Genomic DNA, 72,089 nt, shown 5'->3' with positions numbered 1-72,089 from the left:
GACACGACACGTTGCCTCAGCTGAGGCTCAAACTTGCGACCTTCAGATCACTTGACCGACGCCTTAACCACTTGGCCACACACCACACGAATGCAAATATCTAATGAGCGAATCATGTGGCAGCAACTCAATGCATAAAAGCACACAGACTTGGTCAAGAAGTTCAGCTGTTTTTCAGACCAAACATTAGAATGAGGAAGGAATGTAATCTAAGTGACTTTGACTGTGGAATGATTGTTGGTGCTAGACAATAATTTGATGATCTGAACATCTCAGAAACTGCTGATCTTCAGGGATTTTCACACACTGGACTCTAGAATTTACAGCGAAAGGTGTGAAAAACAAAAAAAAGACAACCAGTGAACGTCAGTTCTGTGGGGCAAAAAAGGCCTTGTTAGTGACAGAGGTCAGAGGAGAATAGCCAGACTGGTTCAAGCTGACAGGAAGGTGACAGTAACTTAAATAACCATGCATTACAACAATGGTGTGTGTACAGAAGAGCTTCACTGAATGCACAACACATTGAACCTTGAAGAGGACGGGCTACAGCAGTAGAAGTTAGTGGTTGTTCAGGGTGTGGAAGGGTGGGTTTGTGAGTGGGGGTGTTCATCAGCCTTTTCTGCTTGGGGAAAGTAACTGTTTTTGAGTCTGCTGGTCCTGGTGTGGATGCTATATAGCCTCCTCCCTGATGAGAGTGGAATCCAACAGTCCATGAGCAGAGTGAGTGGGATCTTACATGATGTTACTGGCCCTTTTCCATACCTATATATAGATATGACCTTGATGGGTAGGCTGGTGCAGGTGATGTGTTGGGAAGCTTTGACTACCCATTGTAGAGCTTTCCTGTGCACAGCAGTGCAGTGTATGTACCGATCAGTGATACCACTTGTTAGGATGTTTTCCACTGCACATCATTCTAATGACATGAGTATAGAGGTGCAAAGTCCAGCTCTCTATGTCCAAACACTTGGCCTTCACAGCTATCTTTGGCAATGAAATCACCATATTTACCATGTCCTGGCTAAAGAAATTCCTCCTCATCACTGTTCCAGATCATCCAAGATGACCACAATCCTGTTGTGGCTGGAGGCCTGCGTACCTCAATGAGTCGGACAGCTGTGCCGGCTGGAGTCAGACATTATGGTTTGGATCTTGATCGGTTACCCATACCAAACAGGAAACAGGATAGAGGCCAGACTAAAAGTGGTCCACTGGTCCTCCCGGTTTGGTGTTCGGCTCAGAGTTAACAACACTGCCCCTTGTGCCTGTTCAGAGACTCAAGAGATTCTGCAGGTGCTGGAAATTTGGAGCAACACACACAAATAGCTTCGGGAACTCAGCAGGCCAGGAAGCATCTATGGAGCAAAGTAATTCTGCCTTTTGTTTGCTTTTGCACTTGACTGGATCTTTATTGATGTAGGAAAAGGCCATTCGGCCCCTTAAGACTCATCTTAAGTCCCATTAAACCTGCTCCTGTATCTGACCTTCATTGCTAGCAGAAGTCTATCCAATACCAAAGGAACCTCTAAAAAGCTGCTAAAACCCTACTGAATGTACTGTGATGTATTTATGTCAACAGAACAATTTTGGTCTCGCCTCTGGGAGGGCTCACTTGGTTTGATGGCCTGGAACTGTAATCTTCCTAACCTACAGCAAAGGACTCAAACTGTGGTAGATAGGCTCTTAATATTTCAGACAAGACAAATTCATGGTTGTGTATTTTTGAAAGTCATGTGCCAGTCGAAAGTAGGCCAGTCAAAGAAGCAGTATTCTATTTTTATACTCTATTGCAGTGTCATGTACTACAGCTAGATGTATTGTAGGGTCAGATGGAACATCAATGTCTTTGCTGAACTCGGCAGAATGTGTGAGACTGTTTATTTTATCTCCCTCAGTTTTGTGAACAGATCCTTTGTGCGATATTCAAAAATGTTGTCCATTTGACCACTCACTCTTAACAGCAACAGCCCCAGCAACACACACAAAATGTTGGAGGAACTTGACAGATCAGGCAGCATTTATGGTGGGAGGCAAACTGTTTCATGCTGAGACCCTTTATCAAGATTGGAAAGGGATGGGGAATAAGCCAGAATAAAAAGGGTTAGGAGTAAAAGCTGGTAGGTGATAGGTGAAGCCAGTTACAGAGAGAGTTGGAATGGGAAAGGTGGAAGAAGTAAAGAGCTGAAGAGAAGGAATCTGATAGGAGGGGAGAGTAAACCATGGGCGAAAAGGAAGGAAGAGGGGAACCAAAGGGAGGTGATGGGTTGTACATGCGCTGGTACACCGTCACAGGAAAGCAGCATCCATCATCAAGGACCACACCATCCATACACTGCCTGGTTTACATTATCTGCAGCACTGATCATTGAAGAGGTACATGGGCTGGGTAGAGACAGCAAGGCAATGGATGAATTATTGTCTGCAATCAGGGTGACTGAAGGGACAAAGGAGTCTGCTGACTTGTTGAGTTCCTCCAGCATTTTGTGCTTGTTGCTTGGATTTCCAGCATCTGCAGATTTTTCTCTGTTTCTGATTGAACACTCTTAATGGTGCTCCTGTCGAAAGTTGTTAGAATGGGGTGGAGGAGCATTGCATCCCTTGATGTCCTCAGAAAGTGTAGATGTTACTATGCCTACTACGTTACTATCCCAAACAGTAGTCTGGATGTAGGGTGCAAGTTGAATCAAGAGTTAAAATTGACATGTCGCAAAGGTAATGCTACAGTTGTTATGGGGGACTTCAACATGCAGGTAGACTGGAGGAATCAGGTTGGTACTGGACCCCAAGAAAGGGAGTTTGTGGAGTCCCTCCGAGATGGATTCTTAGAACAGCTTGTACTGGAGCCTACCAGAGAGAACGCAATTCTAGATTTAGTGTTGTGCAATGAACCGGATTTGATCAGGGACCTCGAGGTAAAGGAGCCATTAGGAGATAGTGACCATAATATGATAAGTTTTAATCTACAACTTGAGATGGAGAAGGGAAACTCGGAAGTCTCAGTATTACAGTTGAACGAAGGGAACTTTGGTGCTATGAGGGAGGAGCTGGCTAAAGTTCAATAGAACAATACCCTAGCAGGGATGACAGTGGAACAGCAATGGCAAGTGTTTCTGGGAATAATGCGGAAGGTGCAGGATCAGTTCATTCCAAAGAGGAAGAAAGATCCTAAGGGGAGTAAGGGGAGGCCATGGCTGACAAGGGAAGTAATGGACAGTATAAAAATAAAAGAGAAGTATAACATAGCAAAGACGAGTGGGAAGCCGGAGGATTGGGAAACTTTTAAAGAGCAACAGAAGATAACTAAAAAGACAATAGGCAGAGAAAAAATGAGGTATGAAGGTAAACTAACCAAGAATATAAAGGAGGATAGTAACAGCTTCTTTAGGTATGTGAAAAGGAAAAAAAATAGTTAAGACCAAAACTGGGCCCTTGAAGACAGAAGCAGGTGAATTTATTATGGGGAACAAGGAAATGGCAGACGAGTTGAACAGGTACTTTGGATCTGTCTTCAGTAGGGAAGACACAAACAATCTCACAGATATAATAGTGGCCAAAGGACCTAGGGTAATGGATGAATTGAAGGAAATTTATATTAGGCAGGAAATGGTGTTGGATAGGCTGTCGGGTCTGAAGGCTGATAAGTCCCCGGGACCTGATGGTCTGCATCCCAGGGTACTTAAGGAGGTGGCTTTAGAAATCGTGGACGCATTGGTAATCATTTTACAATGTTCTATAGATTCAGGATCAGTTCCTGTGGATTGGAGGGTGGCTAATGTTGTCCCTCTCTTCAAGAAGGGAGGAAGAGAGAAAACAAGGAATTATAGACCGGTTAGCCTGACGTCGGTGGTGGGAAAGATGCTGGAGTCAATTATAAAAGATGAAATTACGGCTTGACTAACCTTCTGGAATTTTTTGAGGATGTAACTATGAAAATGGACAAGGGAGAGCCAGTGGATGTAGTGTACCTGGACTTTCAGAAAGCCTTTGATGAAGTCTCGCATAGGAGATTAGTGGACAAAATTAGGGCACATGGTATTGGGGGCAGAGTAGTGACATGGATTGAAAATTGGCTGGCTGACAGAAAACAAAGTGTAGCGATTAACGGGTCCCTTTCAGAATGGCAGGCGGTGACCAGTAGGGTACTGCAGGGTTCAGTGCTGGGACCGCAGCTGTTTACAATATATATTAATGATTTAGATGAGGGAATTAAAAGTAACATTAGCAAATTTGCTGATGACACAAAGCTGGGTGGCAGTGTGAAATGTGAGGAGGATGTTATGAGAATGCAGGATGACTTGGACAGGCTGGGTGAGTGGGCAGATGCATGATAGATGCAGTTTAATGTGGATAAATGTGAGGTTATCCACTTTGGTGGTAAGAACAGGAAGGCAGATTATTATCTAAATGGAGTCAAGTTAGGAAAAGGGGAAGTACAGCGAGATCTAGGTGTGCTTATACATCAGTCACTGAAAGCAAGCATGTAAGTACAGCAGGCAGTGAAGAAAGCTAATAGCATGCTGGCCTTCATAGCAAGGGGAATTGAGTATAAGAGCAAAGAGGTCCTTCTGCAGCTGTACAGGGCCCTGGTGAGACCACACCTGGAATACTGTGTGCAGTTTTAGTCTCCAAATTTGAGGAAGGATATTCTTGCTATTGCGGGAGTACAGCGTAGGTTCACAAGGTTAATCCCCGGGATTGCGGGACTGTCTTATGTCGAAAGATTGGAGTGACTGGGCTTGTATACTCTGGAATTTAGAAGGCTGAGAGGGGATCTTATTGAAACATATAAGATTATTAAGGGATTGGACATGCTGGAGGCAGGAAGCATGTTCCCGCTGATGGGTGAATCCAGAACCAGAGGCCACAGTTTAAGAATTAGGGGTAGGCCATTTAGAACGGAGTTGAGGAAAAACTTTTTCACCCAGAGAGTGGTGGATATATGGAATGCTCTGCCCCAGAAGGCTGCGGAGGCCAAGTCTCTGGATGTTTTCGAAAAGGAGATGGATAGAGCTCTTAAAGATAGCAGAATCAAAGGTTATGGGGTTAAGGCAGGAACTGGATACTGATTGTGGATGATCAGCCATGATCACAGTGAATGGCGGTGCTGGCTCGCAGGGTCGAATGGCCTACTCCTGCACCTATTGTCTATTGTCTACTTGATTAGTAAGGGGGTGTTTTGGATCCAGGTTAGATCATCCATTACGTGCACACCTTGGAACTTTGCGCTTTTCACTCTTTCCATGGTAGAGCCATAGATGTGCAATGGAGAACAGTCGACTTGTGCCTTTCTGAAGTCCACAATCATCTCTTTTGTCTGGTCCACATTGAGACTTAGATTGCTGTTCTTCAACCATTTGACATGCTTCTCTACCTCCTCTCTATGTGCCGACTCATCATTGCTGTTGATGAGGCCAACCATTGCAGTATCAATAGTGAACCTGATGATACAGTTTGAGCTGATTCAGGCCGTGCAGTCATGAGTCAGCAGTGGGAACAGCAGCAGACTGAGCACACAACCCTTGGGGCACCACGCTCAGTGTGATGGAGTTTGAGGTGTTGCTGCTTATTCGGACTGAACTTTATGTCTCTCCCCTCAGCGGGGAAAGGTGTACAACAGGTTGTTAACATGCTACTGTAAATTTTCAAAATCATAATCAAGATCCAACCCAACACTGGGAGGTATGTACAAATTTCCTCAATGTTATTATTTTGGGGGAACTGTCTTGGGCCCAACACATAAGTACAATTACAAAAAAGCACAGCAGCACCTCTATTTCCTCAAGAGTTTGCAGAGATTTGGTATGACATCTATAACTTCGACAAACTTCTGTAGATGTGTAGTGCAGGGTATATTTACTGGCTGCAGTACAGCCTGGTATGGAAACGTCAATGCCCTTGAATGGAGAATCCTACAAAGGTGGTGGATGCGGCCCAGTCCATCATGGTAAAGCCCTCCCCACCATTGAGCACATCTACATGAAACTGTCGCAAGAAAACAACATTCATCAACAGGGCAACACTCACAACACGCTGGAGGAACTCAGCAGGTCGGGCAGCATCCATGGCTGAGTTCCTCCAGCGTGTTGTGAGTGTTGCTTTGACCCCAGCATCTGCAGATTATTTTGAGTTTATGATTCATCAACAGGGACTCTGTCCACACAGGACATGCTCACTTCTCACTGTTGTCATCTGGAGGAAGGTACAGGAGCCTCAAGACTCACAGCGCCAGGTTCAAGATTAGTTATTACCCCTCAACTATCAGGCTCTTGGAGCACAGGGGATAACTTCACTCAATTTCATTTGCCCCATCATTGAAATGTTTCCACAACTAATAGATTGATGTTCAAGGACTCTTCAACTCATGTACTTGATATTTATTGCTTATTTATTCATTATCATTACTTCTCTCCTTCTTAATGGCACAATTCATTGTCTTTTGCACATAGATTGAACACCCAAGTGTGTGTGTGTAGGAAGGAGTGAATGATTGGGAATACATGTGGCTGTACAACAATATGTGAGCTTACTTTATTTATTTTATATTTTATTTTAGAGATCCAACATGATAACAGGATGCTTGAGCCCAACAAGTCCTTGCATCCATGTCATCAATTAGCCTACTAATCCCGTACCTATTTGGAATGTGGGAGGAAACCGGAGCATCCGGAGGAAACCATGCAGTCACAGGGAGAACGTACAAACTCCTTACCGACAGCGGCAGGAGCTGTGGATCGTGCATTCGTGGCTCATTGTTATGTTTTGTTTTGTAACTCCAAAAACTAATCAAAAGAAAAACATGGAAACCTGTAAGCAGGTCTACGTACTGTCCTTTAGTGAGTCATGCATATATGATGCGGTGGCGTAATAATGTATGCTGCTCATATACTTCATACATACCACCTTAAATTAATTATGTAAACAACAAAGAATGCTTAATCAAACAATATATGCACAATATTACTCAAATATTAAATGCAGTATACTTCTGAGTGTATGTGTATGATTTTCTGGACCGTATGGTTTATAAGTGTGTGTGTGTTTTTGTAAGTGTGCAGGTACGGTATATCGCACATAGAGTCATAGATTCATAAAAAAGTACAGCACAGAAAGTCCATGCCTACTTACAATGACCTGCACCGGGACCATAGCCCTCCATACCCCGACGATTCATATGCCTATCCCAACCTTTTAAAGGTTAAAGTCGAGCTCACATGCACCTCTTGGGCTGGCAGCTCATTCCACACTCCCACGATCCTCTGACTGCAGAAGTTTCCCCTCATGTTCCACTTAAACTTTTTACCTTTCACCCCTAACCCATGACCGCCGGTTGTAGTCCCATCCAACCTCAGTGGAAAAAGACTGCTTGCATTTACCCCTCATAATTTTGAATACCTCGATTAAATTTCCACTCAATCTTTTATGTTCTAAGTCCTAACCTATTTAATATTTCCTTATAACTGAGGTCCTTATAAATTTTCTCTGTACTCATGAAGACTACACATGTGTTCTCATGCTCATATTCATTAATGACTCATACATGCCTGTTCGATTGGCTTTTGCACTTGGTTATTTTGCATGTGCATGTGCAGACTGCATGTATGTGTTTACAAATTACAGGTGTGTGTATGACTCTGAGAGAGGGAATTGTGAGAACCGATGCAAAAGAAAGAGAGGTGATTGAACTCTGAGTCGTAGAGAGCAATGCAAAAGTGGTTACATAGAACCTGGACCAGTACAGCACAGGAATAAGCCCTTCAGCCCAAAATGTCATGTAAACCAAATAAATTAATAATCAAATGGCCACTTAAACTAATCCCTCATGCTTCCACAGTACAGGTCCCTGCTAAACACCACTACACAAACGATTGTTAAATTAAATAAGTAGTGCAAAAATAGAAATTTAAAAACGTAGTAAGATAGTGTTCGTGGCTTCAATGTCCATTCAGAAATTGGAATGCAGAGGAAAAATGTTCCTGAATCACTGAGTGTGTGCCTTCAGGCCTCTGTACCTCCTTCCTGATGGTAAAAATGAGCATAAGGTAAGACCTGGGTAAACACAGGCCACCCAGCAAGAATAACTCACTTTGACCCTCTGTTTTCCATAGCAAGCCAGTTCTGAATCCAAAAGGCCAATTCATTGTGGATCCCACGCATTTTACCCTTTTGAATGAGCTTTTCATGATGGACCTTCTCAAATATCTTACTAAAATTCATGTAGACAACATCTACAGCTCTATCTTCATCAATCACCTTCATCATTTTGTCAAAAAACTCAATCAACTTAGTAAGACATGATTTCTGTGCACAAAGCCATGCTGCCTCTTGCTAATTAGATCATGATGTTACTAATTAAATCTGACCAGTGATATATCAATTTTGTCCTATGTTTCAATGAACAAAGGACCTTTTCTGAAGGTACAATATAATCCAAACTCATCCAGTCAGCCAATAATCATATGACTCCAAATTTCTATTTATTCACTGTTGTATATTATCTTGTAGGTTTGGGGATTTTAGCTTTCTAGTTTAATTAAACATCAGAATTTCATTCTCAATGTGAAGGCTGCTCATAGGAAAAATTCTACATAACACTTTGTAGTTCCAGAAAGCTTAGCTGGTGCTTTTTGTGTGAATAAGCATTTTATGAATTTCAAAGGTTCAAACTGAAGACACTAAAGGGCATAATTCAATAGCAAAATTATTGCTTCATCAGCAGACATAATCATCCAGTAACAAACAATCTCTAAGTGGAAAAAAACATATTTATAAATACAAGGCATTCTTCAGATGCTGTGAATCTCGAGTAACACACACAAAATGCCAGAGGAACTCAGCAGATAAGGGAGCATCTGTGGAGAGGAATAAACCGTTGACATTAAGCACCAGGACTGATAAAGGGTTTCAGTCTGAAATATTGACTGTTTAGATGACTTTGTGGCCAAGTTTGTATATAATAAAAAGATAGAAGGGGCAGATAATCTTGAGGAAGCAGGGAGGCTGCAGAAGGACTTAAACAGATGAGGAAATTGGGCCAAGAAGTGGTAAATGGAATATAGCGTTAGGAAGTGTATGGTCATGCATGTTGGTAAGAGGAATAAAGGCATAGACTATTTTCTAAATGACGTAAAAATTCAGAAATTAGAGGTGCAAATAGGCTTGGGAGTCCTGATGTCTTGGGCTTCCTGAAAGTTTAACCTGCAGATTGAGTTGGTGGAAAGGCAAATGTAACGTAGGCATTCATTTTGAGAGGACTAAAACATAAAAGCAAAGATGTGATGCTGAGGCTTTATAAGGCATTGGTCAGACTGCACTTGGAGTATTGTGAGCAGTAATGGGCCCTTATCTAAGAAAAGTTCTGCTGGCATTGAAGAGGTTCCAGACGGTTTCATGAGAATGATCCCAGCAATGCTGGCTGTGATTTATAAGCCTGATTGAATTCTTTGAGTAAGTAAAACACATCGATGAAGCCAGAGCAGTGGATGTAGTGTGTATGGATTTCAGTAACACATTTGATAAGGTTCCCCATGCAAGGCTCATTCAGAATGTAAGGAGACATGGGATCCAAGGAGATCTTACTTTGTGGATCTAGAATTGGCTTGGCCACAGAAGGCAAAGGGTGGTTGTAGCTGGTTTGTATTCTGCAAGGAGGATGGTGACTGGTGGTGTTCTGTAGGGATATGTTCCGGGACTCCTCCTCTTTGTGATTTTTATAAATGACTTGGATGAGGAAGAAGAAGGATGGGTTAGTAAGTTTGCTGATGATGCAAAAATTAGGAGTGCTGTGGATAGTCTGGAGGGTTGTCAGCGGGACATTGATAGGATGCAGAACTGGGCTGAGAAGTGGCAGATGGAGCTCAACCCAGATAAGTGGGAAGATTTGAATCTCTTCAGGGTAGGCATCCCTGGAAGAGACTTCAGTTTAGAAATCCAATCACAAACAAGAGAAAATCTACAGATGCTGGAAATCTGAGCAATAGACACAAAATGCTGGAGGAACTCAGCAGGCCAGGCAGCATCTATGGAAAAGAGTACAATCTACGTTTTGGGCCAAAACCCTTCTCTGGGCAAGCTCCTCTTTCATGCCTCTGTAATTCCCTTTATTCCATTGCAAAACTGATACATGTGCCTTATGCTTCTCCCTCTTCTATTGCAATAAGTTATTATCAGTGCTTCCTAAGGGTTCTTTATGTTAAACTCCCTAATAAGATCAGGATTATTGCACAACACCCAGTCTAAGCTAACCATTGCCCTAGTAGGGTCAAGCACAAGCTGCTCTAAAAAGCCATCCTGTAGGCCAGGAGTAGGCAACCTTAAGCACAAATGATTTTCTATCATGTGTTATTCATTAATTTGAGGCAAAACATAACTAGATGTACTTAAGTGGGTAATTCCCATATTTCAAGTTTTTTATGGCATTTATCTGGCTCACTAATATGCGATCCGGCCCACAGAGGCAAAAAGGTTGCCGACCCTTGTTGTTGGCATTCAACAAATTCCCTCTCTTGCGATCCAACACCATCCTGATTTTCCCAAACCCCTTGCATATTGAAGACCCCCATTACTATCGTGACATTACTCTTATTACATGCCTTTTCCAGCTCCCTTTACAATCTGAACCCCACATCATGGCTATATTTTGGAGGCCTAAATATGATTCCTATATTTTTTTTACATTTGATGTTTCTTAACTCCACCCACAAAGATTTGACATTTTTTGACCCTGTGTCACTTCTTTCTAAAGATGTAATTCCATCTCTTACCAACAGAGCCACACCACTGCCTGTAACTTCTTGTCTGTCTTTTCAATACAAATTATATCCTTTGATATTAAGCTCCTAGATATGACCTTCTTTCAACCGCAACTCAGTGATGCCCACAACATTATACTGATCAATCTCTAATTGCGTCATGAGTTCATTCACTTTATTCCAAATACTATGTGCATTTAAGTACAGCTCTTTCAGTCCTGGATTCCTTGCCCTTTTGAATTTTGCCTCTGTGGTACAACTTAACTTTTGCACTGTCTGCAGTTGTACCCAATCATTAGCTTGTCCTTCCTTATATTCATGTTATATATTACATCATCTACTTGTAAACTTGTTGGCTTATCCTCAGCTCGATTATACTGGTTCCATCTTCCTGCCATATTAGTTTAAACCACTCTCAACAGCTCTAGCAAACTTGCCCACAAGGACATTGGTTCCTCTCAGATTCAAGTGCAACCCATCCCTTTTGTACAGGTCGCACCTGCCCCAGAAAAGGTCCCAATGATCCAGAAATTTGAATCCCTGCCCACAGCTCCAATTCTTCAGCCACACACTTACCTGCCACCTCATTTTATTCCTATCCTCACTGTCACATGGCACAGGCAGCAATCCTGAAATTACTATACTTGAGGGCCTGCTCCTCAACTTCCTTCCTAACTCCCTGTATTCTGTTTTCAGGACGTCCTCCTTTGGTCTACTTATGTCGTTGGTACCAATATGTACCATGACTTCTGACTGCTCACCCTCCCTTTTCAGGATATTGCGGTCGTGTTCAGAAACATCACAGACCCTGGCACCTTGGAGGCAAACTACCATCCGTGTTTCTTTTTTGCATCCACAGAATCATCTATCTGTTCCCTTAACTATGGAGTCCCCTATTACTCTTGCCATCCGATTCAGTTCCCTACTTTTCTGAGCCACAGGGCCAGACTCTATGCCAGAGGGACAGCCACTATTGCTTCCCCCAGGTAGGTCATTCCCACAACAGTACTTCAAATGGAGTACTTATGATTGAGGGAGGAGGCCACAAGTGTGCTCTCCACTATCTGCCATTTTCTCTTCCCTCTCTTGACAGTCACCCATTTATCTGTCTCCTGTAGCCTTGAGGTGACTACTTCTATAGTAGCTCCTGTCTGTCACTGCCTCACTTTCCCTGAAAAGCCAAAGATCATCGAGCTGCAGCTCCAGTTCCCTACCACCGTCTCTAAGCATCTGGTGCAGATGTAGCCATCGGGGGGACTGGGAGTCTTCTGGAAATCCCACATCTGACATGCAAAACAGAACACTGGTCCTGCAGAAATGCCCTCTATTCTTTCAAGAGTTAAATAAGAAAATGAAAGAAGAAAATAAACGTGCCTACGTACCTTGCCTCAATCTGTTCTTGCCGAAGCCTGTAGAGCCAAAGCCTAACCACTCTGACTCAGACCACTCCAACGATGAATGCTTTGCTAGACTGTACCTCTCCTTTATGGACACTGGGTTTTTTAAGTTCCGCTCCGGAGCTGCGCGGGACTGCTTCTACTGCATCTGCACCACTGTCCGATCATAAAACAGGGGTCAAATAGATAGAACCATAGAAGCATAGAAAACCTACAGCACAATACAGGCCCTTCGGCCCATAAAGTTGTGCCAAACATGTCCCTACCTTAGAAATTATTAGCGTTACCCATGGTCCTCTATCTTTCTAAGCTCCATGTACCTATCCAAAAGTCTCTTAAAAGACCCTATCGTATCCGCCTCCACCACCACTGCCAGCAGCCTATTCCACGCACTCACCAATCTCTGCGTAAAAAATCTTACCCCTGGCATCTCCTGTGTATCTACTTCCAATCACCTTAAACCTGTGCCCTCTTGTGGCAGCCATTTCAGCCCTGGGAAAAAGCCTCAGACTTTACACATGATCAATGCCTCTCAACATCTTATACACTTCTATCAGGTCACCTCTCATCCTCCGTCGCTCCAAGGAGAAAAGGCCGAGTTCACTCAACCTATTCTCATAAGGCATGCTCCCCAATCCAGGTAACATCCTTGTAAATCTCCTCTGCACCCTTTCTATGGTTTCCACATCCTTCCTGTAGTAAGGCAACCAGAACTGAGCACAGTACTCCACGTGGGGTCTGACCAGTGTCCTAAATACGTAGCTGCAACATTACCTCTCAGCTCCTAAATTCAACTCCACGATTGATGAAGGCCAATACACCATATGCCTTCTTAACCACAGAGTCAACCTGCATAGCTGCTTTGAGTGTCCTATGGACTCGGACCCCAAGATCCCTCTGAATCTCCACACTGCCAAGAGTCTTACCATTAATACTATATTCTGCCATCATATTTGACCAAACAAAATGAACCACTTCACACTCATCTGGTTTGAACTCCATCTGCCACTTCTCTGCCCAGCTTTACATCATATCGCTGTCCCACTGCAACCTCTGACAGCCCTCCACATGATCCACAACACCCCCAACCTTTGTGTCATCAGCAAACTTACTAACCCATCCCTCCACATCCAGGTCATTTATAAAAATCATGATGAGTTAAGGTCCCTGTAAAGATCCCTGAGGCAAACAGCTGGTCACTGACTTTCATGCAGAATATGACCTGTCTACAACCACTTTTTGCCTTCTGCGGGCAAACTAGTTCTGGATCCACAAAGCAATGTTTCCTGGGATCCCGTGCCTCCTTACTTTCTCAATAAGCCTTGCATGGGGTACCTTATCAAATGCCTTGCTAAATCCATATGCACTACATCTACTGCTCTACCTTCATCAATGTGTTTAGTCACATCCTCAAAAAATTCAATCAGTCTCATAAAGCACGACCTGTCCTTGACAAAGCCATGCTGACTATTCCTAATCATATTATACCTCTGCAAATTCATAAATCCTGCCTCTCAGGATCTTCTCCATCAACTTACCAACCACTGAAGTAAGACTCACTGGTCTATAATTTCCTGGGCTATCTCCCTTTCTTGAATAAGGCAACAAAATCCACAACCCTCCAATCCTCTGGAACCTCTGCCATCCCCATTGATGATGCAAAGATCATTACTAGAGGCTCAGCAATCTTATCCCTCGTCTCCCACAGTAGCCTGGGGTACAACTCATCTGGTCCTGGTGACTTATCCAACTTGATGCTTTCAAGATAAGTAGATGGGTAGATAGATGGACAGATTGATTGATAGATAGATAGACGCTCAGTGGCCATTTTATTAGGTTCAGGAGTGGAACCAAGTGTGGTTTTCTGTTGCTAGAGATAGAAAACTTCAGGGTTTGAGATGTGCATTAGGAGATGTACACCATAGTTGTGACACAGTTAGTGCAGTTACATGAGAGGCCGAGCTGTAAGATTGTGGTCCAAAACTTTTGTTTATGCAGGAACTTCTTACTTTCTCCCCGTAACAATGTGAGTTTCCTCCAGATGTTCCCTTTTCTCCCACGTTCCAAAGGCATACAAAACTAGTTAGGGTTAGTAAATTGTAGGCATGCTATGTTTGTGCCGGAATTGTGCTGCCAGATGCAGGCTGCCCAGCAAAGTCGTTGCTTATTTCATTTAATACACGCCACACATTTCACTGTATGTTTCAGTGCTTTAACGTCCATGAGACAAAGAAAGTTAATCTTTAATCTTGTGAAAGGCCAGACTAGCTACAAGTGGCCAAATGGTCTCCTGTTGCAGATACTTGAAATCTGAAATGTCTCATGTCCTAAACATTAGCTCTGGTTCTCTTCCTGCAGGATTTCTAGCTCTTTTGTTCTATTATTCAACTGAATTATGTTCAAAAAAATCTGATTAGTGAACAGCAAGAGCACAGAGTGCAAATTTAGTTGTTAAAAAGATACTCATTTCTTAGATTTTTATTTTTTTATATTTTTGAGATAAAGCACATTCGCAGGCCCTCCTAACCCAATGAGCCCATGCCACCCAATTGCACCCATATGAACAAATAACTTACTAACCAACCCGTACATCTTTGGAAAGTGGGAATAAGCCAGAGCACCACGCAGTCACTGGGACACTAGTACAAACTCCTTACAGACTGCAGCCAGAATTGAACTTGGATAACTTGCCCTGTGATAACATTATACTAACCACCACATTACAGTGCCACCACAGGGGTTCTGTATCTATTTTAATAGATACAGAAAATACAAACATGGACAATAATTTTTAAGTTATACAATATCTACATTGGAAACCAAGTTGAAAGGCTCAAAGATTCAAAGGTTCATTTATTATCAAAGCTTGTATCATTATACAACTCTGGAATTTGTCTTTGCCTGATAACCACGAGACAAAGAAAGAACATGGATGTCATTCAAAGAGAAACATCAAATTGGCCCTCCCCTGCATAAATAAGAACATCCTGATCATCAACCCCGAACACCACCTTCTCCCACATAAAATGATTCAAGAACGTTGCCCCCAAAACAACCCCTCCCCCACACAAATAACTAGCAAAACACAACAGAATATCAATCCTCAAACACCCTCTCCTCGCACAACAAAATGCAAAAGGAATAGGTGATTAAAAAAACACAGAAGATAAAAACCAGAAGTCCGAAAAAGTTCACAGTCTATAAATGCAATAGTCCAAATCCATAAGTGCAGAACCACGATACCATCCAACCATATCACTGACATTAATTGAAAAAGAAGGACACCACATGAAGCAAGAGAGGCCTACCAGCCTGCCACAGTGAGCCACACAGTGACAGGTCACTCACAGATTCTTTCTCTGGCAGTAATCAAAAGGATGGAAAACGGCACTGAACTCTCCCCTGTCATCCACATTTGTCTCGATGTCTCAATCTTCCTTGGCACTTGAATTGGTGACGAATGGAAACTTTAACCAATGAAGTGGAGTCAAACATCAGCTCGAACCCCAATCAAAGTGTCATCACATCGAGACTGTCCGAGTACACACTCATTTCCCAAAATCTTCTCGGAGACAGCAAAACACTGGATCACTCAGTCAATCTCCATACTGTAAATAGCAGGCTCTAATAGCCCCAGACACATACATAAGATGAAAAAAAGATGTAAAAGAAGTAACATAGACGTTTTTGTGAGCCATCTAAAGAGGTCAACTGCGGGAGAGTCTGACCCTGGCGTCTATATATTCAATGTAACAAATGAAAGATAAAACTATGAAGTTTTTAATTTATTTTGACTTGGATTAAATCCGGGAGTGATTCAAAAAAATGAGCTTTGCAGAGCATCAGTTATGGGAAGCTACATGCTGAGATTTAATTGTTGATGCATTAAAGCATGTCAGCCAGGCACTTTCTGTGGGAGAGCATTTTATTTGGTTAACACTCATTGCAGACTCTTCAAGCACCACCAGGACTGCTTTCAGCTAATGCATTAGGAGAATAGATTAAGATTAGTTTTGTTTGTAGTAAATCTAAATGGCCACTTTATTAGGTACACCTGTTCACCTGCTTGTTAATGCAAATATCTAATACCAATCATGTGGCAGCAACTCAAGGCATAAAAGTATGTCTACATGGTCAGAAGATTCGGTTGTTGTTCAGACCAAACATCAGAATGAGAAAAAAATGTGATCTAAGTGACTTTGACCGTGGAAAGATTGTTGGTGCCAGATGGGGTGGTTTGAGTATCCCAGAAATTGCTGACCCCCTGGGATTTTCACACTCAACAGACTCTAGAGTTTACAAAAAATGGTATGTAAAACAAAAAGAAAAATTCTGGTTCAAACTGACAGGAAGATGACAGTAACTCAAATAACCATGGATTACAATGATGGTGTGCCAAAGAGCATCTCTGAATGCACAACATTTTGAACCTTGAAGTGGATGGGCTACAGCAGCAGAAAACCACAAACATACACCGAGTGGCCACTTTATTAGGCACAAGAGATACTAATAAAGTGGCTACTGAGTGTCTAGTGAATTGTGTGTTTGTGTCAAATCAAATTAGCAAGGATTGTGCTTGGCAGCTCACAAAGGTCACCACACTTCTGGCACCATATGAGTATGTCCACAACATACATGTTAGTAGGGAAGTGGTGTTAGGTAAATTGAAGGGATTGAAGGCAGATAAATCCCCAGGGCCAGATGGTCTGCATCCCAGAGTGCTTAAGGAAGTGGCCCAAGAAATAGTGGATGCATTAGTGATAATTTTTCAAAACTCGTTAGATTCTGGACTAGTTCCTGAGGATTGGAGGGTGGCTAATGTAACCCCACTTTTTAAAAAAGGAGGGAGAGAGAAACCGGGGAATTATAGGCCGGTTAGCCTAACGTCGGTGGTGGGGAAACTGCTGGAGTCAGTTATCAAGGATGTGATAACAGCACATTTGGAAAGCGGTGAAATGATCGGACAAAGTCAGCATGGATTTGTGAAAGGAAAATCATGTCTGACGAATCTCATAGAATTTTTTGAGGATGTAACTAGTAGAGTGGATAGGGGAGAACCAGTGGATGTGGTATATTTGGATTTTCAAAAGGCTTTTGACAAGGTCCCACATAGGAGATTAGTGTGCAAACTTAAAGCACACGGTATTGGGGGTAAGGTATTGGTGTGGGTGGAGAATTGGTTAGCAGACAGGAAACAAAGAGTGGGAATAAACGGGACCTTTTCAGAATGGCAGGCGGTGACTAGTGGGGTACCGCAAGGCTCAGTGCTGGGACCCCAGTTGTTTACAATATATATTAATGACTTGGATGAGGGAATTAAATGCAGCATCTCCAAGTTTGCGGATGACACGAAGCTGGGTGGCAGTGTTAGCAGTGAGGAGGATGCTAAGAGGATGCAGGGTGACTTGGATAGGTTGGGTGAGTGGGCAAACTCATGGCAGATGCAATTTAATGTGGATAAATGTGAAGTTATCCACTTTGGTGGCAAAAATAGGAAAACAGATTATTATCTGAATGGTGGCCGATTAGGAAAAGGGGAGGTGCAACGAGACCTGGGTGTCATTATACACCAGTCATTGAAAGTGGGCATGCAGGTACAGCAGGCGGTGAAAAAGGCGAACGGTATGCTGGCATTTATAGCGAGAGGATTCGAGTACAGGAGCAGGGAGGTACTACTGCAGTTGTACAAGGCCTTGGTGAGACCACACCTGGAGTATTGTGTGCAGTTTTGGTCCCCTAATCTGAGGAAAGACATCTTTGCCATAGAGGGAGTACAAAGAAGGTTCACCAGATTGATTCCTGGGATGGCAGGTCTTTCATATGAAGAAAGACTGGATGAACTGGGCTTGTACTCGTTGGAATTTAGAAGATTGAGGGGGGATCTGATTGAAACGTATAAGATCCTAAAGGGATTGGACAGGCTAGATGCAGGAAGATTGTTCCCGATGTTGGGGAGGTCTAGAACGAGGGGTCACAGTTTGAGGATAGAGGGGAAGCCTTTTAGGACCGAGGTTAGGAAAAACTTCTTCACACAGAGAGTGGTGAATCTGTGGAATTCTCTGCCACAGCAAACTGTTGAGGCCAGTTCATTAGCTATGTTTAAAAGGAAGTTAGATATGGCCCTTGTGGCTACAGGGGTCAGGGGGTATGGAGGGAAGGCTGGGTTCTGAGTTGGATGATCAGCCATGATCATAATAAATGGCGGTGCAGGCTCGAAGGGCCGAATGGCCTACTCCTGCACCTATTTTCTATGTTTCTATGTTTCTATACTAAATCTAACCCATAGTCCTTAGAATGTTGGAGGAAACAAGAGCATCCAGAGGACCCACATGGTCACAGGGAGGAAGTACAAACTCCTTACAAACAACAGTGGGAATTGAACCCCAATCTTATACCTAGCGTTGTAAAGCATTGCACTAACCCCTATGCTACCATGCTGCCCATAGAAGCCATATTAAAGATGAATTTTGATGTTGGGTTGTCCTCGGATGAAGGATGTGGGTTACAAGGCTGGAAGGGGTTACAGTTTATCATGTGAACAGGATGGGAAAAGTGGATGAGGATTTTAAAATTCATTGCGTTGGTTTATAAAGGAATGAACATTCAACACATCTTGAGAAACACATACAAAATGCTGAAAGGAACTCGGGCTCGGCAGATCAGGCAGAATTTATGGGAATGAATAAACAGTCAACGTTTCAGGCCAAGACTGTGTTGCTCTGGATTTCCAGTATCTGCAGAATCTCAAAGACACAAAGAAGTCTGCAGATGCTGGAAATCCAGAGCAACACACGCAAAATGCGAGAGGAACTCAACAGGTCAGGCAGCATCTATGAAGAAGAATAAACAGTCGGCAATTCAGGCCAAGCCCTTTTTCAGGACTCAAAAGGAAGGGGGAAGACTCCAGAGTAAAAAATGTGGATGGAGGGGAAGGAGGGTAATTAGAAGGCGACAGGTGAAGCCAGCTGTGTAGGAAAAATAAATGGCTGGAGAGGAAGGAACCTGACAGAAGAGGAGAGTGAACCACAGGAGAAAGGGAAGGAAGAGGGGTCCCAACGGGAGGTGGCAGGCAGGTGGGACAAGGTAAGAGACATCAGATTGGAGGCTATCCAGACAGAATATAAGCTGTTGCTTCTCCAAACTGAGGGTGGCCTCAAGAGGAGGCCATGGACTGACAGACTGGAAAGGGAATGCAGAATCTCTCGGGTTTATGATTCCACCCATCCTATTCCACTGATGTTCATCTAAACTTCAGCACATTACAGTCCATCCAACTGAGTAATTCAAATCAAACTCTGGATGTTTTTGCACATTAAAACCAAAATTGTTTCTATTGTGTTGTTTCTTCTATCTATTTTTCTGCAGAGTCAAATGGAAGGTCAGAACCCCCACTGCCAAACAATAAAGTCTCATGGATCTGTATGAAAGCAGCATCATTATCTATTATTTCTGCAGTGAACATTAGGGAGAATTTCCCTTGACATGAGCTTATCACTGATGCAGTGTGGCTTACCTCCAGGAACAGCTCTCTCTTTGTCTTCCTACCAGCACAATGCACTGATGATACAGTTCAGACCGTTGTTGCAGCCCACATTAAATGCTGTAACTGAGGATGCAATGGTTGATGTGCTGATTTACTATGATAGTAAGGAAGGAAATTGGATGACAAAAGATCCAGCATGATCTTTCCATGTTTCCTTATGATGTAAAACAGCACAGCCCATCGAGACTGTGCCAGCTCACCAAGAATCCCAGTCACTCACTAATTTTATGGTAGCCTTTTTTTCTCTCCACATTCCCAATAATTCCCGGCATGGCAGCATAGTAGTTAGCGTAATACTATTACAGCGCAAGTGAAGACTGATCAGGATTCAACTTTGCCACTATCTTTTAGGAGTATGTCCATTCTCCCTGTGACTGCAAAGATATCCTCCAGGTGCTCCAAGTTCCTCCCACGTTCCAAAGATAGGTCAATTGGATAATTAGTAGGTTAATTGGTCACATGGCTATAATTGGGTTGTGCAGGCTCAATGGTCCAGAAGGGCCTGTATTGTGATAATTCAAAAAAAATCTAAATTTTGTTTAACCTTCTTATTCTGGCTTCTTCTCCTTTTCTTTTGGAAAGGGTCTTGGCGAAAAACATTGCCTGTTTATTCCCCTCCATAGGTGCTACCTGACCTACTGTGTTATTCTTGCATATTGTACGTATTGCACTGGATTTCCAGCACTGGCAGATCGCTTGTGCTTTAAATTTTGTCCCCACCTCCATGTCAAACATAGAAGAGTACAGCAGAGGTACTGGCCCTTCAGCCCACAATGTTTGTACTGAGTATGATACCATTTAAACCGCGTATCTACCTGTACAAGGTCCATACCCCTCCATTATCTAACTGTTCCTGCTTACTGCCTCCAGGAGGAATTATACAGTAACCAACTAACACCCCAACCCATAGGAAGAAACTTGAACAGTGGGAGGAAACGTGCAAACTCCACACGGGCAGTGCCAAAGGACATCTAAACTTGGGTCACTGGGGACTGTACTTGCTGGAGTTGAGAAGAATGAGGGGGGATCTCACTGAAACCTATCAAATATTAAAAACGGATATGGGGAGGATATTTTGTATACTGGGAGACTCTAGGACCAGAGGGCGTGGACTCAGAATAGAAGGAATTCCCTTTAGAACAGAGATGAGGAAGAATTTCTTTCGCCAGAAGGTGGTGAATCTGTGGAATTCATTGCCAAAGATGGCGGTGGAGTTCAAGTCTTTGAAGCGAAAGTTGATAGGTTCTTGATTCGAAAGGTCCACAGGGGTTACAGGGAGAAGGCAGGAGAATGGAGTTGAGAGAGATAATAAATCAGCCAAGATAGAATTGCAGAGCTGGCTTGATGGGCCAAATGATTTAATTCTGCTCCAATGTTTTATGGTTTTATGCAGATAGTGACTCTTCCAGCAGCCCCACAATGTCACATTGTGCTTACACAGACCCTACTGAACAAACCCCAGATTTTAAATCTGGTAGGTGGGAAAACTGAACAGCATCAGAAAACAGGGTTCAGGTTTTTAGAAAAAAACTGTCTTTGATAATTGTGTTCTAACTGTAAGGGATGAACCTTTTGAGATCCACTGTATCTATACTGGGACCCAGTAACCTTCCCCTTATCTTGCTGTGCCTCTGCAACTGGTTTTCTGACACTAGTCCTGATCTCCTGTTTTGTTATCCTGGTCATTAACCTACACTATGACGTAAATTACAGCAACCAATTAACCACCCAGCGTTCTGTTCAGATGTGGAAGGAAACTGGAGCACTGCTTGTAAATTCAGTAACACTCAGTACATGAAGACTCTACACCAACAGTTGAATCAAAGTCTCCGGACGGCGTCCTCCAAGACGACCACAACCTTGTCGTTGGGTTTGGCCGAGTGTATGTCTCAATGACCCGGAGAGCTACGTTGGCTGGAGTCAGGGCTTTGCTTTGACTCTTGGCAGAATTACCTTTGGTAGGGTTACGCATGCCAAATAGATCAAGGGGTAGAGGCCAGACTAAGAGTGGTCCACCAGCCCTCCAGGTTTGGTGGTTCAACTCAGGGCTAACAACTCTTGCTGACAAACTTTTTTTTTAAAACAGAAACAATGAAAATTCCTTCTATATCTGTGTGTGACAGTATTCCTGAGTCTCTACCTAGGACTTGCAAGACTGACAGTAGTGAAAACCGCGAGGAAACTACTGGCATGATGAAGGAAGCCTTGAAAGCACCAAGACCAAGAATAAAATTGCTTTCTGAAATGTATGAACCACGTCAACACTAGCAAGCTTGCACAAATAACTGCAAAGTCAGAGATGGAGAACCTTCCTTGCTGCCCTAAATGCAAGACACCAGCAATCTAGTGCATCAAGATGCCACAGATGCTAAATACACAGTACGATGGGTTCTTAATGGAGGGGGAGCACCTCCGGTGAAGGAGATTCTGCTGTCCATTCTGGGCAGCTCACTCATCTTTGGTCCCTACCAGACACATAGTTCTCTCCTGCGGCTCCAAGTAGCTGTTTGCATGGGAGAGCAGCCATACCTTGATACACCACTTCGGTAGCCAGGGTACACCAGGTGAGATAAGAACATGTTTGTCCTAGCATGCCAAGTCAACTACAATAGACTGGGTGATGAGATCCACAGTGAGATACAATGGCCAGGAAGGTGGTTCTGCAACATGCTGTGGAAAACGAAGAGTCTGACAAGGAACAGAAGTCATGGTCTTCCATTGCAACGTGATGGGGGAAGGTCATTTAGTTGGGGATTGAGGGAGAAGTAAAAATCTGGGAGCTGAGAGGTGGAAAGGTAAAGGGCAGAAAAAGAAAGAATCTGATAGGAGAGGAGAGTGAACCATGGGAGAAAGGGAAGGAGAAAGGGCATCAGAAGGAGAGGATAGGCAGATGAAGAGAAGAAGTGTGAGAGTAAACAAAATGGGGAATGGAAAATAGTGGGGTGCAAGGGAAGAAGGGATTGATGACCAGAAGTTAGAAAAATTGATGTTCATGCCATCAAGTTGAAGAAGTTGGACCCAGGCAAAATATGAGTTGTTAATCCTCCAACCTGATTTTGGCCTCATTATGGCAGTAGAGGAGTCTATGGACTGGCATGTCAGAATGGGAAAGAGAAGTCAAACAAGACAGACAGCACAAACAAACAATACATTGTTTTATAGCAACTCCTAAGACTGGAAATCTGCACCAGTGAAAATGAAAGGGCAGGATTTATCTAGAGTCAACACTCCATCTGCTCCATCACATCGTCCTGAATCTGAAAAATGTTAGTATGGAATATACACAGAGCATTACCACACAAGAACAGGCCCTCCAGCCCGTGACGTTGTGCAGAACCAATTAATCTAGTTCTGGATGTACACCGAATCTAAATCTTGGAACCTCCTCTGGAGTAACAATGTGGAAATATGGTCACCACAAGTGCTGGAAGTTGCTAGCCTTTCCAGCGATCCTTGTGTTCCCAAAAATTCTGAGAAAATATCAAAACATAAGGAAAATAAACCATTGGGAAGGAAGTACAGAAGCCCGAAGTCTCACACTCAGTGTTTTAGGAACAGCTTCTTCTCCTCTCCCATCAGATTTCTGAATGGGACATGAAGTTCAAGTTCAGATTTGTTGTCATCTGACTGTACACGTATACGAGCAAACAAAACAATGTTCCTCTGGAGCATGCTGCACCCACACAACATATATCACACACAGCACATAAACCAAAATGTTATTCTATAAGTAAGTTAATAAAATTTAATTGAAAATGAACACAGCACATTTAAACAGTAATCAGTACAATAAACAGCTTACTGTCCTGGTAATTAGACCTTGGTGGTGGCAGGGTATTCATTAGTCTCACAGACTGAGGGAAGAACCTATTACCCAGTCTGACAGTCCCAGTCCTGATACTTCTGTACCTCCTTCCTGACGGTAGTGGGTCAAAGATGGGTGGTAGGGATCCTCAACAATGCTTTGGGGTCTTTGTCTGCAATACTCTCAGTAAATATCACAAATGGGGGGGGGAGGGAAGACCCTGAAGATCGAGGCACGACTGCACAAGCACATGGATGTCAATGAGTTAAACCAGTGGGAAGTATTTAAAAAAAGACAGCTTTACAGAGAGGGCATTGGAGGAGTGGATGACGGAGTAGAGGGAGACAGAGTAGAAGGGCTTTGTCTCAACGGGTCTTCGTCGATAACGGTTTGAGGCGAGGTAAGCTACTTGTGAGGGAAAGGAAGTATGTCTGCCAGGCCGATGTTCTGTACTGGTTGTCAGATGTGGGATGTCTGGGAGATTCCCACCTCCCGGACAGCCACATCTGCACCAGGTGCATCGAGCTGCAACTCCTTAGGGACCAAGTTAGGGAACTGGAGATCCAGCTCGATGACATTTGTCTGGTCAGGGAAAGTGAGGAGGCGACAGAGAGGAGCTATAGGTAAATAGTCACACCGGGGCCTTGGGAGATAAGTGGGTAACAGTTAAGAGCGGGAAGGGCAAGAGTCAGCTACTAGAGAGTACCCCTGTGGCTGCACCCCTTAACAATAAGTACAATAAGAGGGAGGAGAAGATGGCTGTACGATGCAGCTTGCAGTGGCCACTCCGGTGAATGATAACTGTTATCTGTCAAGTAGGGTGCCGTGCACAATTCTGATTTGATGGAGACAGACGTGAGAGCACGGAGGAACATCTGGTGAAAATTCTGAAATGCCTGTTTCACTGCCGCTGCTACTGTGTGATCCCGAATCTCCGGAGGGGAAGGGCCCGAGTCCTCGGATTTGCTTGTTGCTCGGCAGCCGGGGCGGGATCGAAGCGCTCGGCAGAGATGGTGCTCGGTGCTCGGTGCCGGAGGGCTGGTCAGAGGCTCGAAGTTTTCCGGCAGACTCAGAGTTGGCCGCAGTCAGGTGCTTCCAATGCATCGACATGTTTGCGGCACTTCCATTTGCATGAGATGATGGGGCTATCGGGACTTGAGACTTTTTTTACTGTGCCCATGGCCTGCTCTTTATCAAATTACAGTATTGCTTTGCACTGTTGTAACTATATGTTATAATGATGTGGTTTTGTCAGTTTAATCCTGGTTTGTCCTGTGTTTCTGAATATCTTTCTGGAGGACCATTGCATCATTTTTAATGCATGCGTTTCTAAATGACAATAAACGAGGACTGAGTGTCCTCATAATCTAATCTAATCTAATCCTGTTTGAGTACTGTTGGTGGGGATGGCCTGCCCGGGGGAAGCAACAGTGTCCGGCCCTGTGGCTCAGAAGGGTAGGGAAAGGAGGAGGGTGACAGCGTGACAGGGGACTCTATAGCTCGGGGGGCAGACGGGTGATTCTGTGGACGAAGAAAAGAAACATGGATGGTAGTTTGCTTCACAGGTGCCGAGGGTCCGGGATGTTTCTGATCGCGTCCATGATATCCTGAAGTGGGAAGGGGAACAGCCAGAGGTCGTGGTACATATTGGTAGCAACGACATAGGTAGGAAAAGGGAGGAAGTGCTGAAAACAGACTACAGGGAGTTAGGAAAGAAGCTGAGAAACAGAACCTCAAAGGTGGTAATCTCAGGATTGCTGCCTATGCCACACGACAGTCAGTATAGGAATAGAGTGAGGTGGAGGATAAATGTGTGGCTGAGGGATTGGAGCAGGGAACAGGGATTCAGATTTCTGGACCGTTGGGACATCTTTTGGGGCAGGTGTGACCTATACAAAAAGGACAGGTTGCACTTGAATCTGAGGGGGACCAATATCCTGGCAGGGAGATTTGCTAAGTCTATTGGGGAGAGTTTAAACTAGAATTGTTGGAGGGTGGGAACCGAACTGAAGAGACTGGGGAAGAGGTGGTTGACTCAGAAACAGAGAAGCTTGGAGATAGTGTGTGAGGGAGGATAGGCAGGTGATAGAGAAGGGACGCACTCAGATGGACAGTTTGAGATGTGTCTATTTTAATGCAAGGAGTATTGTGAACAAATAGGATGAGCTTAGAGCGTGGATCAGTACTTGAAGCTATGATGCAGTGGCCATTACAGAGACTTGGATGGCTCAAGGTCAGGAGCAGTTGCTTAAGGTGCCAGGCTTTCGATGTTTCAGAAAGGACAGGGAGGGACGCAAAAGAGGTGAGGGCGTGGCACTGGAAGTTAGGAACAGGAAGGGGTCAAGAACTCTACTAGGTGTTTTTTATAGCCTTCCTAATAGTAACAAAAACATCGAGGAGCAGGTAGGGAGACAGATTCTGGAAAGGTGCAATAATAACAGGGTCGTGGTAGTGGGAGATTTTAATTTCCAAATATTGATTTGCATCTTCATAGAGCAAGGGATTTAGATGGGGTGGAGTTTGTTAGGTGTGTTCAGGAAGGTTTCCTATCAAAATATGTAGATAAGCCTACAAGAGGAGAGGCTGCACTTGACCTGGTATTGGGAAATGAACCTGGTCAGGTATCAGATCTCTCAGTGGGAGAGCATTTTGGAGATAGTGATCATAATTCTATCTCCTTTACCATAGTATCAGAGAAGGATAGGAACAGACAAGTTAGGAAGGGGTTAATTGGAGTAAGGGTAAATATGAAGCTATCAGACAGAACTTGGAAGTATAAATTGTGAACAGATGTTCTCAGGGAAATGTATGGCAGAAATGTGGCAAATGTTCAGGGGATATTTGCAAGGCATTCTGCATAGATACATTCCAATGAGACAGGGAAAGGGCTAGGGTATAGGAACCGTGGTGTACAAAGGCAGTTGAAAATCTAGCTAAGGAAAGATAAGCTTATGAAAGGTTCAAAAAACTAAGTAATGATAGAGATCTGGAGAATGATAAGGCTAGCAGAAAGGAACTTAAGAATGAAATTAGAAGAGCCAGAAGGAGCCATGAGAATGCCTTGATGAGCAGGATTAAGGAAAACCCCAAGGCATTCTACAAGCATGTGAACAGCAAGAGGATAAGATGTGGAAGTATAGGACCAATCAAGTGTGACAGTGGAAAAGTGTGTATGGAACCAGAGGAGGTAGCAGAGGTACTTAATGAATACTTTGCTTCAGTATTCACTATGGAAGAAGACCTCGGCGATTATAGGGATGATTTACAGCGGACTGAAAAGCTTTAGCATATAGACATTAAGAAAGAGGATGTGCTGGAGGTTTTGGAAAGCAACAAGATGGGACCAGATGAGATATACCACAGTCTACTGTGGGTAGGGAGGGAAGAGATTGCTGAGCATCTGGCAATGATCTTTGCATTATCAATGGGGACAGGAGAAGTTCTGGAGGATTGGACGGTTGCAGATGTTGTTGCCTTATTCAAGAAAGTGAGAAGAGATAGCCCAGGAAATTATAGACCAGTGAGTCTTAATTAAGTTGATGGAGAAGATCCTGAGAGGCAGGATTTATGAACATTTGGAGAGTCATAATATGATTAGCAATAGACAGCATGGCTTTGTCAAGGGCAGGTCGTGCCTTACGAGCCCGATTGAATTTTTTGAAGATGTGACTAAACATATTGATGAAGGAAGAGCAGTAGATGTAGTGTATATGGATTTCAGCAAGGCATTTGGTTCTTGACTAGTGAGTAGGTGTTGTGGGTCCAGTTTAGACTGTCAGTCATGTGCACACCAGGGAAATTTGTGTTCTTCACAGCAGAGCTATTGATGTGAGTGGTTGACATGTTCTTCCTGAAGTCCACTATTGTCTGTTTTTTTTTTGTCCATGTTGAGATTTAGGTGGTTGTTCTCACACCATTTGATAATACTACTTCAACACTATTTCATGGTGCCTTTTTTGGACTATTCATTTAGTTTGCAACTTATAGTAAGTTTTATGAATTGCACTATACAGCTGCCACAAAACAATAATTTTCAAGCTGTACGTCTATGAGGATAAACCTAATTCTGAATCTGGAACTAGGGAAGCGATTGTATTTGCCCTAATTCAGAAATAGATCACATTGAGAATGATTCCAGGAATGAAAGGGTTACCATATGAGGAAGCTCTTGCGCTGTATTCCCTGGAGTTCAGGAGAATGACGGGGGATCTCATAGACACATTCTGAATGTTAAAAGGCCTGAACAGATTAGATACGGCAAAGTTATTCCCCATGGTAGGGGAGTCTAGGACAAGAGGGCACGACTTCATGATTGAAGGATGTCCATTTAGAATTGGGATGCGGAGAAATTAGAGGGTGGTAAATCTATGGAATTTTTTGCCATGAGCAGCTGTGGAGGCCAAGTCTTTTAAAGCAGAAGTTGATAGGTTCTTGATTAGCCAGGGCATTAAAGGGAATGGAGTGAAGGCAGGGGAGTGGGGTGACTGGAAGAATTAGATCAGCCCATGAATGAATGGCGGAGCAGACTTGGTGCGCAGAATGGCCTACTTTTGCTCCTATATCTTATGGTCTTATGGTCTTAAGATAGGAAAGTTGGAATTTGTCAGGATAAAAGGAATGCTAATAAGGAAGAACTTGGCTTCACGTATCTATAATGGAACTTGCATGGTCTGCCCTCAGCCTCAAAAGAACAGCACTAACTTTCAACGTAACACAGACTGCTGGATGTTGAAGGAACTCAGCAAGTCAGGCAACATGTGTGGAGGGAAATGGGCAGTTGATATTCTTATTGAAGTCCCCTCATCTAGCCCAGTCCTGATGTGAGTTCTCAACACAAAACATCAACTGTCCACGGATGTTGTCTGATCTTCTGACTTCTTCCTGGAGTTTGTTTTGTGTTGAAAGAGAAAGCTGTTTTTTTTTAACATTGAGAGTACTGTAATTCCTGCAATATTTTGTGTGTGTTGCTTTGGATATCCAGCAACTGCAAAATTTCTCGTGTTTATGATTTGTATATGAATAATCACCACAATTTAGCAATGAAAATAAAATATTTAAAAAAATCCATTTCAGTGCAAAGTGATAAAACTAATCATATTTTATTTTCATTCATTTATTTAGAGATACCGCATGGAAAAGGCCCTTCTGGCCTTTAAAACTATGCTGCCCAGCAACCTCCAACAAACCCAATTGACCCCAAGCTAATCACGGGACAACTTATAAAGAGCAATTAACTGACTTGGTATGTCTTTGGTCTGTGGGAGCAAACCAGAGCAACCAGAACAAACCCATGCATTCCACAGGAAGGAAGTACAAGCTTCTTTGAGAGAACGCCACAATTAAACTCTGAACTGCAATACCCTGAGCTGTAATAGTATCACGCTAATTTCTATGCCTCTGTGGTGCCCAATTTTGCTCGCCGGCAGGGGCAGGGTCGAAGCGCTTGGCAGAGATGGTGCTCGGAGCTCAGTGTCAAAGGGCTGGTCAGAGGCTCGAAGTTTTCGGATGGACTCAGAGTCGGTTGTGGTCAGGGCAGTTGTCGGAGCCTGGAGGTTTATGGCAGGGAGAGTTTCTCCCTTCTGCCACCTGCTATCGGGACTATCAGGAGTCCATCGGAACTTAGAGACTTTTTTTTTACTGTGCCCATGGTCTGCTCTTTATCAAATTATGGTATTGCTTTGCACTGTTGTAACTATATGTTATAATGATGTGGTCTTGTCAATGTTAGTCTTTGGTTTGTCCTGTTTTTTTTGTGATATCACTCTGGAGGAATATTGTATCATTTCTTAAAGCATGCATTACTAAATGACAATAAACGAGGACTGAGTGTCCTCATAATCTAATCTAATTGTGCTATTTCTTGTAAAAAATGTGTATAATTTATATCTAATTTGAGTTTATCTTGTGAATGTTGTGTCTCTGCCTGTGATGCTGCTGCAAGAAAGATTTTCATTGCACCTGTGCAGACATGTACTTGCACAGATTACAATAAACTCCAATTTGTCACTCAACTTTGAGAATCTTCCAGTAGCTTGATTTTGTTCCAGATTCCAGTATCTGCAGTCTTTAGTGTCCCCACAGTCTTTCAGCTTCTGTTCACTCTCCAACTAGCTTCTCCTCTAAGGAGACTAATTTCTTTATGCATTAAAAGAATTTGCTTAATTTACTGTTAATTTGTGCTTCTTTAAGCACATTATCACTTGGTACAACTCTGTACTCTTCTCATAAATTTGGGCATATGACAAATAGCTACAACCAAAGCAATAATTAGATTGTACCTGTGACACCAATCAATGCGTTGGCTGAGCTTAACAAGCTTCAGGCCTGCACAGATGGCTCGTTCTCCACGGATTCCTCAGAACCAAAACTATTCTCTTCACTTTAGCTGAAGGTTGATTCTTCCAGGTTCTACGGGAGGTTAAAAATGTCAGGCGTACATGCATGCCAAACCAAAGGATTTTGTGAAATTGAGAGTGCTTTTAATAGATCTTTAATAAGTTCTTAGCAAGCAGAGAAGAATGAAGAGATAACGTTTGATATTTTCAGCAATGCACCAAGGCAGATAGTGCATTATGAGTATGTTGCTTATGAACACAGACACTCCACACTCTGTCTGTTTGTTACTCTCTTCCAATAAAGGAAAGAAAATCCAGAAATCAGAGATACAAAGTGATTTGGGAGTGCCTGTGCAGGATTCCCTAAAGGTTAACTTGCAGATTGAGTCAGTGGCGAGGAAGGCAAATGCATTGTTCGTATTCATTTCGAGAGCACTGTTGTATAAAAGGAATGATGTAATGCTAAGGCTTTGTATTGGTTAGACTGATTTTGGAGTATTCTGAGCAATTTTTGGCCCCTTATCTCAGAAAAGATGTCTGGTATTGGAAAGGGTCCAGATGAAGTTAAACTTAGAAACATAGAAACATAGGAAATCTACAGCACAATACAGGCCCTTTGACCCACAATGTGTGCCAGAGATGTACTTACTTCAGAAATTACCTCGGGTTACCCATCACCCTCTGTTTTTCTAAGCTCCATGTACCTGTTCAGGAGCCTCTTAAAAGATCCTATCGTATCCACCTCCACCACTGTCACTGGCAGCCCATTCCATGCATTCGCCACACTCTGCATAAAAAACTTACCCCTAGCATCTCCTCTGCACCTACTTCCAAGCACCTTAAAACTGCGTCCTCTGACATTAGCCATTTCAGCCTCGGGAAAAAGCCTCTGACTATCCACATGATCAATTACTCTCATCATCTTATACACCTCTATCAGGTCACTTCTCATCCTATGTCGCTCTAAGGAGAAAAGGCCAAGTTCACTCAACCTATTCTCATAAGGCATGCTCCCCAATCCAGGCAACATCCTTGTAAATCTCCTCTGCACCCACATCACTTCCTGTAGTGAGGTGACCAGAACTGAGCACAGTACTCCAAGTGGGGTCTGCCCTGAGTCCTACATAGTTGTAACATTACCCATCGGCTCTTCAACTCAATCCCACGATTGATGAAGGCCAATGCACCGTATGCCTTCTTAACCACACAGTCAACCTGCGCAGCAGCTTTGAGTATCCTCTGGACTCGGACCCTAAAATCCCTCTGATCCTCCACACTGCCAAAAGACTTACCATTAATGCTATATTCTGTCATCATATTTGACCTACCAAAAATAACCACCTCACACTTATCGGGATTGAACTCCAATAACACTTCTCAGCCCAGTTTTGCATCCTCTTGATGTCCCGCTGTAACCTCTGTCAGCCCTTCACACTATCTATAACACCCCCAACCTTTGTGTCATCAGCAAATTTACTAATCCATGCCTCCACTTCCTCATCTAGGTCATTTATAAAAGTCACAAAGAGAAGGGGTCCCAGAACAGATCCCTGAGGCACTCCACTGGTCACCAACCTCCATGCAGAATATGACCTGTCTACAACCACTCTTTGCCTTCTGTGTGCAAGCTAGTTCTGGATCCACAAAGCAATTTCCCCTCAGATCCCATGCCTCCTTACTTTCTCAATAAGCCTTGAATTGGGTATCTTATTAAATGCCTTGCTGAAATCCATATACACTACATCTACTGCTCTTCCTTCATCAATGTGTTTAGTCACATCCTGAAAACATTCAATCAGGCTTGTAGGGCACGATCAGCCTTTGACAAAGCCATGCTGACTATTCCTAATTATATTATGCCTCTCCAAATTTTCATAAATCCTGCCTCTCAGGATCTTCTTCATCAACTTAATTACTCACTGGTCTATAATTTCCTGGGCTATCTCTACTCACTTTCTTGAATAAGGGAACAACATCTGCAACCCTTCAATCCTTTGGAACCTATCCAGTCCCCATTGATGATGCAAAGATCATTTCCAGATGCTCAGCAATCCCCTCTCTCGCTTCCCACAGCAGCCTGGGTTATACCTGGTCTGGTCCCGGTGACTTATCCAAATTGATACTTTCCAAAAGCTCCAGCACATCCTCCCTCTTAGCGCCTATATGTTCAAGCTTTTCAGTCCACTGTAAGTCATCCCGACAATCACTGAGGTCATTTTCTGTAGTGAGTACTGAAACAAAGTATTCATTAAGTACCTCCATTACCTCCTCTGGTTCCACACACATTGCCGCACATGATTGGTCCTATTCTCTCATTTCTTATCCCCTTGTTCTTCACATATTTATGGAATGCCTTGGCGTTTTCCTTAATCCTGTTCACCAAGACTTTCTCATAGCCCCTTCTGGCTCTCCTAATTTCATCGTTAAGCTTCTTTCTGCTAGCCTTATAATTTTCTAGATCTCTATCTTTACCTAGTTTTTCGAACCTTTCGTATGTTTTTCTTTTCTTGACTAGATTTTCGACTGCCTTTGTATTCCACAGTTCCTCTACCCTACCACCCTTTTCCTGTCTCATTGGAACATACCTATGGAGAACGCCATGCAAATACCCCCTGAATATTTGCCACATTTCTGCTGTACATTGCCCTGAGAACATCTGTTCCTAATTTATGCTTCCAAGTTCCTGCCGGATAGCTTCATGTTTACCCTTACTCCAATTAACCCCTTCCTAACTTGTCTGTTCCTATCATTCTCCAATGCTATGGTAATTTTGATCGTCATCTCCAAAGTGGTCTCTCACTGAGAGACCTGATATCATTTCCCAATACCAGGTCAAATGTAGCCTCTCCTCTTGTAGGCTTATCTGCATATTTTAACAGGAAACATTCATGAACACACATAACAAACTCCACCCCATCTAAACCCCTTGCTCTATGAAGATACCAATCAATATTTGGAAATTAAAATCTCCCTCCACCACGACCCTGTTATTATTACACCTTTCCAGAATCTGTCTTCCTATCTGCTCCTCGATGTCTCTGTTACCATTGGTTGGCCTATAAAAACTCCCAGTAGAGTTATTGACCCCTTCCTGTTTCTAACTTCCACCTACAGAGACTCAGTAAACAATCCCTCCATGGCTTCCTCCTTTTCTGCAGCTGTGACACTATCTCTGATCAGCAGTGCCACGTCTCCAACTTTTTTGCCTACTTCCCTGTCCATTTTGAAATATCTAAAGCCATCTAAAATTCTTCAGAAAGATCCTGGGAATGAAGCTGTAAATATATTTGATGGCTCTGGACATGTATGTGTTGGCGTTTAAAAGAATGAGGGGTGATCTCACTGAAACCTACCAACATTAAAGACTTACGGTAAGATGGCGGAACGCTTGGACACAGCTGCCTTTGCGGGACCAACCAGTGGTGTTGTCCTTTTTAAATGTCATTTTTTACAATTGCAAGACACTGCTGGATATTAGGAGCTTCAATTACTGCAGATCTGCCCCATCAGCGAGTTGTTCGATAGCAGAGGAGCTGCAGGAGCTGGAGCTGGTGCAGACAATGTTGCTGCCTGCTAGAGAAAGGCATCAGAGTCGATGTGTGAAAGTGGTGTGCAGTCTGACAACAAGTGTTTAACTTGGATATTTTTCTTGTGATCACAAGACCCTGGTAGACCATGATAATGTAGAATATTGCAAATCTGGTTCACTGATTTATTGGCGAGACTGATGGCAGGGGAACTGTGTGTCCTTGACTTTAGTGGTGACTAGGCCTTGTGCCACAGTGTCAGCTCGTGAAGCTGGCCAGGAGGCAGTGTGGCATGGGTTCCATGTCGGATTGTGTTCATCTGTCCTTCCCTGTCAGAGCTGCTCTCCAGTGTTCCTTTGTGGTAGACAGGCTGAATTGTGTTCACCTGCAGACTGCAGAGAGCTTGTCCTTGCTGACAACATCCATGGACTCAAGGACTTGGGCCATGTTATATTTTTTGTATGACTGAATGTTTACCGCTATCTTATATGTGCTATATGTACATTGTGCTGTGTATGACTGTGGGTACTGTGTTTTTCAACTTGACTCCGGGAGTCAACTGCTTTGTTTGGCTGTATTCATGGGCATTCAGGTATGGTTGAATGGCAATTAAACTTGATAAAATATTGAAAAGTCTACATAGAATGGATGTGGAAAGCATGTTTCCTATATTGAAGGACTTTTTGCCAGAGGGAAGAGCTCACATCCCTTTGGAACGGAGATGAAGAGGAACTTATTTAACAAAAGAATGGTAAATCTATGGAATTCATTGGCACAGATGGCTGTGGAGACCATGCCATTGGTTTTAAAGCAGAGGTTGATAAGTTCTTGATTAGTGATAGCCAGATAGAGCATTATGAGGGTATTGCAACATGTGAATGCACAGAAATTCCCTTTGTAGGGTCTTGGCCCGAAACATTAACAGTTTATTCCTCTCTATAGATGCTGCCAGACCTGCAGAGTTCTTCCCGCATTTTGTGTGCTTTGCTCTGTCTACCTAGTACTCTCTTCCTACGACAAAACTCAGAAAAGAAGTGTTATCACAAGAGATTCTGCGAGTGCTGGAAACCCAGAGCAATGTAGATGAATTGCTGCAAGAGTACAGTAGATCAGGCAGCACCTATGGAGAGGTCAAGACCTTTCATCAGGATTGGAGAGAAATGGGGAAGATACCAGAATAATAAGGTGGAGAAGGGGAAGGAGTACGAACTGACAGGTGATAGGTGGCTGGGAGAGGGAGGGAGCAATGGTGTGAGAACCTGGAGGGAAAGATGAAGAGGTAAAGGGCTAAAGATGGGGGAAATCTGATAGGAGAGTAGAGTGGGCCATGGGAGAAAGGGAAGAAGTAGGGGTACTGGAGGGAGGTGATAGGCAAGTAAGGGGAAGAGAAGGGGTGTGAGGAAAACTAGAATGCGGAATGGAAAACATGAAAAGAGGGAGAGGAGGAATTACTGGAAGTTAGGGGAATCAATGTTCATGACAACAGGTTGGAGGCTACACAAACAGAACATGAGGTGCTGCTCCTGCAACATGAGAGCTGCCTTATCTTGGCAGTAGAATGGGCCATGGAACTACATGCTGGAATGGGAGTACAACATAGAAATGCAATATTCTTGCTGTTTTTTTCCAGAATATTTGTCCCATAGCTACACAAAATTGAAACAAAGCATTTGGGATGGTTTCAAAAACCTTGAATCCACATGTTGTGGGCCTGCTGAATAAGTAGTAGAAAGATTAGTCCACATTCTTGTCATTAATTAAGTGCCTCATCTGTAGCAGTGAGTTCAGTTCCTTCAGTGGCTTCATCAAACAGCTGAACATCACCAAAATGGAGTGGGAGCAAGTCTTGTCTTGAGGGACAAAGATGAAATAGCTTCATGATTTGTTTGGGAAAAGAAAAAGGGAAAACATTTACAACGATGCTGGTGGAACTTGAGGACATGAGTTATAGGGAAAGGGTAAATTGATCAGGACATTATTACCTGGAGTGTAGGAAAATGAAGAGCGATTGGATAAAGATATACAAGGTTATGAGAAGTATAGATGGGATAAATGCAATTGGCTTTTTCCACTGAGGCGGTGTGAGACTAGAACTCAAGGTCATGCGTTAAGGGTGAAAGGTGAAATATTGAAGGAGAATCTGAGGAGGAACTTCTTTGCTCAGAATGTGGAAGAAGCTGCCAGCAGAAGTGGTGGATGTGGAGTTCAACTGCAACATTTAAGACAATTTTCATTAAGTACGTGGATGGGAGGGGTATGGAGGACTATGATACAGCTGTACGTCACTGGGATTAGGTAGAATAACAGCTTGGCATGGACTAGCTGCACTTGTTTCTGTGCTCTTACGCTTGTTGACTCTATGATATCTCATGGGTTCATTAGAGACTGCAGATGGTGAAACCTGGAGCAAAGGAAACTGCTGGAGGAATTCAGTGGGTTCAGCAAATATCTGTAGGGGAAAAGAATTACTGACATTTCAGTTCAAAACCCTGCATCAGGACAAATTAGTATTTTTCGCAACTGGTATCATGCAATTGGCATTTTACATTAATGACTACACTCCACCCTTAAGTAGACCATAAACAAGAAGACATAGGAGCAAACTCAGGCCATTCAGTCCTTTGAGTCTGCTCCACCATTCCATAACAGTTGATATATTATCCCTCTCCATCCTATTCTCTTGTCTTCTTATAGCTTTTCTCATAACGTTTGTTGTCCTTACTGATCAATAGGTTTCAATAGGTATATTTAATGTCAGAGAAAAGTATACAATAAACATCCTGAAATTCTTTTTCATCACAAACATCCACGAAAACAGAGGAGTGCCCCAAAGAATGAATGACAATTAAATATTAAAAGCCCAAAGCTCCCCCTCCCATGCAAAATCAGCAGCAAAGCAATAACCCCCCCCCCACCAGCAAAAACGTAACATCACCCTTTGACTAAAGCAGAGGTTTCCAAATTTTTTTATGCCATGGACCAATACCACTAATCTAGGGGTCTGTGGATCACAGGTTGGGAACCGCTGGAGTAAAGAAATTCCTCCTCATCTCCATTCTAAAGAGATATAAAAGTGTGTCCTCTGGTCTAGACTCACCCACGAAAGGAAACATCCTCTCCACATCTACTCTATCTGGGCCTTTTGTTATTCAATAGGTTTAAATGATACCCCTACTCATTCTTCTAAAACTCCAGTGAGTACAGGTCTAATCATCTTGAAATACTTTGGGATACCTTGAAATGTTTGTGAAAAGTTCTGTGTAACTTCAATAATTATTAATCCTACTATTCTAAAGGAGACTTTGACAAGGCATCAATACAAGCTGATTATAACAAGATCTGACAAATGCTGTCAAACTCCATTGTCTCAGAGATTGTGAAGATCAAGTGAAGGGAAGAGGTATGTATGGAGCCATTGTTAAATGTTTTTTTGTGAACTGAGAGACTGACAGGGGGATGTGGTAAAGGAGGATTTGAACTTGGCGATATGATTTAGTTGTGAATTTAGAACAATGTTTTAAAGTCATTTCGTTCTATCAGACACTTACTATTTTCAAGCTCTTCAATGGATCTCATGAACAATTAGATGGATTCTTTGTCTCACAATCTACTGTACCTTGTTATGATATTCCACTTTATCTTTTATCTGCACTGCACTTTTTCCAAGTCTTTTACACTTTATTCTGCATTGTTATGATTTTACCTTGTTCTGCCTGAACGAGCCGTGTAATAATCTGATCTGTATAACCAATACGCAAGACAAGCTTTTCACTATATCTTGCTACTTGTAACAATAATAAATCATAACACCATAAGATATAAGAAAAGAATTAGGGTATTTGGCCCATCGAGTCTGTTCTGCCATTTCATCATGGCTGATCCAATTTCCTCTCAGCCCCAATCTCCTGTCTTTTCCCTATATCCCTTCATGTCCTGACCAATCAAAAATCTATCCATCTCTGCCTTAAATATACATAAAGACTTGGCCTCCACAGCCACCTGTAATAAAGAATTCCACAGATTCACCACTCTCTGGCTAAAGAACTTCCTCCTTATCTCCATTCTTAAAGGACGTCCCTCTATTCTGAGGCTGTGTCCAAGACCAGTATCTGAGCAAGTCCCTTTTGCCTTCAGAAGGCAATGCCCAAATAGGCAGCATCCATCATTAAGGACCCCCATCACCCAGAACATGCCCTCTTTTCATTGCTAGTATCAAGGAGGGGGTACAGGAACCTGAAGACATACACTCACTGTTTCAGGAACAGCTTCTTCCCCTCTGCCATCAGATTTCTGAATGGACAATGAACCCGTGAACACTACCTCACTATCTAATCCTTTGCATTCTTTCACACTACTTATTGCTATGCACTGCTGCTAAAACCAACAAATTTCACAACTTATGCCAGTGATATTAAACTTGATCCTAATTCTGAATAAGCCCCATTTGCTCTCGAATTTCCCACAATTCCTTTAAGCCTTTTCTATCATGTGCCTGTTCAATTATCTTTTAAGTGTCACATTAGTACCCATCTCTGCCACTTCCTCTGGCAGCTTGTTTTACATACGCACATCCTCTATGTGGAAGAAGTTGTCTCTCAGGTCACTTTTTAAATCTTTCCCTTCTCACCTGAAACCTATGACCTCAAGTTTTGTACTTCTCCCCCCGTGGGGAGAAGACTGACATTCCCATTATCTACGCCCTTCATGATTTTATAAATCTCAGTATGGTCATCCCACTACCCTCTGGGGAAATCATTCCTAGCCCGTTCAATGAAGCATACACAAAATACTGGAGGAATTCAGCAAGTCAGGAACCATCTATGGAAATGAATAAACGGTCGATGTTTTTGGGCCAAACCTCTTCTTCAAGATGAAAGGAAGGGGGAAGAAACCAGAATAAAAAGATACCAGGGAAGGGAATTGGGATAGCTAGAAGATGACAGGTGAAGCCAGGTTGGTAAGAAAGATGAAAGGCTGGAGTGGAAGGAACCTGATAGGAGAGAAGAGTGGACTATAGGAGAGAGGGAAGGAGGAGGTGATAGGCACGTGAGAACATGTAAGAGGCCAGAGTAGGGAACGGAAGAAGAGGTGGGGGAGGGAAAAAAATTTTACCAGAAGAAATTGATGTTCATGCCATCAGTTTGGAGGATACCCAGGCGGAATATAATGTGTTGTTCCTCCACACTGAGAGTGGCCTCATCGCGGAACAAGAGGAGGCCATGGACCGACATGTCGGAACAGGAATGGGAATGGGAATTAAAATGTTTGGCTACCGGAAAGTTCCACTTTTGGTGAATGAAGAGGAAGTGCTCAATGAAGCAGTTCCCCCACTGAGACTAACCAATTTAGACCTAGCAAATGCAGACTCTTTTACAACTCAAAGCCGATGTCTAAGAGTCCAGGGCCAAGACTGGAGGCCTGGAAGTGGCCTGTCCTGGGTTTGGAGACCTGTCTATGTATATGAGGTTGTGTGTGACAGGGAGGGTGGGAACGGGGCCTGCTTTTTCTGCTGATGTCCTGTTTTGTTCTGTTAATTGTGTTGCTCTGCGGAACAAGGTAGGCGTACTATGTTGGTAGCAGAATGTGTTGCAACACTTGTTTGCTGCCCCCAGCATATCCTTATGAGGCATTAGTTGTTAATGTAAATGACACATTTCACTGTCTGTTCAATGTCTATGTGGTAAATAAATCTGAAATTTTACAATGAAATACTGGTGTCTGTTTAACTATTCCACAGGATTATCAGAAACTTTTCAGTACTTACCGAGGCTCCAACACAGAGGAAGATTTGAAAACCATGGGCTAAAGGAGAATAAATTACGCCAAACTTGGCATGAAAAAAAAATGTGCTTGATTTTAAACATGCTTGACTTAATTCTAGTTTCAAGCCATTCATCTGGAACAAGCTATTAATGGATTCTATTGTAAAAAGTATGAGGTAACGTGCTGCAGTTTGTCCTTTGGAAGCTGTTAACTTTATAATTGCACAGATGACAAATGGGTTTTGGCATTGTGTCTATGTGGTGAAGACTGAGGGAAAGGCAATCTCCACCGCTGACTGTGTCTAAGCATCATTACAGCACGCTGATATCCAGAGGCAGCAAATCAGTGTAGCCCTTGCATCTCACAGAGTCATAAAGCACAGAAACAGGCACTTTGGCCCAGCTCATATATGCTGATGTGTTATTTAGTGTGCTAGTCCCATCGGGCCACACTTGGCTCATATCCCTCCAAACCTATCCTATCTGTGTACTTGTCTAGATGGCTTTTACACTTTGCTAATGTACCTGCCTCAACCACTGTTTCTGATAGTTCATTCTAAATACACATCATCGTTTTACATGAAGATCCTGGCCGTTTTAACTCTCATGCCTGTTTTTAAACATATACTGTCCTGTTTTACTGGAGATAAAAAGCTAGTAAAGAGAAATGGTACAACTGAAACAAACTGACACAGTCCACTGAATTCAAAAGCAGGTTTAATATCACGGGCATATGTCATGAGATTTCTTGTTTTGTGGCAACAGTACATTGCAATACATAATAATAATAAAAAACTATGAATTACAGTAAGAAATATATTTTTAAAATAAAGTAAGTTGTGCAAAATAAGAGCAAAAAAAAAGAAAAAGTATTGAGGTAATGTACATAGGTTCATTGTTTGTTCAATAGAGAGGAAGAAGCTGTTCCCAAAATGTTGAGTGTGTGTCTTCAGGCTCCTGTACCTCCTCCTTTACGATAACAATGAGAAGAGGACATGTCCTGGGTGAACAGGGTCTTTATTGATGGATGCTGCCTTTTTGAGTCATCACCTTTTGAAGCTGTCTTTGATGCTGAAGAGGCTGGTGTGCATGAAGGAACTGACTGCAGCCTTTTCCCAATCCTGTGTGGTTGTCCCTCCATACCAGACAGTGATGCAGTCAGTTAGAATGTTCTCCATGGCACATCTGTAGAAATTTGCAATAAAGTTTCTCATAAGCTAGAGAAAGTTCAGAGGAAAGAGGTTTAACAGGAACACAAAGACAATCTATTCACCCAGAAGGTGGTCAATATATGGAACAAGCTATCAGAGGAAGTGGTTGATGCAGGTACATGGATAGAAAGGATTTAGAGCAGGATTCCAACCTGGGATATCTTGCTTAATGGTATTGGTCGATGGCATAAAAAAGGTTGGTAATCCCTGGTTTAGAGGGATACATAATGTGTCAAAAACAAAATGAATCTATCGGCACAGGTACAATGCAAAACTTACAGCAGTTTCACAGGCACATATCATCATATGAGCAGACTTCACAAGGTACAGGCCAAACACAAATGGAACTACTGTAGCTTACATGGGAACCTTAGTCAACATGAACCATTTGGATCATAGGGCCAGTGTCTGTGCTATATTACATTGTGGATCTACCGGACATAACCACAGAACCAAACAGGAATCAAATGTCATGGGAACCAAGGGCGAAAAGAAACCAAGGTGTGAACTCAGCGGGTCAAAGATCAGAGTAAATTTATTAACAAAGTACACACCGTATATGTTACCATATATTGTACAACCTTGAGTTTCATTTTCTTGTAGTCATACTCAGTAAATCCAATAACTTTAATAGTCATAGTCATACTTTATTGATCCCGAGGGAAATCGGTTTTTGTTACAGTTGCACCATAAATAATTAAACAGTAATAGAACCATAAGTAATTAAATAGTAATATGTAAATTATGCCAGGAAATAAGTCCAGGATCAGCCTATTGGCTCAGGGTGTCTGATCCTCCAAGGGAGGAGTTGTAAAGTTTGATGGCCACAGGCAGGAATGACTTCCTATGACGCTCAGTGTTGCATCTCGGTGGAATGAGTCTCTGGCTGAATGTACTCCTGTGCACACCCAGTACATTATGTAGTGGATGGGAGACATTGTCCAAGATGGCATGCAACTTGGACAGCACCCTCTTTTCAGACACCACCGTCAGAGAGTCCAGTTCCATCCCCATAACATCACTGGCCTTATGAATGAGTTCGTTGATTCTGTTGGTGTCTGCTACCCTCAGCCTGCTGCCCCAGCACACAACAGCAAACATGAACGCACTGGCCACCACAGGCTCGTAGAACATCCTTAGTGTTGTCCGACAGATGTTAAAGGACCTCAGTCTCTTCAGGAAATAGAGACAGCTCTGACCCTTCTTGTAGACAGCTTCAGTGTTCTTTGACCAGTCCAGTTTATTGTCAATTTTTATCCTCAGGTTTTTCTAATCCTCCACCATGTCCACACTGACCCCCGGATGAAAACAATGAAAGACCCTCCACTCTGTCCTGTCACACATGGAAAATAGGGTCTCAGATGCCAGACTGCCTTTTATATACTTCAGTTTGGTGCTCAATACCATCAAACCCCAGAAAATGGAGGAGAACAGTCCTCGCTGGGTCTTAACACCTCCCTCTGCAACTGGATACTGGACTTCTTAACAGAAAGGCCACAGTCAGTCCATGTGGGCAGCAACATCTCCTGTCCCATTACACTGAGCACTGGCAGTCCCCATGGCTATATGCTCAGCCCGCTGCTGTACACACTGCTGATTCGTGACTGTGTCTCAGGATTCTGCTCAAACCCTGTCATCAAGTTTGCGGATGACACAACAACGGTTGGCCTCATCAACAGCTATGACGAGACAGAGTACAAGAGAGGAAGTGGATTGGTGTGAGAACAGCCTAAGTCTGAATGTGGAGAAGACCAAGGAGATTATTGTGGACTTCAGGAAGGTGCAGACGAACCATCTCCGTCTGTGAAGAGAGTGGAGAGAGTTAACTGCACCAATGTCCTGGGAGTTCACACCATGCATGACCTCATCTAGTTGCTTGATATCTCCTTTCTGAACAAGAAGGCACAGCAGCGCATACACATCCTAAGATTAAGGCCGTCCCTCCCCTCCCCCACCATCTTGACTGTGTTTTACAGAAAAACTACTAGCAGTGTCCTGCAACATACATCAAAGTTGCTGGTGAACGCAGCAGGCCAAGCAGCATCTATAGGAAGAGGCGCAGTCGACGTTTCAGGCCGAGACCCTTCGACTGCGCCTCTTCCTATAGATGCTGCTTGGCCTGCTGCGTTCACCAGCAACTTTGATGTATGTTGCTTGAATTTCCAGCATCTGCAGAATTCCTGTTGTTAGCAGTGTCCTGGCAAGTTTCTTCTCCATCTGGTTTGGGAGAGGCTGAGCATCAAATGGAAGTCCCTACAAAGGACTGTGAGAACAGTTGAGAGGAACAGAAGGACCTCAATACCATCCACCAGGGACATTTATCAGGAGTGCTGCATACACAGGGCCCTTTATATTGTCAAGGATCCCAGCCAGCCATCCAGCAGCCACATTGACTTTCTACCATCAGGCAGGAGACTCCAATGTATAAAAGCAAGAGTGGTTAGGATGGGAAATAGTTCTTTCCCTCAGGCCATTAGGTCTCTGAACTCCCTGCTGCATCATATTCAAAGTGTCACTGGTTAATCTGTCCTGTACCACAGAATATTTAATTTATTCACTTTAGTTTGTTATTTATGTGTGATTCATCCGTAGATTTTATCCTTACCTTCATAAGTTATTGTGTGCTATGTATACTACTGTTCTTTACACCCTGGTTCAGAGAAACTTTTTTCAGATTAGATTATGAGGACCCTCAGTCCTCGTTTATTGTCATTTAGAAATGCATGCATTAAAAAATGATACAACCTTCCTCCAGAATGATATCACAAGAAAACACAGGACAAACCGAGACTAAAACTGACAAAACCACATAATTATAACATATAGTTACAACAGTGCAAAGCAATACCATAATTTGATAAAGAGCAGACCATGGGCACAATAAATAAAGACTCTGTTTCCGATAGCCTCATCATCTCACGCAGATGGCAGAAGGGAGAAACTCCAAGCGTCGCAAACTTGCCGATGCAGCACCATTGGAAGCACCCAACCACAGTGGACTCTGAGTCCGTCCGAAAACTTTGAGCCTCCGACCAGCCCCTCCGACACAGCCTCTCCGAGTACCATCCTCTGCCGAGCGCTTCGACGCTGCCCCAGCTGCCGAGCAACAAGCAAAGCCGAGGTCTCAGGGCCTACCCCTCCGGAGATTCCGGACCACATAGTAGCAGCAGCAGCGAAGCAGACATTTCAGAAGTTTCACCAGATGTTCCTCCATGTTCTCACGTCCGTCTCCATCAAATCAGGATTGTGCACGGCACCCAACTTGACAAATAACAGACATCACCACCGGAGTGGCCGCTGCCAGCTGCGTCGTGCCGCCATCTACTTCTCCCTCCTTTTTGTCTTATTTCTTAAAACCTTGTCTTATTTCTATATACATTATATGGCTATCTACATTATATACATGTATATAGTTAAATGACAATAAACTTGACTTGACTTAACTTAACAACAGGGCAGAAAACCAGTGTACAAAAGACAACTAACTGTGCAACAGCAAAAGAAAAAAAAATAATAATAAAAAATATATAAGGATAAAATATCAAGAACATGAGATGAAGAGTCCTTGAAAGTGAATCCGTAGGTTGTGGGAACAGTTCGGTGATGGGCAAGTGAAGTTGAGTGAAATTATCCTCTCTAGTTCAGGAGTCTGATAGTTGGGGGATAATAACTGTTCCTGAGCCTGGTGGTGTGGGTCCTGATGGCACCTACAAGAGGAGAGCATGACCTGGGTGGTGAGGCTTCCTGATATTGGATGATGCTTTCCTGTGACAGTGTTTCGTGTAGATATGCTTTATGGTTAGGAGGGCTTTACCAGTGATGGACTGGGCCGTGTTCACAAGATTTTGCAGGATTTTTGTTAAGGACATTGCTGGTTCCACACCAGGCCATGGTATAACCAGCTAATATACTCTCCACCACACATCTATCTAGGTTTCTCAAAGTTTTAGATGTCATGCCAAATCTTTGCAAACTCCAAAGGAAGCAGAGGTGCTGTTGTGCTTTCATATAAATTTCACTTAAGTGCTGGGCTCAGAACAGATCCTCTGAAATGATAAAATCAAGGAATTTAACATTGCAGACCCTCTCCGTCTTTGATCCCCTGACGAAGACCGGCTCGTAGACCTCCAGTTTCCTAGTTGTACATTCCTGAATAAAAAATAGAATTTTATTTATCCAAACCATTTCAAGTGATTTCTAGAGCTCTGACACACAAAAGAGGTAGATAATCTGTCGGGAGTTGCACTGAACAGTGTAAAAATAATGTTCTTGGCAGTGTCAAGCGACTATTTTGATTTGGGCAATTTTTTGAGCCAAATTCTTTCTCCAGCAATCTTCTAATGTATGGAGGTTCTGAACACCCTCCTATTTTGAAATCTATTAATGGCCCAACCCAAAATAAACTAAAAATTATTAACTGAGAAATCAAAATTACAATCCACTTAAGGTAATTGGGCACTGAATCCAGTGCCAAGAGAACGATTGACAATTTTTGATATTCCACTTTGTCATTTGAGATATAGAGCACTATTAGCAATCTGCAGTTGAGTGACTTAACCAAAGTATAAACTAATCTTCAAACACCATTACTCACTCCAGCTCACTGACATCAACACAAGTGCACCTCAAGGATATGTGCTTAGTCTGCTGTTCTAGTCTCTCTACGTTCATGACAGTGTGGCTAGGTACAGATAATAATCCATCTATAAATTTGCAGATGACTCAACTGTTGGCAGAATTTCAGGTAGTGAAGAGGAGGCATACAGGATTGAGATAGATCAGCTGCTTGTGTGGTGTCACAACAATAATCTTGCAGTCAACGTCAGTAAATCCAAAGACTTGATTGTGGATTTCAGGGAGGAGAAGTCAAGGGAACACACTCCAGTTCTCATCGAAGGGCCAGCAGTGGAAAAGGTGAGCAGTTTTAGGTTCCTGGCTGCCAACAACTCTGAAGGTCTATCCTGAAGCCAACATTGATACAATTACAAAGAGGGTGTGCCAGTGAGCAGATTTCATTAAGGGTTTGAAGAGAATTTTCATGTCACCAAAGACTCTAGCAAATTTCTGCAGATATCCCAAGGTGGGATGGTAGCCTAGCAGTTAGTGTAAAGCTTTGCAGCTCTAGTGAACCAGGTTCAATTCCTGCCACTGTCTATGAGAAGTTTGTATTTTCTCCCCATGACTGTTTGAGTTTCGTCCGGGTGCTCCGGTTTCCTCCCACACCCCTAAGACATACAGGTTGCTAGGTTACTTTGTCACATGGGTGTCTTTGGGTGGTGGGGGTGTTATTAGGCCAGAAGGACCTGTTACCGTGCTATATCTCTAAATTTAAAAAATAAAATAAAATACCATGGAGAGCATTCTGACTTGTTGCATCATCGTCTGGGCCTTCGAAGGGTCTCGGCCTGAAACGTCGACTGTACCTCTTCCTAGAGATGCTGCCTGGCCTGCTGCGTTCACCAGCAACTTTGATGTGTGTTGCAAAGATTAGGAAACAGCTTCTTCCCACACTCCATCAGATTTCTGAACCATCTCCCCTCTATTTTGTTCTTTTTGTACTAGTTATCTTATTATATATAATATATTCCTTATTGTAACTCTTGGAAATTTTTTAATGTAGGGTACTCTGCTGCTACCACAAAACAACAAATTTCATAACAGACGTTAGTCTGTTATGAACTTCATTCTGATTCGCCAAAATATAATGGAGCAGACTTCATGTTACAGAGTATAATACTACATATAGTGGATTATATTACTAATGTTGCACTTCTTTACAGAATGTACATGCTAGACTATTTTTAGGAGAAGGTGATGCATAATTAATCATGTGTAATCTCAGTAACTTGATTAGATCCTGCAGCATACAATGCAGACAATGTGAGATCTCGTGGTCTTCAATGTTGTCTGTTGCTCTGTTTTGGAATAGATAGGACACTCAATGGCCACTTTATTAGGTACAACTGTACGTAAATGCAAATATCTGATTAACCAATCACGTGGCAGCAACTCAATGCATTAAAGCATGCAAACATGGTTAAGAAGTTCAATTGTTATTCAGTTCTAACATTAGAATGGGGGAAGAAATATGAGTTAAGTGATTTTGACCGTGGAGGTATCGTTGGTGCCAGGTGGGGTGGTTTGAGTATCTCAGAAACTACTGATCTCCTGGGATTTTCATACACAATAGCCTTCCAGAGCTTACAGAAAATGGGGTGAAAAACAAAAAAAAAGACTCTGTAAATGACAATGCTGTGGGTAAAATGGTCTTATTAATGAGAGAAATCAGAGGAAAATGGCCAGACTGGTTCAAGCTGACAGGAAGACCACAGTAACTCAAATATCCACTGGATATAACTAACAGTGGTGTGCAGAGGAGCATCTATCAATGCACAACATGTCAAACCTTGAAGTGGATGGACAATAGCAGCAGAAGGCCACACCAGGTTCCATTGTGGCTGGGTAAACATAAAGATTAGCTTTATTTGTCACATATACGATGCAACACTGACATACAGTGAAACACATCATTTGGATCCAATCAGATCAGTGAGGATTGTGCTAGGGGTTGCCTACAACTGTTCCTACACTTCCAGCACCAACATAACATGCACACAGTTTACTGGCTCTGATTCTAACTGTACATCTCTGGAATGAGGGAGCAAACTGGTGAACCCAGATGAGAACATACAAACTCATTATGGACAGCAGAGGGAATGGAATCCTGATCAGCTTTTGCTGACGCTCTGAAGCAATTACGCTAACCGCTACTATACTGTGCCCTGGTAATAACTCTAGTGTGCTCAGCAGATGATCTAGAATAGATAAAGGGCCAAAACTATAACAGATATTATAAAAGATCAGAATCAGGTTTATTATCACTGGTATCTTTCATGATATTTTTTATTTACAGTGCAGTCCATATAAAATTACAAATGAAAAATGGTATTTCGTATTCAATGGGAAAAGGGGATGAAGAATTCATGGACTTTGAGCAAATTGCATGATCTGTCTTTTTCTTTCCCTTCTAGTTTGCAAAGAAACTTCCAATCTTAGTCACCGCTAAATCCATTTTTATAAGTAGTTCAGACATTAGCAATTGATTTGTTATTTTCACAAGTGCCAAGATACAGTGAAAAGCTTTTGTTTGTATGCAATCTGGACAGATCATTCCATATACTGAGGTAGTAAAAAGCAAAAAAGAATGTAAAATATAGACAGGAGAAACTCTGCAGCTTCTGGAAATCCAGAGCAATGCACACAAAATGCTGGAGGAACTCAGCAGGTCAGACAGCATCTATGGAAATGAATAAACAGTCAACATATCAAGCCAAGACCCTTCTTTAGGGTGGGTACGAAAGAAGGAGACACCAGAATATAAAGTAGAGGGGAGGGGAAGGAGGATAGCTAAAATGTGGAAGGTGAGGCCAGGTTGGTGGGAAAGATAAAGGGCTGGAGAAGAAGGAATCTGCTATGAGAGTGGACCATAGGAGAAAGGGAAGGAGTAGAGGACCCAGGGAGAGGTGATAGGCAGCTGAGAATAGGGAAGAGGCTAGGTTGGGGAATAGAAGAAGAGGGGAGGGATAGGGAATTTTTTCCCTCCCCCAGGTGTTAAGTTTTTTCTCTCAATATAGTGTTACAATTACAGAGAAAGTGCAGTGCAGGCAGAAATTGCAAAGATCACGACAAGGCAAGTGGAAAGTACAAAAGGCATAGAGACAGAGTAAATGCAAACAGGTTGTTTCCACTGAAGTTGGGTCAGATTAGAACTAGTGACTATGGGTTAAGGGCGAAAGGTGAAATGTGGAATAGAAACCTGAATGGGGAACTTCTCTTAGAGGGTGATTTGAGTGTGGAATGAGCTGACAGCGCAAGTGATGGATGCTGGGCCAATTTCAACATGTAAGTGTTCTGTATTTAATATTTAAGTAATATTTGAGCAATCTTGTATATAATATTGTTTGATTAAACATTCTTGTTCATTTAAATAAACCATTATGAGCTATTTGTAAAAATACGAGAATTGCATGCGTCATCACAATACCATGTTTTACGTGCATGCCTCGCTTAAAAGTAAATATCTAATTAGACTCACATATTCGGATTCCCATGTCTTCCTTTGAATTAGTCAAATGTTTTGAAGTTACAAAACATAACAAAGCAAAATTTGGATAGGTAAATAGATGTGAGAGATATGGAGGACTATGGTCCAGGTAACGTCCATGGGACTAAGCAGCAAAATACTTCAGCACAAAGAGCCTGTTTCTGTGCTGTAATGTTCTATGACTATAACCTTCTAGCATTTATAGTAAGTGGCCTGTTCAAGAGTGGGATAGAAGTGATCTTTGTTTCATCTTCTCAAGCATTAATACCTTTCGCCCCATGAGGGAGGAGTGAAGAGAGAATGATCAGGGTGGAAGAGGTCTTTGATTATGTTGGCTGCTTTCCTGAGGCAGCAGGGGGTGTAAATGGAGTCACTGGGTGGGGTTAGGGGTGAGGCTGGTTTGCCTGCTGGTTGATCTATCATTGAATTCAGATAAGCACATGCGACATCTGCTGCCAGAGGCTGGTACATAGAGAGTGGTGACTGCCTGGAAGATGCTACTGGGGATAATGGGGACATTTAAGAATCATAGATGAAAGAAAAATGGAGGGTTAGAGGCTGTGTAAAATGGAGGGGTTAGATTGATAAAAGTTCAAAGTAAATTTATTATCAACTTACATATACATTATCTCTCCACATACATTCCCGAGATTCATGGAATAGGACTACCAGATTTCTTTATTTATCATGTGTACATCAATATATACTGTACAGTAAAATGTGCTATTTGCATTAATAACTTACATAACCTGAGGATGTGCTGAGGGCAGCCTGTAAGTGTCACAACACATTTCAGTGCCAACATAGTATCCCTATAATGTTCAGGAGAACAATTAACAAGCAACAACAGCAGAAAAACCCTCTCCCATACCCCAGCTATACACACAGATGGGCCTCCATCCTCAGGTCAGGTCTCTGACCTCTGGACCTTTGACCTTCAGGCATTGACCTCGGGTCTCACCAAACCCAGGCCTCAACATCTCGACTCGCCAACCTCTGCACAGGTCTCACCAATCATGGGCATCGACCTCAGGACCTGCTGACCAGCCTCAGACTTCCAGTCTGGGGACTCACTGACCTTCAACCCTAGGACTCAGGTTTACATAGTTTGGCTGAAAAGCCCATACTGTATTGTACCTCCCGCACTAATCTATGTTCAATGACTGCTGCAGTGTTGCTTTAAATTGACCTTCCTGCATAACTCCTAAGATGGTGTTGGAGCTTTCCTTCAAGGTAACTACTCACACCGCTCCCCCTCACAGCCTCCTCTCACTTCTCCAAAACTCCCTATTCCAAAGCAATTCCCTCCATTTAACAATCTTCTACACCCCCTGGATCTACTTCTTGACTGACTTTCAGATCAACCTGTGCACCGTGTGCTCAACCAACTCCCCTTCTACTGATCCTGGTCTCCAAACTCCAATAGATTCAGCCCGCTCCTTTGAGCCCCAGGAGCTCTTAAAGATAGCAGAATCAAAGGTTATGGGGATAAGGCAGGAACTGGATACTGATTGTGAATGATCAGCCATGATCACAGTGAATGGCGGTGATGGCTCGGAGGGCCGAATGGCCTACTCCTGCACCTAATGTCTATTGTCTATTGTCTATTGTCTATAATACAGATGAATGAGTGGCTGGGGAATTGGTGAAGGAAACAAGATTTCAAATTTCTGGATCATTGCGATCTCTTCTGCAGAAAACATGACCAGAACAAAAAGGACCAGTTACACATCAGCCAGTCACAAATATCCTTGCAGGAAAGCTTGCTCGAGCATTTGGGGAGAGTTTAAGCTAAGATGGCGGGGGTGGGGGATGGGAACCAGAGTAATGGGACTGAGGATGGAGCAGTTTGTATACAAGTTGATGCACTGTGTAGTGAGGCTGTGAGGAAGGATAGGCAGATGAGAGAGCAACATTGCAGTCAGTGGGATGAGTTGAATTGTAACATGGAGGCAAAATCAATAATGCTGATGAATACAGGACCGAAGCTGTTATATTTGAATGCATGCCGTGTATGAAATAGGGTAGATGACTTTGTAACACAGTTAGATATTCGCAGGTATGATGTTGTGGGCATCACTAAGTTGTGACTGAAGGAAGATCATAGTTGGGAGCTTGACATCCAAGGATACACCTTGCATCAAAAGGACAGCAGGTAGGCAGAAGAGGTAAAGTAGCTCTGTTGATGCAAAATGAAATCACATCTTAAACAAGAGATCAACATAGAAGATGTAGAATCCTTGTGAGTAGAGTAAAGAAACTACAATGGTAAAAAGACCCTGATGAAGTTATATATAGATTGGCACACAGTAGCCAGTATGTGGAATATAAATTTCAATGGGAAATAGAAAATGTATGTAATAAGGATAATATTACAATAGTCACAGGGGATTTCAATATACAAGTAGATTGAGAAAATTAGGTTGGTGTGTTGAATCCCAAGAGAAGGAATTTGTAGAATGCCTACTGAATGGCTTTTTAGAGAAGCTTGTAGTTGAGCCCATTAGGAGAAAGGCACTTCTGGATTGGGTGTTTTGTACTGAACCAGATTTGATTAAGGAGCCTAAGGTAAAGTAACCATTAGGACAGTGATCGTAACATGAAGAATTCATCCTGCGCTTTGAGAAGGAGAAGATAAAGGCAGAGGCATCAGTATTACAATGGAGTTGGAGAATTGCAGAGGCATGAGAGAGGAGCTGGCCAAAGTGGATTGCAAGGGGACACTAGCAGGGATGATGGCAGACCAGCAATGGCTGGAATTTTTGTGGTCAATTCAGAAGCTGCAGGATAAGTACATCCCAAAGATGAAGTATCCTAAAGGGCGGATGAAGCAACAATGAGTGACAAGAGCAGTCCAAGGCAGTATAAAAGCAAAAGAAAAAGCATATATTATAGCAAAAATTAGTAGCCAGAAGTTAGATTGGGCAGTAGAAAGCAACTGGAAAAAAAACCATAAGGAGAGAAAAAATGAAATATGTTGGGAATCTAACCAATAATATCAAAGAGGATATCAAATATTTTCTCAGATAGATGAAGGGTAAAATAGACACAAGAGAGGATATTACACCGATAGAAAATGACACTGGAAAGGTAGTATTAGGGGACGAAGAAATGGCAGGAGAACTTTGTGACTATTTTGCATCAGCCTTCTCTGTGGAAGACATTAGCAGTATGCCAGATACTCAAATGTGTCAGTGGGGGCCGGGCAAATGTGAGTGTATTTACCATCACTAAGGAGAGGTGTTCGGGATGCTGGAAGGTCTGAAGGTAGATAAGTCAACTGTACCAGAAGGACTACACCCCAGGATGCTAAAAGAGATAGCTGAAGTGTAATGATCGTTCAAGAATCACTAGATCCTGGAATGGTTCCAGAGGACCTGAAAATTACAAAATTGACTCTCCATCTACTCTTCAAGGAGAGAGGAGGCAGAAGAAAGGAAATTATGGGCCAATTAGCCTTACTTGAGTGGTTGGGAAGATCTTGGAATCAATTAGCAAAGATGAGCTTTCAGCGTACTTGGAAGTGCATGATAAAATACAGCAAAGTCAGCATTGTTCCAGGATATCATACCTGACACATCTGTTGGAATTGTTTGAGGAAATAACAGTCAGGATAAACAAAGGAGAGTCAGTAGGTGTTGTTTATTTGGATTTTCAGAATACCTTTAACACACATGAGGCTGCTTAACAAGATAAGAGCCCATGGAATTGTAGAAAAGATACTAGCATAGATAGAAAATTGGCTGATTAACAGGAGGCAAAGAATAGGAACAAAAGGATCCATTAATGGTTGGTGGCCGGTGACTAGATCTGTTCCATGGGGTCTATGTTGGGATTGCTTCTTTTCATGTTATATGCAAATGATTTGGCTGACGGAATTAATAGCTTTGTGACCAAGTTTATAGATGATACGAAGATAAGTGGAGGGGCAAGTAGTATTGAGGAAGCAGGGAGTCTTCAGAAGGACTTGAACAAATTAGGAGAATGGGCAAAGAAGTGGTAGATAGAACATAGTGTAGAGAAATATATGGTCATACACTTTGGTAGAAGGAATAAAGATGTGAATTATTATCTAAATGGAGAGAAAATTCAAAGAACAGAGGTGAAAAGTCCTCATGTAGGATTCCTTAAAGGTTGACTTGCAGGTTGAGTCAATGGTAAGGAAGGCAAATGTAATGTTTACATTCATTCTGAGAGGACTACAATATCAGAACAGGGATGTGATGCTGAAGTTTTATAAGACTTTGATTTGATCAAAGTCCCACACAGGAGATTAGTGTGCAAACTTAAAGCACACGGTATTGGGGGTAAGGTATTGGTGTGGGTGGAGAATTGGTTAGCAGACAGGAAGCAAAGAGTGGGAATAAACGGGACCTTTTCAGAATGGCAGGCGGTGACTAGTGGGGTACCGCAAGGCTCAGTGCTGGGACCCCAGTTGTTTACAATATATATTAATGACTTGGATGAGGGAATTAAATGCAGCATCTCCAAGTTTGCGGATGACACGAAGCTGGACGGCAGTGTTAGCTGTGAGCAGGATGCTAAGAGGATGCAGGGTGACTTGGATAGGTTGGGTGAGTGGGCAAATTCATGGCAGATGCAATTTAATGTGGATAAATGTGAAGTTATCCACTTTGGTGGCAAAAATAGGAAAACAGATTATTATCTGAATGGTGGCCGATTAGGAAAAGAGGAGGTGCAACGAGACCTGTGTGTCATTATACACCAGTCATTGAAAGTGGGCATGCAGGTACAGCAGGCGGTGAAAAAGGCGAATGGTATGCTGGCATTTATAGCGAGAGGACACTCTCCTACTCTCCAAGGAAACAAGTCCTAACAATGCAACCTCTCCCAATAACTCAGGTGCTCAAGTTCCGGCAACATTCTTGTAAGCTTTTAGGAGAATGAGAGGAGATTTGATATAGGGGTACAAAATTAAGAAGAGTATAGATAGGGGAAATGCAAGCAGGCTTTTTCCGCTGAGGTTGGGAGAGACTAGAACTGGAGGTTATATGTTGAAGGTGAAAGTTGAAATATTTAGGGGGAACCTGAGAGGGGAAGTTCTTCACTCTCAAAGGGTGGTGCAAATATGGAATGAGCTGCCAGCAGAAGTGGTGCATGTGTGTCTGTTTACAACACTTAAGAGATGTTGGATAAGTACATGGATGAGAGTGGTATGGAGAGCGGTAGTCCAGCTGTAGGTCAATCGGACTGGACAGAACAACAGTTTGTCATGGACTAGATGGGCCAAAGGGCTGTTTCTGTGTTGTAGGGCTGTGTAACAGTATGACACGGTGGCTTGAAAACAACCTTAAGGCAATGGAGGCCAAGCTATTGGGTTTATTTAAGGCAGAAGTTGATAGGTTCTTGGCTAGTTTGGGAATGAAGGGTTACGGGGAGAAGGCAGAAGATTAGGGCTGAGAGGGAAATGGATCAACCATGATGAAATGCTGGAGAAGACTCGATGGGCCAAATGGCCTGATTCTGCTCCTATATCTTATGGTCTAAGTATGACAGTGCTCAGGCTGCCATTTGCCAGTCTATCTTAGCTAATTCACGGCTCATACCTTCAAAGTTACCCCTCTTTAAGTTCAGAACCTTTGTTTCTGAATTAACTATGTCACTCTCCATCTTAATGAAGAATTCCACCATATTATGGTCACTCTTGCCCAAGGGGCCTCTCACGACAAGATCGCTAATTAACCCTTCCTCATTGCTCAAAACCCAGTCCAGAATAGCCTGCTCTCTAGTTGGTTCCTCGACATGTTGGTTCAAAAAACCATCCCGCATACATTCCAAGAAACCCTCTTCCTCAGCACCTTTACCAATTTGGTTCACCCAGTCTACATGTAGATTGAAGTCACCCATTATAACTGCTGTTCCTTTATTGCACACATTTCTAATTACCTGTTTAATACCATCTCCGACCTCACTACTACTGTTAGGTGGCCTGTACACAACTCCCACTAGCGTCTTCTGCCCCTTAGTGTTACGCAGCTCTACCCATATCGATTCCACATCTTCTCGGCTTATGTCCTTCCTTTCTATTGCGTTAATCTCTTCTTTAACCAGCAACGCCACCCCACCTCCCCTTCCTTCATGTCTATCCCTCCTGAATATTGAATATCCCTGAACGTTGAGCTCCCATCCCTGGTCACCCTGGAGCCATGTCTCTGTGATCCCAACTATATCATAATCATTAATAACAATCTGCACTTTCAATTTATCCACCTTATTACGAATGCTCCTTGCATTGACACATAAAGCCTTCAGGCGCTCTTTTACAACTCTCTTAGCCCTTATACAATTATGTTGAAAAGTGGCCCTTTTTAATGCTTGCCCTGGATTTGTCGGCCTGCCACTTTTACTTTTCTCCTTTGTACTTTTTGCTTCTACCCTCACTTTACACCCCTCTGTCTCTCTGCACTGGTTCCCATCCCTCTGTTGTGAACTAACCTCCTCACGCCTAGCCTCTTTAATTTGATTCCCACCCCACAACCATTCTAGTTTAAAGTCATCTCAGTAGCCTCCGCTAATCTCCCTGCCAGGATATTGGTCCCCCTAGGATTCAAGTGTAACCCGTCCTTTTTGTACAGGTCACGCCTGCGCCAAAAGAGGTCCCAATGATCCAAAAACTTGAATCCCTGCCCCCTGCTCCAATCCCTCAGCCACGCATTTATCCTCCACCTCATCTCATTCCTACTCTCACTGTCGCGTGGCACAGGCAGTAATCCCGAGATTACTACCTTTGCGGTCCTTTTTCTCAACTCCCTTCCTAGCTCCCTATATTCTCCTTTCAGGACCTCATCCCTTTTCCTACCTATGTCATTGGTACCTATATGGACCACGACCTCTGGCTCCTCACCCTCCCACTTCAGGATATCTTGGGCACGATCAGAAATATCCCGGACCCTGGCACCAGGGAGGCAAACTACCATCCGGGTCTCTGGACTGCATCCACAGAATCGCCTATCTGACCCCCTTACTATCGAGTCCCCTATCACAACTGCCCTCCTCTTCCTTGCCCTACCCTTCTGAGCTACAGGGCCAGACTCTGTGCCGGAGGCACGGCCACTGTCGCTTCCCCCGGGTAAGCTGTCCCCCCCAACAGTACTCAAACAGGAGTACCTGTTGTTAAGGGGCACAGCCATCGGGGTACTCCCCATCACCTGACTTTTCCCCTTCCCCCTCCTAACCGTGATCCACTTGTCTGCCTCCCGTGGCCCCGGCGTGACCACCTGCCTTCCACTCCTCTCTATCACCTCCTCGCTCTCCCTGACCAGATGAAGGTCATCGAGCTGCAGCTCCAGTTCCGTAACACGGTCCTTTAGGAGCTGCATCTCGATGCACTTGGCGCAGATGTAGACATCCGGGAGGCTTGGAGACTCCAGGGCCTCCCACATCCGACACCGAGAACAGCAAACTGCCCTCACAGTCATAATGCCCCTCTCCTCAAATAGCAACAGAAAATGAATGTCAAACCTTCCTCGCCTCGCCCGCTTCCGCCTAAGCCCGGTGAGCCGAAGCCCTTAAGTCTTCACTCTGCTCCCGGCTCACTCCGCCGCCCGCAAACTACGCTGCCCGCTCTATGAGGCTTTGTTCCTTTTAAATCTGCCGCGCTGCACTGCCCGACGTCACACGCCTGCACAGTCCCGCCTCTCAGAAAGCCGTTGGAGAAAAAAAAATAACGCAAATTTCAAAAATGTCTTTCTCGGCACTCCCACTCAGACTCTCAGACTCCTGCTTCGAATGGATTGGACAGGCTAGATGCAGGAAGATTGTTCCCGATGTTGGGGAAGTCCAGAACGAGGGGCCACAGTTTGAGGATGGAGGGGAAGCCTTTTAGGACCGAGATTAGGAAAAACTTCTTCACACAGAGAGTGGTGAACCTGTGGAATTCTCTGCCACAGGAAACAGTTGAGGCCAGTTCATTGGCTATATTTAAGAGGGAGTTAGATATGGCCCTTGTGGCTACGGGGGTCAGGGGGTATGGAGGGAAGGCTGGGGTGGGGTTCTGAGTTGAATGATCAGCCATGATCATAATAAATGGCGGTGCAGGCTCGAAGGGCCGAATGGCCTACTCCTGCACCTATTTTCTATGTTTCTATGTCTATGATCACACTTGGAGTATTATGATCAGTTTTGGGGACCCTATCTTAGAGAAATTATGATGTCATTGGAGAGGGACCACAGGAGGTTCACGAGAATGAGTCCTGGATGGAAAGGGTTATCCTAACAGGAGCATTTGAAAGCTTTGAGTCTGTACTCACTGGAGCTTAAAAAACTGAAGGAGGATCTCATTGAAACCTAATGAATATTGGAAGGCTGAGATAGACTGGATGTGGAGAACCTGATTCTAGGACCTGAGGGCACAGCTTCAGAAAAGTGGAACATCCATTTAGAACAGAGATGAGAAGGAGTTTCTTTAGCCAGTGGGTGACAAATCTGTGTAATCCAGTGCTACAGATGGCTGTGGAGGCCAAGTCAATGGGTCCATTTAAAGTGAAGATTGACAGGTTCTTGACAAGTAAGGTTATCAAAGGTTTACGGAGAGAAGGCAGGAGAATTGGGTTGAAAGGAATAATAAATCAGCCATGATGAAATGGTGGAGCAGACTCGATATGCCGAGCAGCCTAATTCTACTCCTTTGTCTTATGGTCTTCTGGTCTTACCTGTGGCATCTGCAGAAACTCCTGAGCTTAGAATCAGAATCAGTTTTATTATCACCAGCACAAGATGTGAAATTTGTTAACTTATAACATGGCTAATTTGACTGTAACCTCAATGTTGTATTTCTGTCTACCATGTGTTTTTGCACTCTCTTATCAAATATCCAACTGTCTCCGTCTTGAAAATAGTCAAGGATTTTTCTTCCTACCATATTTTAAGGGAGGAGATTTGTAAGGAGAAATGAATTAACTTCCTGTAATGTGCAAAACCTTAATTTAAGCAGTGATACCTAGTTTTATGAGGAAGAACACCCTCTCTCTGCATATACACCCTGTCAAGATGCAAGTTTATGTATCATGTGTACATTGAAACATACAGTGAAATGCATTGTCTATGTGAACAAATAACACAGCTGAAGGAGTGCTGGGGGCAGTCGGCAATTGTCGTTACACATTCTGGCGCCAACATAGGATGCCCACGTGCTTGGCAGAACTACACAGAATACAACAAGCACCAAAACAACAGCAGTAAAACAGACCCCTATGCTCCCTCCCTCACACATACTTATATATAAACCCAGGACAGACCACCTTCTTCAGCCTCTAACCTCTGGCAGACTTGACTCAGGGTTGGTCTTTGATCTCCTCAGTCACAAAGATTCGCAAATTGCCTCTGCCAACCGGCCTCAACTTCCAGACTTTTGATTTAACTGTCAGGCTTCGATCCTCGGCATCAACCCCAGGACATGTCAATTACCGAACACTTGGTCTGGAGTTCTGGAGTAGCTGATGACGGGACTCTGAACACTAGGCCTCAAACTCCCGTCTCACCGATTCGCGAACCCAGGAGGTGATTGGAATTCCTTCCTCCTTCAGAAATCCCCTGGATATCATCATTATCAATTGTGACCCTTTCAATCCCAAAGATACATGTTTGTCTTGTCCAATCTCTCATCATAAAGAAACTTATCCATTCCGGGTATCAACATGACCTAAAGGTGCTGATGAATTTTGGGACAGATAGGGCAGTGCAGCTAGTAGACAAGGCAATTCTGACATGTACCATACACTGCCTGGTTCACATTATCTGTAGCACTGATCATTGTGCACACAGATTGGGTGGAGACAGGAAAGCAGTCGATGATTCATCATCTGCACTCGACATGACTCAAGCAACAAAAGAGGCTGCTGGCGAAAGATGAGCTTTGTCTTTTTGAAAACTGCAATGGATGGCTCTGATACAGACAAAGATTGATGTTCTGTGGCGAACCTCTTTTAGTTGGTTGAGAATCCGGTAAGGTTTGGCTCGAGTGCTAGAGCAGTCTTTTGTTCAGTTGAGTGCGATCCAATAGCCTGTTGTCTCGATGCTGCAGAGAACGATCGAGTACTTGGCCACTAATGAAAGAGATGTTTCACTGGCTGTGTTCCATCCACAGTGGGAATTGTTCATGGTCCCGCATTAAGTAACCCACAAGAGGTTTAGTCATGCTGGGAGACTGAGTTTGATACAGAGATTCACAGACTTTCTCACTGTTGTGCAGCTCAGTGGATGTGCACGGACCTGCCCTGCAGTACAGGAACGAGGATGCTGCTTGTTTGGATGAAGCCACATCTGTTCCATACTTCTCACTGCATAGGACAGAGAAAGTGCTAGTCCATCCATCAGGCTCCCAAACCACCATGGATAACTTCTCACTATTACCATCAGGAAGAGGTAACGGGGCCTTAGGTCCCACACCAACAGCTTCAGGAACAGTTATTACTCTTCAACCACCAGGCTTCTGAACCGGTGTGGATAACTTCACCCAGCTCAACACTGAGCTTACTCCACGACCTACGGACTCACTTTCAAGGACTCTTTTACAGCTCACGTTCTCAGTATTCTTTATTTTAATTTGTACAATTTGTCTTCTGTTGCACATTGTTTGGTTATCAATCTTTGTTTATATAGTTTTTCATAAATTTTATTATATTTCTTTAATTTCCTGTAAATGCCTGCAAGAAAATGAATCTTAGAATAGTATATTGCAACAGACACTGTATGTACTTCGAGAATAAATTTGCTTTGACTTTGAGCATTTGTCCAGGAGCAGCCAGTCACAATGATGACAGGCATGGTTGTTCAGCTCCAGGGATAGCCAGCTCTGTAAGCCATTGCCAGACAGCGCACTGGATCAGCTCTTGGCTGAGAGGTTCAAACCACACGGTGCTCTTGCTGAGTGGGAGAGGACCCTGCGGTCAAAAATCCCAGCTCAGAGCCAATTTGAAGAACCAGGAATCAGGGACAGGTGGAGATTTGCCTACCCCCTACGTTTGTTCTGCTATTCAATTAAAACACAGCTGATCGACAACTCAAATCCGATTACTCTTTGATGCCTCTCAACAACAAAAATCTGTCAATGTCTGTCAGCAAAGGTTCAACAGACCTACAGCCTTTGCAGGTGGGGGTTTTACCACCAATTGTTTCCTGATCTAATTGAGTTTATTCTGATATTAACATTATATCTACAGGAACAATTATTACCCTACAACCATCGGTCTCCTGAACGAGCATGGATAAGTAGACTTAAGTCAATGCTGAACTGACTCCATTACCTATGGACTCATTTTCAAGGACTCTACAACTCATGCTCTTAGTTTTACATGTTTACGTTTTAATTTTTTTATTATTTGTACAATTTGTCTTTGTGGTCTTTTTTGTTGATCTTTGTTATGTATAGACTTGTTCAAAAATTCTGTTGCATCTCCTTATTTACCAGTAAATCTCTGCAAGAAAATGAATATCAAGATATTGAATGGTGACATCTACGTACTTTGTTAATAAATTTACTTTGACTGTGGCATGCCCTGCAATCCACACTGGTGATAGTAGCTGCAAAGTTTGCCCTCAGTAGATCCTGTGGTCCAGCGATGCAGCAACAAGCTAAAAGTTCATCATCTTCACAAAATGTAGAAGATGAATTTACTGTAAAATGCATAAGTATGCCTAGGTACAATGAAAAACTTACTTTCAGCTGCATCACGGTCACAGACCATCAGAACATAGAACATTACAGCACAGTACATGACTTTCAGCCCATGATATTGTGCCAACTTTTTACCCTACTCAATGATCAATCTAACCGTTCTCTTCCACATCAGATTAAATAGGTTAGGACTTTATTCCTTGGAATATTGAGGAGAGATCTACAAAATTATGAGGAGTACAGATAGGGTAAATACAAGCAGGATTTTTTCCACTGAGGGACTACAACTAGAGGTTATGGGCTAAGGGTGAAAGTTGCATAGTTTAAGGGGGACATGAGGAAAAATTAATTCACTCAGCTGGTATTGAGAATATGGAATGAGCTGCCAGCACAAGTGGTGCATGTGAACTGGCTTTCAACGTTTAAGAGAAGTTTGTGTAGGTATATGGATAGTAGGGGCGTGGAGGGATATAGTCTGGGTGCAGGTTGATGGGACTAGGCAGTTTAAATGGTTTGGCACAGAGTAGATGGGCTGAAAGGCCTGTTTGTGTGTTGTACTTTTCTATCACTATGACTTATATCCCCTTATTTCTCTATCATCCATGTATCTATCTAAGAGTATATTAAAAGTCCCCAAAATACCTGACTCAATTACTCAATTACCACCCTTGGCAACATGTCCTATGAACCCACCAACATCTGTGTAAAAAACTTATATCAGACATCCTTCCCAACACTTTTCTCCAATCTCCTAAATTATGCCCCCTCATTTTAGCATCATATCCACCCTGGGAATAATTTCTCTGGCTGTTCACTCTGTCTAAGTCTTTTACCATCATATACTGTACACCCCTACCAAGTCATATCTCTTCCTTCCCTGCTTCCTCAGAAGATATGCTCTCTAATCCAGGCAGCATCTTGGTAAACCTCCTCTGCACCGTTTCTAAAGCTTCCACACCTTTCTTATACTGAGGCAACAAGAACTGAACTTTGAGAGTAGTAAGAGTTTTATAGAGCTGCAACATTATTTCCCAACTTTTGGAACACAGTCCCCTGACTAATGAAGGTCAACGTGCCATACGCCTTCTTAACCACCCCATCAACTTGCACAGCAACTTTGAGATATCTATGGAAATAGACTGCAAGATCCCTCTATTCCTCTACACTGCTAAGAATCCTACTGAACTCTGCTTTGGAAGTTTGATCTTCCAAAATGTATCACTTCACACTTTTCCGGATTGTTCTCCATCTTTCACCTCTCAGCCCAGCTCTGCATCCCGTCAATGTCCCTTTGTAATGCTTGACAGCCTTCTACTCTTTCAACCAGTGTGCAAAGAGAAAAGAACTGTGAAAATACAATAAGTAAAAAAAATAATAATTAATAAGTAAGCAGCAAATATTGAAAACATGAAGTGAAGAGTCCTTGAAAGTGAGTCCTTAGGTTGTAGGAACATCTTCATGCTGGGGCAAGTGAAGTTGAGTGAAGTTATCCCCTTTGGTTCAAGAGCCTGATGGTTGAAGGGTAATACCTGTCCTGAACCTTGTGGATCCTGAAGCTCCTATATCTTCTTCCTGATGGCAGCAGTGAGAAGAGAAAAAGAAATGAAGTGTAGAATAAGAGTTACAGGTTCAGAGAAAAACAGTGCAGACAAACAGCAATCTTTATAATGATGGTTTGAGTGTGGCAGTGGTCCCCATTTTAGAAAGTCCAATGTGCAGACTAACCTTCAGCATCATTTACCACAATCACAAGAGATTTTGCAGATGCTGGAAATCTTCAGCAACTCACACAAAATGGTGGAGATACGCAGCAGGTCAGGCAGCACCTATGTAGAGGAATAGACATTCAATGTATTGGGCCAAGACTTTTCATCGGGACTGGAAAAGAAGTGGGAAGAAGCTGGGGGGAGATGAAGGAGTACAAGCCGGCAGCTGATAAGTGAAGCCAGGTGAGAGGGAAGGGATGGATGGAGCAGAGGGGATAAAGTGAGAAGCTGGAAGGTGATAGCTGGAAAAAGTAAAGAACTGAAGAAGAAGAAATCTGATAGGCGAGGGGAGTGGACCATGGGAGAAAGGGAAGGAACATCAGAGCAGGTGATAGGGCAGGTAAGGAGAAGAGAAGGTGGGAGAGGGGAACTAGAATGGGGAGTAGAAAATGAGAAAAGGAAAAGACGGGAAAATTCTAGGAAAATGGAGAAATTTACCATTTTTACTTCTTGATACTAAATATAAATGAGCTTCTTGTTTGAGAAATTAATATAATGGCTTATTAGAAAAAGTAATGGGAAGAATGATGGAACTGCTAGGGCAGGCATGATTGGATGAATGGCCTCTTTCTGTGCTCCATAGTTCTGTTCACATGGCCTTTAATTTGTAACAACACCTGCAAAGTTTCATCACTTCTCCAATAACTCATACTTCAGTCACCGTTGAATATTCTAATGTGAATCAACAGCATTAGGCAAAAAATAACTGAATAACAGAAGTTGCATTTTTTTTCCAGGATGAAAAGTCACAATTTCACTAATCTAAAATAAGGTAACCTTTTCAAATTTTGTTCCTGCATCAGTTGACAAACTGTTAAGAGGAATCTGTGCTGATTAATTCACAGACATTGTCACGAAGTAGAACGAAATCTGTCGTCTTCTGCAGTATTCTGAAAAAATGTGACAGTTAATATCTTGCATCCTGTTCTGCCCTGTGCCTGTGTGGGCTGTGGGGATGAACACTCTGGCTTACTAGAGAGATTTTGAGAAGATTACCTGGATAAATAGGTGCATGGTTGCCACGACTAAACTATTACACGTGTAACTGTGCTCACATAAATATAACCATGAGCCGGACCATGCCATCTTCTCACAGCTACCATTTGGCAGGAGTTACAGATCCCTGAAATCCTACACCACCAGGTTCAAAATAGCTACAATACTGTGTCAAAATCTTTGGCACACATATATATTATATAGATACAGAGTTACAGAGCCTAAGACTTTTGACCAGAACTGCAGCAATTTTATGTATTTCACTGTACTGCTACAAAAAAAATTTCATGACATATGTGAGTGATGATAAACCCCATTCTGATGTGGCCCTCTATTGTGGACTGAGAGTGGGAAGGGGGTAAGGAGAGGGGAATCATGGTTGGGAAAAGGGAAAGGGAGAGGGGTGGGAGCAGGAAGCACCAGAAAGACTTTCTGTATTGATCAATAAATCAATTGTCTTGAATCAAATGATCTTGCCTGGTGTCTCATGGCTGGGTGTGTCTGCACTTGTGCCACCCCCACCTTTCCCCTGGCACTTCTTTTCTGCCACTAGTCTCACACCCCTCCTGTGACACACCACCCTTTGCCATTCCCAAAATCCTTTGCTCCCACCAGATTAACAGACTCACTCTCCGCTCCATGTTGACAAATAGAGTACTGTGCAAAATTCTTAGGCACCTGAGTTAGATATATGTGCTGAAGACTTCTGCATAGTATTGAACTTTCCTCCAACAATTTGGTTCCGAAACCAACTGGTATGGTCCTACTCACTAGAGTTTAGCATCATGTTGACACTTTAATCACTTTTCACTAAAATTGACATTTTTTTTCTTTTTTTGTGTTTTTTCCTATAAAAATTGAGTGTAATTCATGTTTAATTTATATTTTTCTTGTGAATACTATTTATCTGATGCTATTTGTCTGTGATACTGCTGTAATTGGTCGTACATCGCACCATGCATGCATCTGCTGCATATGACAACAAACTTATCTTTGACTGTCTAAGGGCATTTTAAATGCCATTATGGAATCTGCTTCCACCACTGCTCCTGATAATTCTTTCCAGGCACCTACCACATTCTGTGTGAAAAACTTGCGCATCTGCTTTAACATTCCCTTCTCTGTGTGTTCTGTAGTAAAGAGTAATATACAGAAAGTTCTGGAGGGACTGAGCAGATCAGACAGCTTCGATGGAACAGAGCAAACAGGGTAAATCCTTCATCTCACGTTCGTGCAATGGTCAACATAACTGACTCACAATTTGTGTGGAGATTTCATCTTCTCCCCGTCTGTTTGCGCGGGTGCTCTAATTTTCCTCCACATCCAAAAGATGAACTGTCTCGTGGGTTTCCTTCAACCATTTGTGTCTTCAGCGAACCAGCACAACCCCAATCACTGCAGTTTAACAACACCAAGCACCTGGAGCAAACCCATACAGTCACAGGGGGGATGTACAAGCTCTCTACAGGTAGCAGTGGGAGATGAACTCTAGTTGCTGGTACTGTAAAGCATTGTGCTAACCACTACAACACTGTGCTGTGACAATACGCAATGCCATGGAAGTGTTCAGAGTTAAATTCCGGCATCTCGATAAGCAAACTTGCATGTCCCTTCTTGCGAGTGTTCCAGTTTCCTCCGGGTGCTCCGGTTTCCTCCCACAGACCAAAGACGTACCGGTGAGTAGGTTAATTGTTCATTGCAAATTGTCCTGTGATCAGGCTAGGGGTTAAATGGATGGGTTGCTGGGCCAATGGGGCCTGTTCCATGTTGTATCTCAATAAATAAATAAACACAATTTTGACTTGGAATACTGTACCCTCCCTACCAAACAATGGCAGGAATTGATCCTTGGACTTTATTTAATCGCTGCACTTCATACACCCCAAACTGAACTGGAACCATTGGAAAATTGTGTCAAATCCCAAATGGATTTCACCACATATAGAACACAGAATATTACAGCATATTACACGCCCTTCAGCCCATGATGCTATGCTGACCTTTTAACATGCCACATCTTTCTAACCCTTCCCTTCTACGTAGCCCTCTATTTTTCTGTCATTTACTGTATGTGCTTATCTGAAACTTTCTTAAATGCCATGATGTATCTGCCTCTACCCCATCCCCTGGCGGGGTGCTCTACAGACCTGCCACTGTCTGTGTAAAGAACTGACCTTTGACATGGCTCCTGTATTTTACTCCAATCACCTTAACATCATGACCCTCTTTTCAGCCGGGGTGGTGGGGTGGAGATATGCTTCTACCAAAGAAGCTGTAAGGCGCTCCTTCCCTCCGCTAGACTGCTGGTCACCCTCAGGCAAGGTGTAGCACCTGCTGCTCCCTCCCGTGCAGGGTCACATGAAGCCAAGGGAGCAGGTGGTAGATGGCCATGTGAACAGCTGGTGCATATCACAAGTCCTGGTTATATGACCACTGATGCCAGGCGGACAAATTCTGAAGGGTATTGATAATGGCTGGGGTCACCTGTCTTGGAAAAACACTACCCAGAGGAAGGCAATGGCAAACCACTTCTGTAGACAAGTTTGCCAAGGACAATCATGATCATGATCGCCTAGGTCATACGATACAGCACATAAGAAATGAATATCACTGCATCACTGTCTGGTGTGGAGGAGCTACTGCACAGGACCAAAAGAAGCTGCAGAGGATTGTAAATTTAGTCGGTTTCATCTTGGGTACTAGCCTACAAAGTACACAGGACATCTTCAAGGAGCAGTGTCTCAGAAAGGCAGCGTCCATTATTAAGGACCTCCAGCACCCAGGGCATGCCCTTTTCTTACTGTTCCCATCAGGCAGGAGGTACAGAAGCCTGAAGGCACACACTCAGTGATTCAGGAACAGCTTCTTCCCCTCTACCATCCGATTCCTAAATGGACATTGAACCCTTGGACATTACTTCACTTTGTTAATATATATTATTTCTGTTTTTGCATGATTTTAATGAGTCAATATACATATACTGTAATTGATTATTTATTTATTTATTTTTCTCTTCTATATTATGCATTGCATTGAACTGCTGCAGCTAAGTTAACAAATTTCACGACAGATGCCAGTGATAATAAACCTGATTCTGATTCTAATTCTGAATATTTTAGCCATTTCTGCCCTGGAAAAAGTCTCTGGCTATCCACTCAATCTATGTCTCTTATCATCTTGTACACCTCTAACAGGTCACCTCTCATCATCCTTCCTCCTACATTTGGAACAGTTTGTATTTCTAGGATCAGCAGTTCTAAGAAAGAACAGTGTCTTTCCGTATGCCATCAGTCTTATAAACACTTGAATTTTAGTCTATTATAAACCAAGTCCACCTGTACATACACAGGTATACCTCACTGTATATAGTTCATGATTATTTGCACTATTGTTTTGTTTGCTTTTTGATTCTGTACAGCGAGAGCTCAGGGAAACCAGCATCAAATTCCCTGTATGTGTCCACATACTCGGCGATAATAAAGGATTCTGATTCTGATTATGATTAAGGTGGAAAGGGCCTGGAATACTTAGCTGGTCAAGCAGCACCTGTGGAGGATTGCTGTAACCTTCTCAACTTAATGGCCTTTCATCAGAACCTGATGCAGCCTGAACTGCTAAACTTCACTCACCCTTGGATTTCCACTGTGTTGAGGCATTTGATGTGGTGGGGGGTGGTATTCTGAAACTCAGAATCAGAATCAGGTTTACTTTCACAGACATGTTGCAAAATCTATTACGTTCTGGTTCTGACTGGATGGCAAGTCCTTGACATTATTGGCATCCTTTATATTATTTATTTATGAACTTATTTACCTAATATTATTATTTGATTTTTTGCTTGTATTTGCACAGTTTGTCTCCTTTTTGCACATTGGCTGCTTGTTAATCTTTGTGAGTAGTTTTTCATTGATTCTATGGTATTTCTTTGTTCTACTGTGTTACCTGCAAGGAAGTGAATATCAGGATAATATATGGAGACGTATGCATACTTTGGTAATACATTTACTGTGAACTTTGAACTTTGGTCCTTTGTGATCAGATGCTGTAATGGAAATATGAGGGAAGGAGAAACTCATGGAGATGAAAGAATTCTCTTTAATTTCACCTCATTATCTCCTCAGAAAATGCCAAAACATTTCTCAGAGAATTAGTGCACATTTGTTGAAGAATTTTTATTAATAATTGGACAATAGTTGTGGCCTTGCTTTTCCATTGCCAGCAAGGATCAAAAGTTCTGCAATACATTTCAAACTAGATCGTCCTTTATGCTGCTGGTTTCATAATTGGCACTAGGTGAGTGCTTAAATATAATTTTATGACACCACTTATATGAGACTTTTTCAACAAATTGGAAGTGGAATTGGTACCACCTTCAACACTCATGAGACAAACATTATCTTACTTCTTTCTGTTTTTATTTAGAGATGCAGCGTGGAACAGGCCTTTCTGTCCTAATGAGCCGTGGCTGCCCGGCAACCCATCTATTTAACACTAGCTAAATCACTGGACAATTTAAAATAACCAGTTATATTCCAGTCTGCAGTCAGGTGCTCCAATATAACTTTAATCTCAGGCTACATCCAAAGTCAACTCATGTCTCCTGATTCTTGAGAGGATAGTGGTGAGTCACTTTCATGAATTATCACTGCCCATGTGTGGTGAACATAGAACATAGATATCTACAGCACATTACAGGCCCTTTGGCCCACAATATTGTGCCTACTCAAGAAACGGCCTAGTGGTTCCCTAGCATGTAGCCCTCTATTTTTCTGAGCTCCATGTGCCTATATAAGAGGCTCTTAAAAGACCCTATTGTATCCGTAAGTGAAAGAGCTCCAGTGATAGGTTTAGGGAGGTAGGTCTATAGCTGATCATTCGAATTCAATAGGGATTGAATTTAAGAGCTGGGAGATTATGTTGCAACTGTACAGGGCAAAGATGAGGCTGCAACTGGGTTTACATCAGCATTTTTGGTCTACTTAGACAATAAGATCATAAGACATAGGAGCAGAATGGACTTGGACTTGGCTTCCACTGCAGTCAGTGGCAGAGAAGTCCACAGATTCATTGCTCTTTGGGTAAAAAAATTCCACCTTATCTCCATTCTAAAAGGTCACCCCTCAATTTTGAGTCTGTGCCCTCTGGTTCTGGATACCCCCAGCAAAGGAAACATCCTCTCCACATCCACCCTATCTAGTCCTTTCAACATTCGGTAGGTTTCAATGAGATCCCCCTGCATTCTTTTAAATTCCAGTAAGTACAGGCCCAAAGCTGCCAAACACTCCTCGTATGTTAACTCCTTCATTCCCAGAATCATCTTCGTGAACCTCCTCTGGACTTTCTCCAATGACAATACAACATTTTTGAGATATGAAGCCAAAACTGTTGATAAACTCTAAGTGCAGATTGACTAGTGTCTTATAAAGGTTCAGCATTATTTCCTCGCTTTTATATTTTATTCCCCTTGCAATAAAAGCCAACATTCCTTTTGCCTTCTTTACCACAATCTCAATCTGTAAGTTAACCTTCTGGGAGTCTTCCACGAGAACTCTTAAGTCCTTCTGCACCTCTGATATTTGAACCTTCTCCCCATTTAGATAATAGTCCGCACTATTGTTCCTTTTACCAAAGTGCATTATCGTACATTTCCCAACATTGTATTCTATCTGCCACTTTTTTGCCCATTCTTCCAATTTGTCTAAATGCTGCTGCAATCATATTGCTTCCTCAGAACTACCTATCCCTCCACTGATCTTCATATCATCTGCCAACTTTTCCACAAAGCTAGCAGCTCCATTATTCAAATCCCTGACAAACAATGTGAAAAGTAGCAGTACCAATACTGACCCCTGAGGAACACCACTAACTTCTGGCGGCCAACAAGAAAAGGTCCCCTTTATTCTCACTCACTGCCTCCTGCCTGTCAGCCATTCTGCTATCCATGCCAGTATATTTCCTGTAATACCACAGGATTTTATCTTGTTAAGCAGCTTCATGTGTGGCACCTTATCAAATGCCTTCTGAAAATCCAAGTAAATGGCACCCGCAGCCTCTCCTTTATCCACCCTACTTGTCACTTCGTCAAAGAATTCTAACAGATTTGTCAGGCAAGAGTTCCCTTTACAGAAACCATGCTGACTTTCACTTATTTTATCATTAGTCTCCAAATACTCCAAAACCTCATCTTTAGTAATAGACACTTTCCCAACCACTGAGGTTAGACTAATTAGCCTGTCATTTCCTTTCTTTTGCCTTCCTTCCTTCTTAAAGAGAGGAGTGATATTTGTAATCTTCAGGTCCTGCAAGACTATGCCAGAATCAAGTGGTTCTTGAAAGATCATGACCAATGCATCTCTTCAGCAACGTCTCTCAGGACTCTGGGACGTAGTCCATCTGGTCCAGGTGACTTATTCACCTTAAGACCTTTGAGTTTGCCCAGCACTTTTTCCTTTGTAATAGCAATGTCACTACTCCATGACATTCATGGGACTCTGGCACACTGCTAGTGTCTTCCACAGTGAAGACAGATGCAAAGTACCCGTTAAGTTCATCTGCCATTTGTTTGTCCCCCATTACTTCCTCACCAGCATCATTTTCTAGTGGTCCAATATTAACTCTCACCTCCCTTTTACTCTTTATATAACTGAAAATACTTTTGGTATCCTGCTTTATATTACTGGCTAGTTTGCTCTCATATTTCATCTTTTCTCTTATAACTTTTTTAGTTGCCTTTTGTTGGATTTTAAAACCTTCCCAATCATTCAACTTCCCACTCGCTTTTGCTACCTTATATGCCCTTTCCTTGGCTTTTATGCAGTCCTCAATTTCCCTTGTCAGCCACGGTTGCCCAGCCCTGCCATATGAGAACTTGCACCTTGTGAACTATTCCTGGAAACTTTAGCCATGTCTGCTCTGTCATCATCCCTGCCAGTATCCTCCTACAATCCACATGGGCAAGCTCCTCTCTCATCCCTCTGTAATTCCCTTTATTCCTTTGTGTACTGATACATTGAGTTAAAACAACATTCAGAATGGAAACTAATTGCTTGGAGAGAACAGGGATTTAAAATATTCTTTAACTACATAATCCAATAATCTTTTACAAGGATGTTGCCAGGACTTGAGGACATGAGTTATAGATAAATATTGAATAGTTTGGGACTTTAATTCCCTGGAGTGTAAGAGAATGAGGGAAGATTTGCTGGCATATACAAAATTATGAGGGGTATAGATAGGGTAAATGCAAGCAGGCTTTTTCCTCTGAGGTTGGGTGGGAGTACAACTGGAGGTCATGGGTTAAGGGTGAAAGGTGAAAAGTTTAAGGGGAACATGAGAGGGAACTTCTTCACTCAGAGGGTTGTAAGAGTGTGAAATAATCTGCCAGCACAAGTAGGGCATACAAGCTTGATTTCAACCTTTAAGAGAAGTTTGGATAGGTACATGGATGGGTGGGGTATGCAGGGCTATGGTCTCAGTGTAGATTGATAGGAGTAGGGAGTTTAAATGGTTCAGCATTCACAAGATGGGCTGAAAGGCCTGTTTCTGTGCTGTGCTTTTCTATGTCTCGATTATCACCGATAAATGTTCTGAAATCTGTTGTTTTATGGCAGCAGTATGATATAATACGTAAAAATAACTATACATTGCAAAGAGTACATAACAATAAATAAATAGTGCAAAAAAGACAGCAAAACGATGAAGTAGTGTTTAAGGGTTCATGGATTATTCAGAAATCTGATGGCAGATGGGAAGAAGTTGTTCCTGAAAATGCTGAGTGTGGGTCTTCATGTGCCTGCTCCCTGACTGTAGTAATGATAAGAAGGCATCAAAACATGTGGAAATATGCATTGTTTTTGTCAAATCAAATCAGTGAGGATTGTGCAGACCAGATCACCAATGTAGCATGCCCTCAAATGATTAACCTGAACTGAACACCTTTGGAAAGTGGAAAGAAACCGGAGCATCTGGAGGAAATCCATGTGGTCATAGGGTGAACGTACAAATCCGTGTGATCACAGGGAGAATGTACAAATCCGTGTGGTCATAGGGTAAAGGTACAAATCTGTGCGGTCACAGGGAGAACGTACAAATCCGCGTGGTCATAAGGAGAACGAACAAATCCACGTGGTCACAGGGAGAACGTACAAATCCATGTGGTCACTGGGAGAACGTACAAATCCGCGTGGTCATAAGGAGAACGTACAAATCCGTGTGGTCACCGGAAGAACATACAAATCCGTGTGGTCACAGGGAGAACGTACAAATCCGTGTGGTCACTGGGAGAACGTACAAATCCGCGTGGTCATAAGGAGAACGTACAAATCCGTGTGGTCACAGGGAGAACGTACAAATCCGTGTGGTCACTGGGAGAACGTACAAATCCGCGTGGTCATAAGGAGAACGTACAAATCCGTGTGGTCACAGGGAGAATGTACAAATCCATGTGGTCACAGGGAGAACATACAAATCAGCGTGGTCACTGGGAGAAGGTACAAATCCGCATGGTCATAGGGAGAACGTACAAATCCATGTGGTCACAGGGAGAACATACAAATCCGCGTGGTCACTGGGAGAAGGTGCAAATCCGCGTGGTCATAGGGAGAAGGTACAAACTCCGTGCAGGCAGCGGTGGGTAGTGAACTCAGGTTGCTTTCACTATTAACCATTTTGCTAACCACTGTGCTACTGTGCCACTTGTAAAACTGCAACATAACATCCCAGATTCTATATATAGGTAACATTTCTTCCCTGCTCTGTTCTCCTCGCCTCAGTCAATAAATGTAACCATCCTGTATGCTCCCTTAACAAAGGCAACTGCATCCATGTTTATGCACATTTTTGTTGCATTAATCAATACTGGTCTTAGCCTTTTATATGGAAGTTATTTGATGCATTAATTCTCCACTTTTAAGCTGGAGGAGTAGCACCTCATATCCCATCTGACGGCACGAACATTGATTTCTCTAACTTCCAATATTTTCTCTCCACTCCCCTCTCTCTTTTTCGATTCCCCATTATGGCTCCCCTCTTACTCCTTCTCTTCTCCTCACCTGCCCATCACCTCCCTCTGGTGCTGTTCTTCCTTCCCTTTCTCCCAGATCTACACTTCTCTCCTGTCACGTTCCTTCTTCTTCAGCCCTTTACCTTTTCTACTTGTCACCCTCCAGCTTCTCACCTTATCAGCCTAACCCCACCTGCCCACGACCTCCCTCATTTGGCTTCACCTGTCATCTTGTACTCTTCCCCCTCCCACTGCACTC

This window comes from Mobula hypostoma, chromosome 10 (assembly GCF_963921235.1).
Source record: "Mobula hypostoma chromosome 10, sMobHyp1.1, whole genome shotgun sequence".
Lineage (NCBI taxonomy): Eukaryota > Metazoa > Chordata > Chondrichthyes > Myliobatiformes > Myliobatidae > Mobula > Mobula hypostoma.
This window is presented reverse-complemented; position numbering follows the sequence as displayed.